We start from the raw sequence: 58,499 nt of genomic DNA on the forward strand, positions 1-58,499 counted from the left end.
TTAAACTTTTCATTATTTTAGTTTTTCTGACCTTTCTTAATTCTTATACATTTAAAATGCATTTTTAACAGAATTGATTCAATAATAAGGGGAAAAAAGCATAAATTATATTTATATTACTGTATGCTACCAGTTTAGATATATAAATGTTCAGAAGTTTCCCTGTTTTTATCTCATTAGGATTTGAAATGAAAAACCCTTTTATTTTATTTTTTACCGAAATAAAATATAGAAATATGCTAGACAAGTTTTCCGTTTTCGGATCCGGTCGGGCCTCAGGCGCTCCCATTCGCGCGCTACCCGTCCGCTACCTTCACGGCCGCCTCCTCTTCGACTAGTTTTCCGGCGTCCTCCGATGCCCATCGACGATCAGCGATTCTGAACGTTGGCAGACGTTGCCGGAAGGCTATATTTTATGATCGTGGGTTTGCCGAGCGTGGGAAGTGGTTATTCAGTCCTGAAGAGGGTTGGTTTCTTTTAAAATGGAGAAGAAGGCCGACGACGGTGGTTCTCCTCAGAACGAGAAAGAGGAGAGCTCCAGCGGCGTCCTTCCAGAATCCTTTGTTCACCCACGGGTACGCTCCAATGGACTTGCTTGACTACTATTTCTGGGATTGATCTGTTTGTGTTCGTGGGAAAACGAATCCCTGTTTGGTTTAATTGCCTTTACTTGGGAAAATTAGATGAATAGCCAAATAGGTTGGGTTTTTATCATCTAAAGTTGAAATTTCGATATTTTTGGGTTTACTTAATGGAAGAATATTCAGCATTCATTGATTCATTCTGAGAAAAAAAAATTTCTTGCATGTAATTGTACATAAATGCGGCAGAAATGACGTTAAATGTACTAACTGGTCCGAATTCAAGACGAAAGTGGTTTGCTCCATCTGAACTGTAAATGTGCCCAAGAGATGTAGTTAAAGTGAATTCGACTTTCATGGAACATGTTTTTTGTTTCTTTCGGGTCAAATAACAGCTTTCTTGCCTTCATCTCTTTGGTGAGTGTGGTTCTGGATATCAGGTGGTTCGTTTGTGTTCATATAGTGGGTTGTTTCTTTTCGTTTCGTTTTTTTTATCTTTATTTTTAACAAGTTCCTCTTATCTTTCTGGTTCAGTTGCTGCCCTTATTTTCCTGTAAGAGATTCATCTAACTTTGCTTGAAATCATACTCAGGGAACAGTAGGAATGGTGAATTGGGGTACAGCTACCGTAGTTGGAGTGTTTGCTGGATTGCTATATGGAGGTAGCAGGGAAGCAGTTGCATCTGTTGTGAGTATACTCTGAAATCATGTTTAAGAATTTTGTTTATGAAGGCATATATATGCCTAGATTTTTCTTTCAGTAACGATGAATTCTTTTAGTGCTAGTCTTCAACTGGCTGTTTGCATGCTTTATCTTCTGATGGCTGATTGCTGGAATCAGCTTGGAGACGCATGTTATCAGGATGGCTGTTATGTTGCACACTGGTGGCCTCTGCATAGTGTATCTATAGAAAGGACCATACACCATCGATAGCAAATCCACCCTTGGCATTTAGTTGCATGCTTTAGTATAACTAGAATGGTAAAACTTAGCAAATTATGTCAGATCAACCAGAAATCATCTGGATGTATCGTCAAAACAGTGGAAAAGGGTGTAAATATGAACATCTTGTTAACTGTTTCTTGTAGTATCTACTAACCATCCCCGATATTTTCTGGCATTATATTATTTGTTGTCATTGTCCTGGTTGTCCTTTTGCATATAGTGGACAAATTTGAAACTGGAAATATCAGGGCAGTATGATGATGCATGCACCAAATACCACATAATTCTTTTCTGTGCATGTTCAACCAATGTAAATTATTGCATGTTCAACCAATGTAAATTATTCCATCGCTTGATTATATTATTGATTGTTATAACCTGAACTTCATTTTATTTTTCTGAACCAGTCAGCCTTTTTATTTCATTGTGGCTTATGCATGGCTGTGGAATTCCTATTTCAGAGTAAAGATGCGGAAGTGACACTGAAACTTGGGAGCACATCAGATAAGCGAGAGCAATACAGACTCATGAGGGATGCAATGGAGAAAAGGTTTATTCGAGTGACACGTGGCTCCATTGTTGGTGGTGTTCGTCTTGGGATGTTCACAGCTAGCTTTTACGGCTTGCAGAATCTCCTTGCAGAACAACGAGGAGTGCATGATGTTCTAAATGTAGTTGGAGCTGGTTCTGCCACGGCTGCAGCCTTTGGCCTTATATGTACACAATCTGAACTTTTTCTCTAGAAACATACCTAGTTTGCTTTTGAAGCATTCTGTTAAACTGGTGGTATTATCCTGCTGAAGGATTTTGAATCTTTTAATGAGTCTGCTGCTTAATCCATCAGTGGTAAAACTGTGGGGCCTGGAGAAGAATGGTTGGGTTGTTAATCAAGTGCGGCATGTCTTTTATTTGGTCAAATATCTATTTGGTCCAGTAGCTTTAGCATTGCCAATGGTTGATGTCTTCGTTTTTGGTTCAAGCTACTGGATTTTTTATATGCAACGTAAATTTCTAGCAGTGTAAAGTTGGTATTTGTCATGTTGAATATGTTGCTAATCATTTTCATCTATTTGCAGTGCCTGGTTCCCTTGCATGGCGTGCTAGGAATGTTTTACTTGGTTCAGTGCTGGGGGCGGTTTTTGGCTTTCCACTTGGTAATCTGTTTCAAAATAATCTTAATCTGCCTAAATACCATTTTTTTTAGAAGTTGTTTATATAATACCTCAAAGTGGGCTAGGTGGTTTTAATTAGATGATCATGTGATTTCTCTACAAGTTATATTTTCTTGACCAAATGCTAACTGCATGTTAGAAATGTGACATAAAATTTCAAATGCCATACTGTTAGAACAGATAAAGTAATGCATGTTCCCTTGAACTGGTGCTACTTTTGCTAATTTTCAACTCTACAACTGTAGCCTAGATTCTTCCCTTTTACTTAGTATTGAAGCAGTTTGCCTACCTTTCAGCTTGGAATTCATAACTTAATGGAAGTTTAGTACTAGTAATGAGTCTTAACTTGCATAGTTGCATATGTGGGAGTGAACTAACTTGGCTATGGATGCAGGTTCTGCGTTACAATAAACCAGCTTTTCAAAGTGGAAGTTTCTCTTTAAATAGAATAAATTCATTGGGTTTAAACATTGAGATCATTAAGGACGACAACCCACAAGCCTATTCCTGATACGTATTTTCACTGGGATTATTCAAAAAAGCCTAAAAACATAGTACAAGTCAATTGTCATTCATGCCTATAGACAAGCCGGTCAATTTGAGGTGAATGTATGCCACTCCTCCATAGAATTATGGTGTAGGACAACTGACCAAATGTTCTTCTATATGAAATTCATTTTCAAGTCGGTTGGCAGAAATGTTTTTATGAAGCCTTGGGACCAAATTTTGGACAGGTTGGGCTCATTTGAAGTTGGTTGAGAAGGCAAACGAGGAGATCGTAGCTGCAGCTGAACAGGGCAAGACGAAGGGTGGAATTACTGCAGCCATCGAGAGACTTGAAAGTAACTTGAACAAATGACTGCCAGGACAGATGACTGCCTTCTTCTATAAGAAAAAAAAGAGCTTTCTTTTCTTTCTTCCGTTAATCGTGCTGCAGTTCTCTATTTGGTGTAACTTCGAATTCATGGATGCAGTGTATGGTTTCACATTTTGAGGCTTTCCAATTGGTTAATAATCTACTGCACTGCAAGTTTTTTAGACTGCTCTCAATCTTATATATACTTGATGATCCAGACTCTAACATGGCCCATGTCCAGTTGTTGCAGCCAAATATCAACTCCCCCAACGAGTAATGACCACTTGTTTATATATATATATATATATATATAGGTGTGTGAGTGTGTGTGTGTGTGATCTTATGAATGTTATGATAAGGAACACATATTAAGTTAATCATTTTTTAATCTAATAATGTTTTTATAGCAATAGAAAAATGAACAGCTCTTGTAATATTAAAATTTTACAAGTAGAAAAACTAATATTTTTTGTAAAAAACAACTTGAACCAAGACTTTTTTTATGTTAATTCAGTGTTTATAAACAATCTACAATGTTCATATTTTGTTTAAAATATACTTTTACAAGAATTTATGAGGTCTGATATAGGTGAATGTGATGTGTGTGTGTGTCTTATTTGTGTGTGTGTGTGTAGGAAAAGTCCATGGTGCCAGATGTAGATAGTTGCCAAATAATTAAAACTTAAAAATTTGTTGCTAAATGTACCATAAACCGTCCCTAAAGCCACCACATATCATCACCACATCATAAACTATTGTGAATACTAAAATTGTCTTTTTTTGTGTGACAATTTTTAACTTGTAGTCATCCCACAACATCAGACATTTGGCAGCAACATTGAACTATCCTCTCTCTCTCTCTCTTTCTCTCTCTCTCTCTCTCTCTCTCTCTCTCTCTCTCTCTATATATATATATATATATATATATATATATATATGAGAGATAAAGTAATTGGTAGGTACGAGATCCTTAGGCGTGAAACCCACAAGATAAATGCCTGAGAAAAAATCAATGAGAAAATTTAGAAATTATCTACATATAAACTGAAGGCTCACCAATGGCTCAGAGTCTCAGACCCAACAGTTATCTACACAAGTTAAAAAGCGGGAAAGCGACTTCTAAACTTAAAACCCTTTTCTTTTTGCTTTACTTTTGCTTTGTTTTGCGTGTCATATGTATCAGCAATAAGAGAAGACACGCAATCGAAAAATAAAGACAATGTCCACTTTATAATTTATATCTTTTGATTATTTCTCATCTTTTGGCAATATATGTCCGGGTACCCATCATCAGCAGGTTTGCATTTGAATCCCAACTTATTCGAGTTTGAGTCAGATAATTTGGGAGCCACTAACATCCACAGGATGTGTTTGCAGTTGCCCAACATAAAATTATCCCCCTTCCCCTTTGAGGCCGGATGTGGGCACGGGGTCATTCAAACCCATGCCACCGCTTCTTAAATCATATCAACTCGAATTTATTCCTTATTTAGAATCTCCTTAAGAAACTTGTCGAGTCCCAAGTGCCACCAATTTGTCTCTAAATTGCAGAGAAACTAAGGATTAGTGATTAGATCCTTGGCTTGTCACATCCATTTTGAGAACTCCTACTTAGTAGTCGGGGCAACTCTACTTTCGTTCGCCAAGAACTAATAGAAGACTGACCTTTCGCTTTGGAGATCACCACCAAAAAGCTGAAACACATAGGGTGTGATCTGAGGTGAAAATAATTTGTCTGTGGTGGCCCTCTTACCGCAAACCGTCCAACTTGTTATCCGCACTCTTGCGCCTTGTAGAAAACGAGAGACGGGTGCACTGCTGCGAACACATTGACACATTCTTTACAATGACCTTCTCCAAAACACACATTTTCTATCTTATTAAATTCCTTCTCACCATTAAGAGCCACATTTCTTAGCAATGAAGGGGAAAAAAAATGGAGATCCAAAACAACTGAACAAATGAACCTGTTGCTTTCTCTTCTTTTCACGTATGGCAATAAATCATCTAAATGTAAAAACATAACATACAGTTGAGCAAGCAATCTCATAGAATAACTGAAGTGCCAGGGTTGGACATTGCAGAAAAGAACCAGCCTCGCAGAGGGCCACCTTTCAGAAGCCTCAGCATGCCGACTCCTTTTTTTCTTTTATGGTCTTTATCAATCAATTGACATGTACATATGAAAGCCAAATGGCCCAAGGAAAGATTTGCCCGATGGGTTGTCTGCTGATAAAAGGGGCGGTTGAAGAACAAGAGATTGCCTGCTCAATGCCAATAGATTGATACATTTCTCAGTCGGTTCTCCGGTGGTTTGCCCCACCCCTATGACTATCATAAAGAGGCAACAGGGATCGGCCGCCATGTTTCCTCCTGCCATAGCACTTCCAGTATAGCAATAACAAAAGCAGCATTGCACAGACAGGGATGGACCATCTGATAACCAAAATGACCAGCAAACAAATAAGGATGTGTCATAATTTGAGCATATATATGAACTTGTTTAACATAAACCACATGAACTATGTGTTCTTCATGCCAGGACCAGTGAATGAGTGCATATAATCATGACATGGTAGGTGGCAAGCTTCAAGTAATTTAAGTAGCATGAAGACTAACAAGCCTCACTCACCCAGTTCAAGCATTCAAGTTTCGCATAGTCATTGAGATATCAGATGGTTATTTCTTTTCAAAATTCTAGAAACATGCTCATGAGAAAAAACTATCACACTGCACCAGATGCTAAAAGTTAAGCAACCACACATAAAAATGCATCCTTGCGATGTGTAAATGCTAGGTTATGCCATATCATTTATAAGCATAGCCTGGTAAAAAGTGCATGTACTGAACAAGATATGCAAACACATGTTCATGTGATCGGACATTGGCAGCACAAATGGACAGCCTACAATAAGATGATGCATGATGAACTAGATTAGATTATTTATCCAGCCCACGTCCAAATTATTGCCATCTTTGTACCTTGTGTAAAGTGTATTAACTTTTTGTACCAAGGGATATTTTTTACCTCTGAAATATTGTAAATTCTTCATACATAATGAAAAGATGAGGTCACACCTGTTTCATTTGGAATAAACATGATTAGTTTCATTTCCAATTCCCAAGTTCTTTCGTCTTCTCTGCTAGTAAGCTTTGGTTTTCCTCTTAAATCTGACATAGTCAAGATTATGATGAAACCTTTAGCTATATATATTAGCAGTTGAACAGGGTCGGGTATCGACTCAACCCGATGTCAAGAATGCACTCTTACATGGGCGTTTGAACAAAGAAGCTTGTTTCATTGACACAAATATCATTCTCAGATTTTTAGGGTGAGGTTTTCCTTGGTTGGGTAATGTTTTTTTTTGGGGGGGGAAATCATAGCAAACTTTAAAAAATGAAAGAATTTCTCAAAATTAGGTAAAATAAAATAAATGATAAATTCATAAGAAGGCATAAATAAAACTAGGGAAAGTGATAAAAAATGTTTTTACAATGAATAAATGATGAAAATAATTTAGTTTAAGTTTATAATTGAATCCATGTTGATATTAACATTAAAAAAGATAAAATTGAAAAAATTACTAAAGAAGCAATAAATTTATTTTTCCCTTTTTTTCACATCGTGACTTTTCACATTTTTCACTTTTCTTATTGTTTCATTAATATCACAACGTTTTCGAAAATATAGCAATATCTATCACTGGTTTGTACAGAACAGCTACTTGGATGTGCAAAAGGAGAATCTGGGACATGTATGCATATTAAAGAATGTCATTTATGGTCTAAACATGTTTTGACGTTCCTGGTATGAAATTTTTCTTTGGAAACAAAAACAAAGCTTGGCAACCGGCATTTGTGGTTCATCTTCGAAGGTAAGAGAATAGTATTCTTCCCACTGATACATGCGGATGATGTCATTGTCAATAGAAATTCAAGGAGTCACATGAAGAAGTAAAGCAACTCCTAAGTGAGATATAAAATGAAGGATCTTGGCAATTTCCTGATATTTTTTATGGAGTTAAGGTGGATAGAAGGGATAATATCATAATTGTTTGGTTTTAACTCAACATAAGTCACACTGGATTCGTTGAAAAAGGCTGGTACTGGAGACTGTAAAGTGTAAACCATGGGCCTCACCAAGTTCTTCAACAGAAGCTTAATGCACAAGAAGGAGACCTATATAGTGATCTCACAAGATATTGGAGTAAGTATGCTTCAATTTCTTACCTTTACTCGACCCAACACTGTCTATTCAGTTACTCAAATTTCACAGTTTATGCATGAGCCATGAATTAGACATATGGATGCAGTTAAAAGCAATGCCATTAATAACGCTCTATATCAGAGTATAACAGCTTGTTGCCAACACAATACAGGATACTATGAGATTTTTTTTTTCATTTTTAAATCAATTTTAAATCTTTCAAATTATTTTTAATTCAAAAATTAAAAAAAAAATGATGATACAGGCTGATATATAATGATGTATCGGCTGATACAACACTGATACAAGTATTCACAACATTGACACGAAGAGCATTAAGCACAAAGATACTATTTCAAAACCGTGAGATGAACAAGGGTAGGGATTCACATTGGGAAAACAAGTACTCCCTAACATAACTAGATTTTGATGGATGATGAACATTTTCAGAAGAACCAAAAGGTCAATAACAATGCACCAGTCATTTCTTCGCAGTTTCACTTCGGTTCGAATTCCAGGAAATGAAATTTCTCCTACTTATACTCACTGTTGGCAAATGGCAATGTCACAACTAAATGTGTGATTAGTCGATGTTGACTTGGGTAACTTGCTCAAATCAAGTGGATTATCCAGTTTAGTCTTATGTATCTAAAGTAAATGACAATTATACGGATTTAACGTGAAAAATCATCAACCTATATATGTGCTTTATTACATATAATAGTAATGAAATTAAAGAAAGAGGGTTAACTTCAACCTTTTCCCTCCATCAATCTCCCTTTGCACGAACTAGCCTTCTTAGTTGAAGTTGTCTTTATGCTAGCGGCAGCCAGCTGCAAGCCTGAAACTCATCAGCTAGAAGCCAAGCAACTCATAGCTTCATTAATGCTCTCTCTCTCTCTGAGAAATACAGACCTCCATGCTACTAGGTCTGCAATCCCTGTTTTTTTCTTTATGTGCATTCTCTCTTTTCTTGCCCTGCATTCTTTGTTTTCTGCAATTTTCTGCAGCATTTAGTCTGCAAACTGCAATATGGATTGCAGCCTGCATTATTTTCTTTCCCAGTTGCACACTGTATAGGTCAATAATGTATTCATTTTATGTATTTTGGCTATACAGCTATACTGTTGTGACTGTGTCTTACTGTATTCTGACTCTGTATAGTGATTCTGTGGCTACTGAATTATGCATTTGTGTTATCATAATAGGTTTATAGATAGAACGCATACGCGTATCATTTTGTTTATCTATCAGTCTGCATAAAAGACTATTATTGATGTATTTGTGTTATCATAATAGGTTTATAGATAGGACGCATACGTGTATCATTTTGTTTATCTATCAGTCTGCATAAAAGACTATTATTGATCTGCTATAGTACACATATATATGGGACTAGGTTCAACTATTCCCATCCTGGGGCTGGTTATTCCAACCCCTTTTCTGACCAGCTTTTTCTCTTTTTCCCTTCTTGTCAGGTTTCCTTTTTAAACATCCCCTCCACCCTAGGATTATTAAACTCTAGGGAGAAAAAGGGACTAGAACTGGTAAACCCTAAGCAGGAAAAGGGACTCGTTAACCATCTGTGTGTATACGTATACACACACAAATATCACTGCTCCTAAACCTTCTTAAAATTTATTCACGGCCACATCTGCACCCACACCTGTGCTGGGATCCATTTAACATGACTTTTGTTACACTATGGATATAACAAATCATAAATAAACAATAGTCTTATTATTTATTAATTAATATAATTCAGTTAACTGGCTTGAGTCAATAATAAACTCAGTTGACACAGCCCAAGGCAAAAATGCTGACTTCACCCAGTCAAGTAATAGATTCATAACCTAGTGAACCACATTTTCAATCAGTTGGTACCTAAACTGAGTCGACTCGAACGAGCCAACTTGTGACTTACCCAAGTTTGGCAACAATAGTAGTACTTGTTTAGAACAAAGTTCACAAACATGCTCAGAGTATCCAGATTTTCAGGCAAAAGTCACAAGGAATGATGCTATTTGGCTGAAATCCTTGAACAGTCATTCTTTCCACATCTTTAATTCTTTATACTCATGCAAGGAAAATAGTTTTTTTCCATGTTCAAATGAAACAGGCAATAACATAAGATGCACAAATGTTCGAGCTTTCATCAAATTAAGAAGGTGATCATACAACTAGTAGCTCAAATTTAAATATCAAAACTAACTTCAAGTTGGCTAAAATGAAATTGTAAAGATAATCACCATACCTATCCAAGTCCAGAAAGGGACTGTAAACAATAGCTTCCCAAGTTGCTACGATAAGATGCCAGGCAGGATTATAGTACAGTGACTCTGCTGACCAAAACATTCTTGTGTATGTCTCTAAGAAGATAAACATTATCCATGCAGCAATCTCCACCAAAATAAACTTAATAACAAATCGACCAACCACGACCATAACAAGGGAGAATGCCACCAACCAGTTGAAAAGCCTGTGGTTATACTCTTTGATAAACAAGGACCTGGATTTCATGAGCATCTGCAGAAATTTTCCCAACATTAGTTGGTATCACACTCATTTGTCTAAATAGAATTACATTTCCAGGTCCAGCCATACAGTAGGCATGAACATGTCCAGACAATTTTTGAACTGTCATGTGCCAGAATAACTCAGACTCTCATGGAGCAAAGTGTCCACCTCACTTTTGTGTGCATGTGTGTGAAATATGAGCAAGTCAGTCACTGACTGACTGAAACAGAGAATGAGAAAGAGAGAAAGAGCATAGAATTTAGTCATCAACCAACATAATAATATGGACTGTGTTCCTAGAATAATATGTTCTTGGACAACCACACATGAACTCTACAATAACATGTTGGACCTCAACCCACTAGGGAAGGGTTGAAATTAGGCCTTAGAAACAAGAGGTATGTTGCACCACATCACAAGTACATGTCCTGGACAAAGTAAAAAAATTAGCTGAAAAAAATATGATCAGAATGGAAATAAGGGAAAAATTAAAAACCAAAACAACAGAAATTGTGCTCAAATTCTAAAGTCGCCAAAAGTCTAAAATATCTGGACTACCAGTCTACCACAAATCAAATGATAACTGACCAAAGAAAAAAATTGAATAACCAAAATTTTGCAGGAACAAACGACCTAAGAAAAACACTCACAATCATACTCTCAGAAATTTATCCATGAGATTGGTTTAGGGATTCTTTCATTTAGTTTTCTTAAGGAAAATCTCCAGAGTTCAAAACGTTAAAAAAATTTACTTTATGGAATAGTGGAAAACTTATGAAGTTTAGGGGTCTTAAATTCATACTCACAAATAACGTTTCGGAGTTTTAAACGGTGAGGTTTATCTCGGGTACAATACGGCGAGCTTGAAAAAAATGGAAAAATATGGTAAACTTTTAAAAATTAAAAAAAAAACTAAAAATGGAGGAAAAATAAAATAAGTGAAAAACTAATAACACAATCATCAAAAGATAAGTAAATTTGCAACAAATAAAAATAGAATATGAAAAGAAAACTGTTTGGCACTAAAAATATGAAAAAAATGAAATAAGTAAAAAAAACACGTTAAAAACGTATTTTTTAGCTTTTAACATTTTTTTATGTTTTAAACATCAATTTAATTTATCACGTTTTTTCGCTTTTTTTAAAAAAAACACGTTTTTTGTGACACTACTTTCATTCTTAATATTTCATAAAGAGAAAATGGAAAATATATATTTAAATTACATATGAAACAGAATTCTTTGTTATTGTTACTGACATTCTGAAATAGCGAGATATTTTAACAATTAAAACGTTTTTTTTCTTTCATGATAAGACTGTGATATTCTCAAAATGTAGCCAAGATTTGTGGTGATATTTTTTACAGAAGGTGAATATAGTACACAATCACAAGGCTTTATCATAGCATATCATTGTTGATTGAAGCATATCTTACAACTTGTAATATTGTTCCTATATTTGTAGAAGAATGAAATTCAGACACCAACATTTGAAGTTCATACACAAAAGTCAAGATCCAACTACAATCCCTCAAACCTCTCAAGTTGCACAACAAGATCAACAGGACTAAATTTCTATTAATAACTTAATCCTGCTTCTTTGGTCAATTTGCTTATGGCATTGCATTCTCCTAACACATAATATCCAAGCTCAAAAGCTCTTCTACATGAAAATTCAGAAGCATGTTCCAAAGGCAACAGAAAAAGACAATAAACAGGGCATGTGTGTTGACAATCAAAAGAATACTTAACTCATGAAACACACCAACGGAGAACTGGCAGCAAATGAATTCTAACCATTACAAATTCTATAACTTTATGGTCCAGAAAATGAATCCCAACAAATGCCGTACATTCATGACTAGCACTACAACCCTTACCTTAGCCATGCGCTGCTCATAGTTTGCCTTGGAAGGCCCAACACATTCATCTTGAAAACTTCTGTTGCACTGGAGAAAACCAGCATTAAATTTAGCCATTGAAGGGAGCCTCAAGACTTGAAGCTGGTCCATTTTGTCTTCACAACTAATATAAAGCGCTTCACACAGCTTGGATGACTGATATTCATTTGCAAGAATGGCATTTTTAAAAGCCTGCAATATATATAAAAAGTAATGCCTTTAATTTTATGAATTGCCATGGTGGTTTTGACCCCTAACACTGTTAGTTATCCTGGAGAAGTCCAGAATTACTAAGGAAGAACTCTGATAAGAAACAGCCAATGTTTAAGAAAATAAAATGAAAGCATAGCACTACAACATAATCCACATTGCACACCTTGTTAATTTCATCTTCCAATTGCATCACAGATTGTTTTGCGTGATGTCTCCCAAAATGCTGTTGCTCAAAGGCTTTCAGTGCACCAGCTTTTGCTTCCTCATGTGCATGCTGCAACACGTCCTGTGGAAGTGGCAACTGTATATTGGAGATCCCCTCACTGTACAGCTTTAAACAGCGCTCAAGAATAGCTTTGTTGAAAACCTCCACTAGTGACCCCGTAGATGGAATTTCACCTTTGTTTAGTGCTTCAACAATCTAGGATGCAAATGCAAAGTAATTAAATGAAAATTTCTATAGAATTACAAAACAAGATGAAACTGTTTGCTTGACAGGGATGCATGAACCTGCTCCAAGAAAGAAACAAACTCCTTCCCGTTCAAGGCTCTCCCCTGGACAATTTTTGGATGAACTATTGAAGCAACAAGCTTTTTCAATCGCTCTCGCTTTTCTACATATGAAGGATCGAGATCACTATCCTTTAAGTCACAAAGCCTTGTACGCTGAAGATGAGGCTGTCATGCATTTAAAGCGGCATTAGAACTGAATCCTGTTGTTGTATAAAATATACAAGAAAACAATATATATTTCACAAATTTGCATATCTAGTGAAAACAAAGGTACAAGAAGATGCATAAAAAAGAATAAAAGCTCAAATTCTGGCAAGCCACAAAGAAGGTAACACTCTGAAAAGCAAAAAAAAAAAAATCATATAGGAGCAGCATCAGTTACATCGTTTGACAACTGTTGTTGCCATCAAAATCATGTGAGGGCAAATGAGGTACCAATTCAATTGAAAGAACAACAAGAAAAACCTCCTATATATACTAATTTGGTTGTACTTTGTTGGCATGATACTGATTTTTTAAACAAAATTATCTATGAATAGTTTACAACGGACACACAAAGCCTGGAATAATCAGGTTGCAAAAACACTGAAGAGATGAAGGGAAAAAACAACGAGCAGCAGGAGCCAAGAGAAAGTTTCTGTAGAGAACTGAAGGGCACCTGTGGTAAGCTAAACGCGGTGCTGTTATCACCCATAATCGCCAAAGATTTACGGATCTGATTCACCTGAATAATCATAAAGTAACTACTTCAGATGTACATAGTGTAGACTATCCTGAATTGCTGCATGGATAAAAACCAATTGAATGCTACCTGATCAATATTATGGTCACCTGCAATCACAAGCACAAACATAAATCAGTTCAATATTTTGTGTATACACAACACACAAATTTTATGGTACAAACTGTTGATCAATTTACAAACTGACCATTGGAATTGGGAACTTGCTGAAGTGCTTCATTAACCATCTCCTGCACAGACTTCCCTTCTGCACAATGTTACAAGCTAATAAGACACTTTGACAGGCAAATATACCATCATGCACTTTCAGAAAGACTGAGAAAGGAACCTAAACCAGCCCAGAGCACAAGGAAAATTACTACCAGTCCTCCTTCTACATCCATTGAAGAGTAACTGAAGATCCAATTCCAGGAGACACGGTAGAAACGAGTGAAGTGGGTCACTTAACATTACTTAAAGTCTCAAAACAATCAAACACGGATAAAATAATAGTCTAAGACTCTAAACACTAACCTTTTTCAATCCTATGATTACTTTGTGCTCATAATATATACCAGACCACATATCTGAGTTATATTCTATATTTAATTCTTGAAATTAAGAAGGCAAATCTAACAGGGTACATCATTAACTTTCTTAAATGAACCATTTCAAACTTACGAAGGAAATCTCGCTGAATTAGCCACAATAACTTAGCTGGCTCAAATGCAACATCTTGTCCCTACAAAATGAAATCATTGAAAATTGTTCAGAATTTTGTTCACCTTATCTGCTTCAACGGAGTTAATGTCAAATATAGGAATAAAAAATCACCTTAACTCTGATAGCCCAGAAATCATGTTGAAGAAAAAAAACAAAAACTTGTTAGTAATAGTGATAGGAACATAAACCTGAATAGCATGTCCATGCACATAATCCTATTGATGTGTTTGTGAAGATGGATGAATATTTTCATGTCTGTTTATACAAGAAATGCTTGAGATATCAAACCTTCCATAGAACTCTTCTGCAAGCTCCACAGCAAACGACAAACGAGATATGTCGGCCTCGCGTATCTAAATTTTATCAAAAAGAGACATCCGCAAACAAACAGTCAAATTTCAACTTCAATAGACATATGGGCTATAAAATAATGGGGGATTATGGACTATGGCAAACCAAGTTTCAGAAAAAATAATCACAGGTAGAGGGATGAACCGTTTCTGGTAGATTGTATATTAGAACAGAACTTAGAACAGTAGCAAGAGCAAAGATCCTGCAAACCAATATACAAGCATCAAGAAACACATAATTAAGGAAATGTGTAGGAAAGAGTTGATGCTGCAAGACAGTAGTTTTACGTAATACCCGAATCAAGAACCTACCGGTCATCATAAACATTTGATTTACCAACACTTTCAAATCCTTCTGTGTCAAGGTACAGTACTGATATTTTCTTCCCATCAATAACCATTTCCAAAGGAGTGCCCCACACCCATATGCCTGCAATAGCACAAAGAGTTCCACCATCAAACATCATGTAGACATCAAAGAGTTCTGGACCTCTGGTGAACCAACGAGAGGAGAAAACATGTAATTTATTGAAGCTTAGTCAATTTGGAGATACAATAAAATAATGATGTTTTTTTCTCCCCGACCTTTTGTTTTTGTGTCACGCATATGACCAACACCAAAACCTGTAATTTCCAGAAAATTTTAATAATCAAAGGACTAGAAAAGACAAAATTGAAAAGTACAAATTTTAGTCCCCAGTATGAGATTTTGAAGTAAATAAAAAAGCAAACCTTCATAACAGGAAAGAGAAAGAAGCTGGTTTAGTAGAAAGGATTTCCCTGAGCGGTAAGGACCAATAACCTGAAATAATAATAATAATAATAATAATAAGTCTTTATGCCAAAAGCCAGGATTATAAAAAGGAGAAACGTTCTAAGCTTACCGCAACAGCTGCAATGGGGGTTGTTATTCTTTCTATTGCTTCCAACCCCTCTTTTGCAAGACGAAGCTTTGTATGACCAGGATCAGGCTCCACAATCGGGAATCTGCAAGTGAAGTGCCAATCATAAGCATAACCCTGACTGACTGAGAGGAGGACACGACTTAAAACAACAAGGAAGACCAACAGAAAAGGTGAAAGACAACACGATATTAGGACCCATCCAAGGGCTGGCGTGACATCAAAAAGGAAGACCTGAACATGTATAGACAAAATCCCTACCTCAAGACCTACATTGCAAGTAGGAGGTGACAGCTGAACACCTACCGACGTACATTTGACAGGCCAAACATCGAAAACAAACGAAGCCCATAAGAACAATCACATCACTAGCATCCAACTGCCGAGAAATGCACGTGAAACATACTTAACGCATTTTGAAAATGGGTTGGCGCTTACTTTCAAACCATGCATGGGTAATAAACTTATTTTACTCAAATCGCGTTCAGCGAAGGGGATTCGTCTGTCTGCCGCAGGTTACCTCCCCTACAGAAAGTTTAGTTTTTTTTTTTTTCACCTATTACGTTCCTTTAGGAAGCTTAAGCATCAAAGGACAATATCTGGTTTTCAAAATGAAACGGACAATTTCAAGAAGATTCAGCACAGAAGTCACAGAAGCCCTAATTGTCACGTTATGAGCTCGTGGATGCATCAATTCTTCTACATTCGGACAAGAAACTACAGATCTTCAGGAAATTCCTTGAAAAGAGAAATAACATGAAGGCGAAACAACTCACGCTCGATGTAAATCATCCGGTAAGGATACCACAGCCACCGGAGAAGCGACGAAAACGATGACGGTGGAGAAGAGGAGGACGATTGACAACCTGACGGAGACCTCCATTTCCCAGCCAAATCAATCCCTCCCTACCGAAACAGTCCAGACGATCCTGACAAGAAATGCATCGATCTGCCAATCCAGCAGCTCGGGGAAGCACATGTCATCGAGCGCATTGATCCACCGAGCAAGGGAAAAGAATCCGGTAACGTGCGTTCCGCACCAGCAACGGATGCTTTCTTCTCCAACAATCCTCCCTTCCTTCCTTCCTAGTTTCCCATTTCTTTCCCTTTCCTCGCAGGTTTACCTCCTTCTCTGGTTTTCAAACGCGTCGGGTACCGCCACACGTGATCCCGAGAAACCGCTGTGACACTCGCCGGAGAAAGAGAGAGAAAGCGAGGTGGCCCCCGGTTTCAAAGGAGGGACAATGAGAGAGATGTATTTATTGTGCATCCGGTCTTCACGGATTGAGTGTCTTGAGACAAGGGAGGTCTCCGCCTCGGCCGGACGTCACCAGAAGAACTCGGCCTCCGTCGTCCAGATGTGACTTGTGAGTTGCGAACTTTGGATATGGATCAGAGAATTATGAATTCGATGTCATTCAAATCTGGATCTGACGAAATCCAAGCACTGCTCCAGCAGATAAGTGCATGTTTACTTTCTCTTGGATCTCGAATCTGAAATCCATATTGCATGAAATTCTCTCTAGATTTAAGCTCATCGTGGATCTCGGATCCATACCACTTGTAAGGAAAAAGGATCTGCGAGAGACGAAACCTTTCGTGACCTGATCCTTTATTAATGAAAATGCCTTAAAAGGAAGGTGTTTGATTGTCCATGATTTAAAATCCTTATGATTTGAAAGTCATGGATTTAAAATCCGACTCTTTCCTTCTGATTTTAAATGAGACCTTTTCTCAATGCAAAAAGGCAGGACAAGGATTTCAAGTACAGTTTGATAAATCATGTATGGAATTTTTTGTCGCATCAGTAAAAGCATGACACATTAAATACATGGATTTAAAATATAAAGTAATAAATGAGTTAGAATCCTATTTGGATACGGATCTGGCATGCCAAGTGAATCCAAATCTGGAAACTAAGTCACCCAATTTATGTCTGTAACGTACTCAATCTCTAAAAAGATCTTTCTTTCAGTCATCAGATTTATACTTCAGATCCATGTACGAGTAATTCAGGTTCTATAGTAGCAGCATGGATAAGGCATGCGCGTTTGAACGGTGGAGGAGAAAGTTTATAACAAGACTTTTTGTCACATTAGCTGACTATTTACAAAAATACAAAGAAATCGTGCGGGTTACTCGAATGTTTTGTCTTATACCGTGTAAACGCCTTTCTCCTATCAAACACGAGTGAAGAGTGAACCTTTAATTAAAACACAAATAAATTGCTGACCATTCTGAATAAGTGGGGTGCATTTTCTAAGGGTGTTTGTTTTGCCCCCTACTTAAAATCCTCAAGAACCATAGATTTAACATCAGATCATCTCCTCTCGATCTTAAATATGAAATTTTTATCAACACAAACTGACAAAATAATGTCATTAGTTTGGTAAACCATGGATTTTGTTGTAGATCTTTTAGTCACATTAGTAAAAGCATGCCACATAAAATTCTTGGATTTTAAATCAGAAGTAATCTTCTTAACAAAAATGAGGAAAATTAATCTAACATAAGTTTATTGTTTACCAATCATAATAGTTTAAAATCATAAAAAAGGAAAAAAATTAAGATTTACCATTGGAATAATTGAAATCGTGTGGACCTGATTCCAATTCTAATATCTTGATTTGGTTAATCATGCAAAGAGTTTTACTAAATAAACCATGAATAATCACATTTTGTATGTAAATAACATCTGGGTAGCTTGAGTTTAAGACAAGTAACCTAAGGGCATGTGATCCAAATCCCAAAGCCGCCAAGAGATGTGCACATTGGGAACGGAAAGAAGAAAGCTGTGTGTGAAAGGTTCAAAAATAAATGTGTTTGAATCATCTGACAAAATGTCATTAGACAGCCCATCCCAAACACCCTGTCATAAGGAATAGTAACTTGGAGACATTTTCTCTCCAACATTTTCAAAATAGTTGTGCCCAATATTTTGGGGCCGTTTGGCAACAGTGACAAATTGTGAGTCTTTTCCTAAAAAATAAATCCCAAAAAATAAAGCAGATTCTTAGAACACTGGGAAAGATTAATAAGATAGTAACAAAATGTTATTGTGGCAAACAGCCCCTTTTACCCCTTTTAGTTCTATTTTTTTGAGCAAAAATTTGATCTTTTTTCTTCACTTTAAATTTAGAAATTATAGAAAAAAAAAAAGATGATATCCTATAACGAGTTTGCTCTAGTTTAATCAAGTAAATCTCATGTAACTCAAATTCAATTCTGTTATAAGTTCAAGTTTTCAGTTAATCTCGAGCTCGACTCGTTTACAAACAAGCTTGAGCTGCAATGAACTTAACCCAAATGAGTTTAAGCTAAGGTCAAGCTGCTTTCCTCTTATGAATACATGGGGTTGTTTGGCAATAGTATTGTATTTGTTCAACAAATTGAGGTAGATAAAGATTGGCTGGTAAAAGCTAAAAATGTGAAGCATGTGTTTGGGTTTATCACTAAAAGGTGATCCCTTAGATAAAAAATTGTTCGCTTAGATCGTTTTCCCATAGTCAATGGGAAAGTTGTAGCACTTTTTTGGCAGTTAGCCGGCCGCGTCGGTGCTGGTTGTGAATTCCTCCACCACTGGATCCCAATGTAAAATAAGAGGTTTTTAATGTCACGGATAGCTTGGTTGCGCAAATGTAGGCACAAATCCAATAATCTGAATTCAAGAGACTTAATTGCTTCATAGGTAAGGTTAGGCGTCGGGCCGGATACTTGATCGGCATCGGCTTCGGCTTGACTCGAGCAAGGGCATGGTTTAAAAAATTGGGCACCAAGCCAACCTGAAAAGTTGCCGGGCTGGGCTGACCCGACCTAGCGTGACTTCGCTTGATAACTTACTTTTAATATTATTTTCTTGATTATATATATAATTATATATTTTTTATTATAGTTAATTATATTTGAATATTATTTTAAAATTTTTTAACCACCCAATGCCCAGCCTAATTCAGGGGCTTGGGAGACGCCCAACCTTATTCGGGGGCCTTATCCCATTTTGGGCAACGTTGGGGAGCCTTATCTCATATGAAAATAACTAAAATTTGTAAAACTGGTGTAGGCAATGGTTCTTACCAGCAGCGGAGCCCAGGGGCCTGGCCCTACCTTAATTTTTTTTTTTAAAAATATATGTAAATTTTAAAAAATTTCACTTGTATTATATAAAAATTTTGAAAAATGATATTTCGGCTCAGGTCAAAATTTAAAAACTTAATTCAGCCCGCTCATGAAAAATGTCTACCTTCGCCCCCAATTCGTACCAGCCCATGTAACTCCACTACTAGAACAAAAAAGTGTTCCTATCTTGTACATTCCAATATGAGAATATGTGACCAGGAGCCCATTACTGTAGTGGAGTGCTCAATCCTCTGTTGTGCAGGTACTTGTGGACTTGTTTGGGTAATTTCTCACACAGTTCATATAAATTGTTTGTTTACATATTAGTGTTCATAGTTATTTGCTCAGCAATTTGTTCATTTCCATATGGGTGCCTTTCAACTATTAAACTTTTGAAGGGTCTGCCCTCAGCTAGAAACTTCTGGCTCCACAATTGCATTTTACATCCTTACGTTCAAGTCAGAAAAGTATCAGACACCTAATGTGTACGTGAATTTCTAAAAAGCATAAGGGCATCTTGGTAAAATATTTTGCAGCAAAATTCAGCAACTTCAGTAATTTTAATTACCGCTGCATGCCAGTGTTTGCTAATCTATTTCTTTCTCTCAAGTTAATATACCATTATATATATATCCATCTTTTTATATTTAAAAATCTTTTAATATAGATATGTAGATATGTATTTAGTTGCATACACCACGTACATGTGAATGTTTCAATATTGGGGAGCTTAGTTAAGGGTTAATTATTGCTTATTAATTTCAAAGAAACGTCACAATTCACACTTATTTTGTTATAACTTGAAATAGTTAAATTTAAGTTGTTTCACATTTTATAACATGGCATAAATAATAATGTTATTTCACTCCCCTATATTGGGAGTGAGTTTTTAAAATATTATGTTATTTCACTAATTACGATTGAAGAAGAACATGCCATTCAAGATGTTTAGATACAGATTTATTAAAGAATTTATAAAATGCTAAATGTATATCTCTACCGTTCTCTAAAGCCCAGGTGTGTGGATGGGCCACCTCTTTAGTTGCAAGTGATACTACAAACACTTCTTTAAATATAAAGAATAGAGATCTCCTAATTTGTCTACCAGTTTTGAGCGGTCCGGCCATTTTAGCTAGTTTCTTTTAATACTGCACTATACAAATAAGGCTATAGCATTTAAAAATATATGGATTAAAAAGTAACTAAAAAACCAATATCCACGCTAAATTTTATGACTTGAGAAGCTTAGATTATTCAATTTTGAGTTCTTATGAAATCGAGATGCACACTGGGTTTTAGTGGTTTTTTTAGACATAGTTTTTGCACATACCAGTTACATCCTTACTTTCGACGACAAAAAGGACAGCTCGTCGTTTCCTGCCATTAGCAAACTGCATTTGCAGCAGATGGTTTAAAGGACAAACAGTGTTAAACTTTGCTGTACTTGAATTAGATCAATGGCAACAGAACTTCCATTGACCATTGAGTGTTACAACATCATGAGAATGAGAGCCCAAGCCAAAAGGGAAGAGAAGAGGCCACCTCTTCAACATCTTCCGCTATTTCCATTAGCTGGACCATATTTTTACACTGTACAAAAGGGTAGCCCTTGTACTAAATACCAACTATTTTTTTTTCCTTCAGGAGACTGAATAACCTCACAGGATTATCCATTATGCTCGTGTTTCAGGCGGCCTTTAAGAATTCCTGGAACTGGAGGTGAAGAAGAAAGCCGGCCTGCAGCAGCACCTGGTCTCGAAGGAAGAGGCAATGAATGCTGGTAAGTGACAAGCATGTTGGAGCTTTCCCCACCATTTGCAGCTGGAGTTTCATGTTCTCCATTGTTTCTATTTGTCCCACAAAGATTCATAGCCTTCATCACATATGCATCATCATGCAATTCAAATGGGGTGCTGCAAGCATGACCAAAGTGCTTAGATATACATAGGCATGAGAGTGAAACAAGAATGTAGCTATCAACCAGATGAAACCGCAAGTTACTCATATATATCACACAATGAAATGTGACTTGCCTGTTGAAGTCAAAATGCACCAGCTGCATATCTTCAGATATTTCCACCTCAACAGTCGCATGCGGACGTGTCTTTGGAAGGTCATGAAGCAAACAAAAAGAGGCATTCAAAATGAATGTAATCCATAATGATCTTATATTCAAGCACCTCGTTCAACAGTGTTATATTTCATTTTATGTATCATTCAGGGTTTAAATTTGTACTGTTGAACTTCAAGGAAATAAAGAAAAATAAGGCAAGTTTTTCAGATAAAGAACAATAAGTTTCCTCAACTGCCAAATAAATGATATTGTGCAAGAGAAAATTTTTCATAAATTACATTATAAGAAAGAATTATGTTTTCCCTAAAAAGTTAAACCATGAAGGATAACAAAATATAGTACCATAAATAATGAGAGGACAAGTGCAAAGGCATACACACCTGAACTAAGATGAATGGTAAATGCAAATATGAAGTATTATTGTCCGGATCATGCGATTGTTCATTCCTCTGTACAAGATTTTGAAGACCAACTATCTACAAGAAATACCATCTTCAACCAGTCAGAACCTACGTTTAAAGGTGCAAAAAAGACAGTGGCCCAATGAAGCAACATACAATTGACTAACAAACAACAAGGATTGGGAACCATCCATATCAAGTATGAAACGGCTTCAACTGAAAGTAGGAAAGGAAGCATGAATGATATGCCATACTTGTTCTTCAAGCTCTTGCAAGTAAGCAGTTTTCTTTTCAATCCTGCTTCTCAAAGCAATGCGTTCTGCCTGTCATAATTCAAATAAACAGTGAACCAAATGGTATCTTACCCATAAGAAGTGGTTTCACAGTAATGGAGCTGCCCAAAGTAGCATAAAAAAACATTCAGAAAACAATGAACCTTGAGCTCCTCAATATCATTCAAGCTAGTGCGAGGCAATCCTTTCCATTGTATTTCCTTCTTATCTTTTGATATAATATCCATTGCCATGAGAACGTTTAATGCATCATAGACCCTTCGACGTATATTTTTCTCATCAAATTGTTGCTGCAACTCACAAAGCTACAAGTGTCAATAAAACTTCACAATTGCAGCAGGTGAAGGGAACCATGTTTTAGTTGAAATTGACAAACACACCTGGTCAGGAGATGCAATGCTACTAGGATTTGCAAATTCTGCTACAAGTTCATCGGCAACCTGAAAATATTCAGATTACTAGACCAGGTTATTGTGAATGGATGAAACAAAAAAACTTATCTGTGGAACATTTTCAAAACCAATATATTTATATTTATAACACTTCTCATTTCTTTCTGTCTTTTTTCTCAAGCAAGCCAAGCAAAGTAGTCAGATAAACATATTACCAGCAAAAAGAAGAGAAGATGGGTGACTTTTGCAATCATTACAATCTTTCAGAAAAGGAAAGTAGTAAAAATATAGCATTGATGTAATTACTGAAGAAAGTGACCACAGAAAAAGGACAAACAAAGAAATAGTTAACTAGAATACAATAAGCTAAATGCCAATTATGATAACTTGGGTCAATTGCTGGACAAGGTGAGTATGAGTGGTATAGGCACAATAATGACAATCTCTTTGCTCAGCAGTCTGCTTTTGGTGGGTTCAAGCAGCAGACAAAGATCAATTTGCTCAAATGTTTGTGTTACAACAACAAGGACTTCAACCATCTTATTAGTCACATAAAAGAAAAGGACCCCACAGGGATAGTGCAATGTGGTCCTTCAAAAGGATGAACAGAATTCTCGAAAGCATTTGATAATAAACTTATCTACGAGTAAATCATTCTAACACAACTAACAAGCCAATAAACATCAACTGATCATTCTTTCTATAGATTTTTCAATTGCTCCAAGATCAAGCACTTGCCAGCCATTGTCTGGAGGTGTGTTGGAGAGGGGAAGTTATATTTATAGAAGCTGTATTTTATATGAGGCTTGCAGAAAAGGATTCAAACAATTGCTTAACTGTATGGTGAAGCATTAGCTTTTATAGGCTGAAGCCTTTGGGGTGGATGGCAAGATGAACATAAGGACGAAACTGGAGATTCTAGATAGATGAGTTCATCAATCCATAAAGACAGTTACAAATTTCTTTTATTAATAATTCTGTTGTTGCAGGCTCAATGAGTTATCACCTGGTGCAATTGTTGGCATAAGTTTCTGAACTAATAAGAGAGCTTGTTGACAATTACTCAACAGTTATTTGGCAGCTATCAGTTCCAGAAAATTTTGCACTCCCAGAAGTAGGCCCCTAGCCTTATTCAGCTGTTCATAATTCAAAATGAGGAAAACACGCTTGATTCTACTCTTTGCTGACTCCCCAATCCAAACAGGTATGCATCTTTTGGGACCATCCAACCACCCCCCGCCCCCTGTTCTTATAAACCACAATCCCAAGAGGTGCCTTCTTACGCCCTCATGTATATGTGTAGAATTGCTGGAGCATGGTTATGCACATAGCGAGAAAGAAATCAGAATGTCCTTAGGAATACCTTAGGTCTAAATAACACGGACTCTTCAAAAAGGTTGCTGCACCCAGTCGTGTCCAGTGCAGCTTGGGTGTGGCTCAGGTGCGACAACAAATAAATTGCTCTCTTTTCCATTGAACCATTGATAAAATCATAAATTTGTTAATCATTAATTGCTATTTTTATTACTTGTGAACAATTTTATTGCTATATTGTTTGTAGATGATTTTATATATTCCCTTGCCACACCTGCAACCGTATGAGCAACCCCACCAGCACTCACACCCCACACCTGTGCGACATACCTTCAGTATTTATGTTATTATGCATCGAATAATCAATATACATCCAGCATAGAATGTCAAAATTCCAACTGATCCACATATAAATAATACCATAAAGACTAAGTAAAATATCAAAAGAAGAAATTGTACCTCATTGTATGTGGTTCTACCCTTGCTCTCCACCTTTTCACATACTGAGAATTAACACAAACATGTTACCTGATAAATTTATGCAGAATTACAAAAAGGGCAAGAAAGGACAACCATAAACAGTTCAAGCACATTACAACATTTTCATGATTTTTTCCTATTAATTGGTCCCATTCATACTCCAACATTACTATAATTATGCCTACTTAAAAATATGCCAATTATGCACAATGCAGAAATCCTAGCATGCTTCCACAGCTTTAGTAGTTAACATGAATGAGTCAGCAGTTTCAAATACCAAAAAATGGAGGGAAAATCATGCCAAAGAAAAAAAAAAAATCGAACGTCCAATATCTTAAATTCACCTCTCATGCTGAATTGCCGAAGCCCCCTCCCGCTCTTATCTCCCGTCACAGCCCTGGTCCCCCTCTTTTTCTTCTTCCCACTGCCATCACAAGAACGACGGGAAGTCACAAAACCAATACAGCAATTACAGTTATCAATCACGGAGGCAAGCAATTCAAGCCTCGCAAACCCAACTACTCCCCCCTCTGGCACTCTAACCCCCCAAAACTCCACAAATTACACATCAAGGGAGACCGCCGCAGAGACTGTCCGCATACCCGACATTGGATGGGAACGCCTCGTCATCGCCATGGATATCAAGATGGTTCAACCGAGCGAAGGCTCCTTCGTCGGCAGCAGGTGTCATGGCGACGGCCGGCTCGCTACGGCTAGTCGGCGACCCGCCGGCGCTGCCACTGGTGGAGAGGGACACGGACTGACCCTGCCCGGTCCACGACCGCGCCACCCTTTGGAAATTGGCGTTGCTCTCGCCGCCATCGCCCTCGTTCAGGGACTGATCCCCGTTCCCGCCGTTCGCCATGACTGCAAAGCTCAAAAGGATCCAAATCCCAACCCTAGCCCTAATTAGGGTTTCGAAGATCGAATTTCCGCGCCAAGATGAACGTGAAAAGAAGCACAGAGAGAGAAAAGAGGTATAAGAAGAGAGATGATAGGAAAAAAGGAAGTGAGAGAAGAAAGGAGGAGATTTGCAGCGAAGAGAAAGAGCACGCTCTGTCTTCGTCTTCTCCCCTTTTCCTCCTCTCTCACTCTCTCTCCTTTGAACGGTGAAAGCAGGCGAGGAATTCGCGTGGGAGGATGGTGGGATCATGCTGAATTACAGAACTGGCCTTCGAAAATTTCATACTTCTCTCATCACCACTAAACGACGCAACGTTCTCAACGGCTCGTCCCGGTTGGTTGGGGAAGACCGAAAAGAGAGCGACTGCAGCGACCTGGCTTAGTCAGGTGAGCTTCGTGTATGCACGTCTAAGCGGATGGCTGTAAGTGTTTGATTATAAAAATGCATGAATCAATAACTTAAAAGCATAATGTGATTATAAAAATTGTTTTAAAATCTAACAATTATTTATTATAAAAATGCATGAATCAATAACTTAAAAGCATAATGTGATTATAAAAGTTGTTTTAAAATCTAACAATTAAACGCTGTAATTTTTTTCATTCTTGAAACACATGTTATAAGTGTTTTAAGAACGTAATGTTCTTTTTATTAAATATCACTTTAAATTCATGAGAGAGATATCACGAATGAGCAGAAGTCCCTCTCCTTTCTTCTGTTCCTGAATGTAGGATTTTTGAATTCCACTGCAACCCTATGGGGGGATCACCCTGATATCTTATTAACAAAGTGATATGAGATGAGAGAATTGAATTGATGACGAGGTTTTTACTGGCGGCAAGGCAACTCACATTCAAGGGGCTCAAGGTTAATATCTCACAGTCGTTGTCTTGATTCAGTATAGTTTCACCTATGCTTCAAAACAAACTAGTATCTTGAAATCATAAGGGTATGGCCTGGAGATTTTAAGGCTAAAGTGGTTTTTCTTAAGTAAACATTAAGATAAAAAATTAGAGTCCAATAAAACTTGATGGTATCAATGCGTAAGATCATTATATCTCTCACATAATATCACAAAACTCGACCACTCAAATTTCCACCAAAAGTTAACCGATGGTGAGTTCTTCAACCGAACAAATGGGAGATAGTGAGAGATAGCACTACGAGGAAAATGGAACTGAGGATGTCAAAAAGTAATTGGTTGCTGCCTTGATGGCAGCAGCTCTAGATGAAGACAATGAATTGCTAATCTTGAATTTCTCCTTTGCCTCACTTATAATGAATCACCAGTGTGTTTTTGATATAGCATCATTTTCTAGGGTATGTTTTTGCAGTATTTTCACTCGCTTCCAAAATTTGGTGTACTTTTTTCATCTAAAATGAGAGAGAACGGTGAAATTCTGTGGTGCCATCTGGGCTCACTTAAACAGTATTATACAGGAAAGGACAATCTTCATCGTACTTAACCGAGTTGAAGAATGTCCCATCCATCAAAAGACACCCAAAGGAAAGATGTTCATATTCAACATGGATCTCTTGATATAAACTGGTAAAGATCGATTTAGCCTCATTCTTGCTACTAAATTTAAAAGAAAAAAAAAGGGCAACATCACTTGTATGCACGGATTCCTACGCATCTATTTTGCTCCTTGTCAATCTCCATATAGTAGGAAAGACCTGTATACACATATTCTTATGTGTATATGTACATACATATGCAAAACATATTCTAAGAAACTCGTCAACAGACAGAAACAAGCCTAATTTTTCCTTCACGGATTATCCCAAGAATTTTACAAATCAATGAGAAAAAAAGAGATTACAAGTTAAACAATTAATGCATACATATTGTTACAAGGAAAGGCCTCCAATAGAACTGAATAGCTCTATAATCTGCAACATTTTTTATTACTCTACGAACATAGTTACATATGAAAATCGCCTAATCTCTACATGCATATGTTTGTTTTTATGCTCCTGCTATTTGTTATGATGCTAAGCAGACAACAGATAATATATGTCTACGACAGATAACACATGTTGTTGCTGTTAGAAAGCACTGGACTTGCGCCCATGGCTCTACGGCAGGAAGGATCTGCACCACTGCTTAAGAGTGCCTCTCCACTACTTGAGATGACAACATATTGAGGAGACTATTAACCGGCCAATGTAGGCAATGGTAGCTAACTGCAAGTTCAAAAAGGGAATGAAAATTTCAGTTGGGTGATAAGTGGTATAGAAGAGGCAAACCAGATGGTGCACACAACAGGGCTAGGTCACATTGATGCCCACTAGTCCTTTTATACATGCATTTTGTTGCTCTGTGTGTGTGTGTATATATATATATATGATTCATGTGCTTGCATTTATAACAAATATAACACATACATATGTATGTCCTACTGTTGTGAGCTTGTTGCTACTGCATAGCAAGACCGGAAGAAAGAAAATAGGCAAACTCAAATCTTCGACCACCATTTCCACAAAAATGGTTTTAGGAGGAAGGCAACTAATGTAGATTTATATACTTGAAAATATGGTAATACCGTATTTTTCCATGAGACCCAACACCATCTGTGACTTGCAATCATAGACGTTTGTCATTCTAAAAAATGAGTGTTACTGTACCTTAGAATTCTTATAGTATATGTCTTTGGGCATGATAGCAACATTCATACATTTTCTGAAGAAATAAATTATAGATTTTCTTGAGAAATTTTCACAAACATTTGATATGCAACATATTACGTACTTAGCAAATAAAAAGAACGAAAGAACGAAAGAACTCAAATCGATTGAAATTACACTCATTCCCACCGTTCATAACCATTTAGCTGAACCCGCTGAATAAGTGTCTTGTTGCATTACTCCCATTCTTCCCTACCTTGTCCTCGTTGTTGCCCGCGAGCCTCTTGTTTCATTCATTCTCCATCGTCTGTCAAAATCTGAGAAACGGAATAGAAACAGAAATATGGTCCAGGCACAACGCACAAAGAGAGAGAGAGAGCGAGCGAGTGAGTGAGATTTACATGTTTGTAAGTAAGTTAATCAGAAATGATAACGACGTTGTCTTCTTTTGTTCTTCACTCGAGCTTCAAGGAAAGACGGTTGTTACCTGTAAATACATGTTGAAAGATCAGAGAAATTTGCTCTAATTTTGCAGAAACCGACATAGCTCTGACGGAGGGGCTTTCGAGTAAGTTATGGTTCACAGATTCACATAGTTGTTATTCAGAATATTTTTCTGACTACCAATTAACTCTGCCGTTTGAACATCATGATGTCCACAGGCAACAACTTTTTCTCATCATAAACGGGTCAGATTGGTTAAATGTAGAGTGTTTAATGGCCGGGTCTTGATGGAATAAAATAGGGTTGCAAACGGGTCGGGATTTCGAACAGCTATTTATAAATGCATTAGAAGTAGATCCCAAAATGGATTCAGTACCATGTATATGAAGTGATAAATTTTCATACGACAACTAAGCTCATAATTTGGGGACCGTAGATGAAAGATGGTGATCGAGGCTTTTTTAACAATCTTGATCTTGATTCGGTTCGGTCCGGGTCGTGTTCCAAAAGCAGGCCAGCGGTAGACCTAAAGAGGTGGGTCGCTGGGTCCAGTGCCGAAATAACAGGCCGGGCGGAAGGGGGAAGCCAGCTGAGAAAGGAAGCCAAGTGGAAGGAAGAGGTCCACCTGCATTTCCAGCTGAAAAAGCAAGCAAACAGGAAGAAAGGGAACTTCTTTCTTTGTCGTTTCTTTTTTTTATTTTGTTTCTTCATCTTCATCTTTTCGGCTTTATTTATTTATAATTTTTCTTTTACCTTTTTTAGTTTATATTTCGCCTACTTTCCTTGCCTCTTTGTCTGTTCTTTTTCTTTCTTAGTTTTTCTTGTTATGACTTCCAACACCCGCGCGCTCAGAGTTGATTTTATTTTTATGTTATTTGGCCATGCTCATGTTTGAGCATGTAATTGTTCTTAACATGCACTTGTACTCTTCGGTTACGGTTCTAAGTTTTTTAGACGTTCAGACTAATTCACCACAATCAATACTTGAAATGAATTACATTGTACGTTTGGGCGATTTTTTAAGTTTGGTGTTTGGTATTAATTCATAAAATATGCACCTACGTGTTTCTATTAAGTTTGTTAGATTATTTATTGTGGAATTAATTTATGTCTAAAAGACTTTTTTATGCCACTTCGGATCAGAAGGCTGAAAATGACATTATGATGAAGAGATATTTCACATGTTATAGGGAAGTACCACATGCAGCAGAATTTATATTGCTATATACCTAAAAATATTTCTGATTTCCTAAACAAGCCCATGATGATCACGATCGAGAAGAACATAAAAGGATTGATCTCCGGGGCCCACACCAGTTCCTCTTCAAACTCCAGTCCCTTGTCTCGATCTCTAGCACCGGGAAAAACGAGAGGGGCAAACAAGGGAACCACAACCTATCGATCGGTCACAATATTAAAGAGCCAATGCTGTATTCAGGGGAAAAAGAATATCACTGAAGACGGGTAGCAGAGACCCTCTCCTCGTCCGTGAGAGCATGACGAAAGTGGCAGCGATGGCCGTATGGACAGGTCTCTCCGGCAACCACCATCTTGCAGAGCTCTGTTTTGTAGCGAGGGTGGCGGATGACAGGTCGAAGTTCCTCGATGCCGTGAGCGAACTGGCAGTGGTCGTTGTAGGGGCATTCCCCGCTCTGCTGCCACTTGTTGCATAACTCGGTCTTGAATGTCCCCTGCTTGAATGCCTCCACCTCCACTTCAGACGCCTCCTCCTTCCCGCTCGAAACGCGAACCCTCTGCTTCATTATTGACGCCAAGCGCACACAGCCAAACACAAATCTTACATGTTAATAGCCAAGTCAAATTGAGGTGCACCATTAAATGAAACTAAAAGCCAGCTTAACCAAATATTTGTATGCGTGCAGATGTCTTCAGTTACTGAATACGCGGAAATTCCTAGTGCGATCAGGAACTTACTAACACTGTGAGCCTGCCACCCACGGCAGGACCTAAAGACCAAACTGCCATATTCAGCCATGAGGGATCAAAGGGAGAAGAGAAGTGTTGACAGTACACCCATCTGAGCTATGGGAACAGTTGTTCATGGTCTAGAGCACCCAATATAAGGATGATCTTCAATCATTTTCAGTTTTACGACGATTCTCTTGAGTTAAAATTTTCCATGCCATCCGCCATTTCACATGATCGATGGTCGATGGTGCTAGCGATTTGACCATATATGCCTCCCCGATCTTGCTTGATAAAGGTGTTATGTTAAAGAGACCGGGAACATGTCAAGAACCAAATCAAGTGCATTGTGGGACTCACGGTTTGAGTGACAGGTGCTTTACTGTAGGAGGGCAATGTCGCATACTTAGTGCAACGTGATCGCACCTAATCCGCCCCCACATTAGGTGAAGGCTCACCCGCTATATCATCCTCATTTCCCCCTTCATTCTCAAACTCATGATTGACCGCTGATGTGGATCAATATAGACCTGACGGAGGCCATCACTCAGTTTAATAAGCATAATATCAAAACATTCAAAAGAAAACATGCACATATGACCCCTCAACATCCAACAAATGGATGGCGGTAGTAACCGTTTGCATTGAAAATTTTATTTTTTTGGTCAAAAAATACGTTTCAGGTTTTGATTCAGGTAATGGGGACCCCGTTTAAGAAAATATGATACGAAGTTTCATACAGAAAGACCCGTTCCAAACCTACATGTGTGGTCTGCTCCCATTATTATGTAGACATGCCATTCTTTTGTCTGACATAACGAGCCAGATCAGATACGAAGGGTCCGGGGTTTAATTAGGTAACGAGGTTGGCGCTTGGATGCTCATCCGGTGGCAGCTAAAGGGGCATTAGTATAAAGTTTTCAACCTAAGGAAGCCATCACCCTTCCCTCCCCTCGCAGTAAAGCTCACCAAATAACCAACCGGTCCAAATCAATCGCCATCATCATGATTCTGGATGGTAGAAGATGATCGCCACAGCAAACACAACAAAACAAAACGTGAGGGGAAAGTAAAGCTTACCATCCCAGAAACCGGACTGGAGAGTCGGACTCGGCTCGGGTGATTTGAGATTCTCCCGCTCCTGCCTGGCTGGCTCATTTTCAGGAACCCTGCCGATCGAATAGCTATGCTTTTCGGAAGTGCGATACGACCGGTGCCGCTCGTCCCCGTCGACTCCGCCGCCGCTACCATGCGCGCATTATCGATGGGGGGAGGTTCCTCGAAGCTCAGCACGCTCGTTGGACTGCTGTCCGTCAATCCAGCAGGAAGCCCTCCTCCCAGGGTGTCATCTTCAATGTTGAGCCGCTGGAATTCAGCGAGAAAAGGAACAGAAGAGGAGGCAGGATAAGCGAGGTATCCTTGACTCCAGAACGAGCTGTTGAACATGCTGAGCTTCCGCGTGAGATCCGCGTTTGCCTCCCGAAGCATTTCGTTTTCTTCTCGTAGAGCAGCAACCTCCATGGCTGCCTCCCGCAGGCGCCAATGGTACCTCTCAGCCATCTCCTTATAGTTGAAAGTTAAGCAAGTCAAGGTGCTGATATCCTCTTGCCGTGGAGAAGTAGGCTCCGGGGCGATGGTAATGGCGGTGCTGTACCCTGAGGTACGGGCGGCACCGCTGCTTGAGCTGTTTGTTGGCTCCATCCGTTGTCGTTTCCTCAACAAAACCTGCAATGCATTGGCCGGTCATATATGTTCGTCGTTCGAATATTATATTCATTAGAGAAGATCAGGCGTATTAACTCATCTGAATCCAAAAACGAACGAGAAAGGTTGAGATGTAAGTAAACAAGAGAAACCTCAAGGAAGGAAGCATATGTAACAAGAAAACAACGAATAACTAACGAGAAATTTCAGCCAAAGGGGGAAAAGTAAAACTCAGAATAGGAACGAACAAAGGACCGACAATTTCCTCAAGAAACGGAGGTCGAATCGCATGAACAAAGGGAAATGCGCTAGAAAGTCGATACCTGAACCAGAAATCCTTCAAATACCCAGGCTCAGAGCGTCGATTAAAACCCAAAACATGATTCGTTGTCACCCTTCTCGAAAGAAAGCCATAAGTAAGAGGAAAAACCACAGACGAAAAGGAAGATTTCAGCGCTTCAACAACGACGCTCGTAGAAGAATCCAAAAACTTCAACGAATTTTAGAATTAAAATACCGAACACAAAAAACCTTCCAAACTTCGCCCCTCTTCCCGTTCAGTAACAGCAGTTCTTAAAACACACAGCAAGCAATCGAATAAAAGCAGCAGCTCACGGAGCAAAGTAAAACAACGAGAGAGAGAGAGAAAGAGAGAAATGAGAAAAAGAGATAACGATTCGCACCTCAGAGCTCCAATTAATGGCTTCCCTTGGAGTTAAAGAAGCCTGGAACAACTCAATCGTCACAGACAGAGAGAGAGAGACAGAGAATTGAGATACGAATGCCTAGGGCGTCTCGACTCTATAGGATCGAAGAGAGTGAAATCGACAAAGCTCCGAAATCATACAGCACTCCCGCTCCTTCTCCTGCTTCCGATCTTCTTCTCCACTTCTTCTTGGCTCTGCTCAGCAAGAGACAAGGGGACAGAGAGAGAGAGAGAGAGAGAGCGCTACTGTAAGAAGAAGCAGGTGCGCGCCAAACAATATATATGAAATGATGACACGGGACGTGCTGCAGCGACAGGGAGCTCGGGTCAGTTACACTTTCAACAGAATGAGGGTGGGGCCCTCCATATCAAATCCAGACTCGAATCGGGTCCGATGGTTGATCAGTTTGACAAGTCCAAACAAGAACAGGGAATGATGTTTAAGTTTGGATCCACTGTTTAATGGATCCGTGGCATAATTGAGTCGGCTTTAGCAGACCCAGACTTCGACTCAGCTTTTCGGAAATGAACATTTGAAATCGAACCCAGATCCAATTGGGATAAGATCTGAATCTTACCACAAGGCCGGTCGGATCCTTATAGAATCTCGGATTTGGTTTCATCCCTTCACCTCCCTTCAAGTATTTTTTGAAAGAGTCAATTTCTATGAAATAATTAGTTTCAATGTGCGATCTTCGCTTAGCAACTAAGAGATGCATGATAAGAAATGACTTCAAGCTCAATCTTTTCAACTACTTGAGGGCAGATATGTTTGTTCTTTTATACATGTCATTTTGTTCATGAAAAAATCACATAATTCAAAATAAATGTTTGGCTGCACAAGTTTTTTTTAACGTCCCAATTGTGTTCCAGTTTTACAATTAAAAAAAAAAATCCACTTTAGTACTTCTAGCTTGGAGAGGTCTGTGTCCAAATAATTTCCACCTTTGCTCGAGGAGAAAGTAAGGATATCAACAGATCGAATTCGGATTGTATATATCTTTAATCATATCTGCTTTTTTAGATATTTTCGGATTCGAATTTGAATAAAGAAAAGTCATATCCGAATCTGAAGTCCGATTTTACAATTCGAATCTGATTTTTATATTTATATCCGAATTTTGAGTTGGATTTAGCCAATTTTCAAAATTTGATAGTATTAGATATAAGATATTTGTCTAAAAATGAATTCAATCCGAATCCATATTCGAATGTGATCGGATATCTGATGTTAAATTTTGTTTCTATATCTGATTTTTTTGGATTGGTTCGTTAGATATCCAATTCAAATAGGATATATTGACATTCCTACCAGGAATCAGCACAGTGGTTGCAATTAACCTTGGTTTTGGTTGTTGGAAAGTTTTCCCTGTTATTTCTTTTCATTTGTTACGTTTCCCAGCTCTCTCTCTCTCTCCTCCCCCCCTTCCCAGGAAGGGGCACAGTGGCTGCACTTGTTTTTTTTATGTATACAGTAAGTTGTTCGAGTTGTCACCCTTAGCTCAGTAGTAACATGCAGTAAGTTTCTGCAAAGCTGAAATACATAAAACAAGTGCAGCATTAGCAACAAAGCAAATAAAATAATGACTTCAATAACACATGCTGATACCAATATCTTACAAGCATTCAATAGCATTAGACTTTACGGCATTTAATCTAAAGTTGTAAAATCTCTCCCGTATCAGAAAGAAGCAGCGCTATGGACAGCTTTTTTTTTTTTAAAAAAAAAAAAAAACAATGAATATTCGCAACAAGGAAAGGTGGTAGGCCTCTACAACTAATCTCTTCTCTCCAACTTTCAGGCTCAAGGACACACCCTAATTCCCATTTATTTACATTCCACAGGGTCAGAAAATAATCTAAGTCCTCTCCTTTCGGAGCTCAAAACTCCCTTCAAAGAAGAGGCATTGGCTTACTATTGCAGTTAAGTTGTGCGATGACTCCATCTACTTTTTGCCTAACGTATGCATTTTTGAGTCTCCCAGTCAGATCAACAAGAAGAACTCTAGCCTGAATACCATATGCATCCACCATTCGGTTGTCCATAAAAATCTTCTCCAACAGATTCAGGGCCGCCTCCTTGATTGCTGCATTCTCCCTCCCTACAAGGTCTAAGATTGGGTAGATGGCACCAGCATCAGACAGAACTCTCACTGCCTCAAAGACCATTGTTCCATCAACCAATGTAGCCAATGCCTGCAGTGCAGCAAGTGCAGCTTTATCACCATCTTGCAAAACATTTACTAGTTCTGACAGAGCATTAGCCTTCAGCAGACAAAAAGTCGTGGCTGTATCACAAACACCCCCATGAACTTCACACACAGAAAACCACAATGGCCAAAGGCACCAAAATCCAGTGTTCACTGGTGTTATGCTAAGTTTAGGTGTACTTGTGGATAAGTTGGTCATAATTGCAGCTGCTCTTGCCTTGGCTGTCTCAGTTCCAGATTTTAGGAAGTTTACAAGCAAGGGATAAGTACCCATTCGGACCACTGCTCTCTGCATCTCCAAATCCAATTGATTTGTGAACAGAAGGATTACCCCAAGTGCATTTTCCTTCAATTCCGAGTTTTGAGAAGAAAGGAGTCTAAAGATCTCGCGTAAAGCATCTAATCTGAACAAAGCATGAGCTACAGCTGGTGCAGAACTTCGAAGGGATGATAAAATTCCTAGTACTGCTACCTGTAGTTCTGTCCTGCTGTCATCTTTGAGTAAGCTTAAAAAATTCACCAATCTATCCCCAAAGAGCAGATAATCTGCTAACTTTGTTGTTTCTTCACCACAGAAGCAGAACACCAAGTTAATGGCCATTTCTTGGATTTCATAGTTTGAGTCTTCTAGGAGAGGCAGAATAATAGAAATGCCATTAGCATCAGAGAAAGCTTTGTTGACAGGTTCTTCCCTTGATCTGCATATACCAACTAATGCCCCTAAAGCCAGCCTCCTAATCACATGGTTTGAAATTGGATTTTGCTGAAGGCATAGCAAGTTGGTGACTATAGGTTGCAGGTCTAAAGCAACAGCACATGCATCAACAAGAAATTGAATGCAACTGCTTGCCACAAGCCGCTCAAGGATCACGGCACAACTTTCCCTAATGAGGGTAGAGATGTGGGCTGAAAACAATAAATCAAGAATGTAAGGGACAGCACCTGCACTTGCTATGTACTTTTTGTTCTCTTGGCAGGCGGATAACTTGGCTAGAACTCCCAAAGACACAGCTTTTGATTCAAGATTTCCAGATATCATGGCTACCAGCGGAGGGACTACCCCTTCCTCACCAAGAACCTTTAAGTTCTCATTGACCAATTCCATTTCCAGAAGGGCTTTAGCCAGCAACAATCTTGATGATTCTGGCCCTACAGTGTGCAATAACAGAATCACAAATTATTCATATGCAGCACAGCATAACGAATGTGAATTTATTTGCAGGTGGCATCTTCAAAGTTCCAGGATGCTATCATGCAAAACACCAAATGAGAAACACATAAAAATGATTTTTTTAATTGCAAACTCATACTAAAATTACAATGATGCCTGATGATTCTGTTTGGATTCCTACATTAAGTGATTTAGGGAAAATATAATTTGACCCAGTGGGCCTGGTCATGCATAAACCTTCAGCTTAACTTGTTAAAAAAACAACCAAAAATATTTTCCCTAATGCTGAAGCGTGCATAGGCTGGATAAACTACAAGTCTACAAGTAGGACCAGCATTAAAGCATAATACAAATAGACAGACAACCATATGACTAAAAGGAGTCGTTGACCGTTTGACAGATAAAATATAAAAAAAACATGCCATAAGTGGCCCGTTACCATTCTGCTTTAAGAATTATTTAATGACTAGCAGTAGCGTAGCCAGAAAACTAAAACAAGAGGTGCACAATATTTACTAAAACAAAAACATAATTACTATTAAATAAGAAATGTTTGCTTATGCCCCATTCACTGTACTACAAAAAGAGCGGAGAGAGAGGAAGGAAAGGGATCAACCCACTTAAAATTTCTGCAAAAAGTAAACACTCATGCTTTTCTGAGAGAGAGAGGGAGGGGATCCACTCACTTCAATTTATTGGAAAAAGGAAATCTGGTTTTTCTAGAGAAGGGGGCATTCTAAGGAAATAGATGGGCCAAGAGGCCCAAACCCAGTTTTACTTGACTAGGCTCATCAAATGCTGAAACAAACGGATAACAGCACCAAGCGAGTAACCTACAAAGCCCATGGCCATAAACTTTTTATTTCCATGTGAAAAGGGTGGACTTACCTTGCTCAAGACGATTGCTAAGTGGCTTATACCAATTTGCTGCTGCAACTCGAACAATATTATCATCTTCACCACAAATACACCACAAAATTGCTTCTGCCTTTTCAGCCGATCCTCGTACAGAACCTTTTAAAAGGGTAACAAGTAAATGAATTGCAGTGCTCTGTTGGCTTATGGTGTCATATACTGGTCTGTTCAATTTAGGTCCATCATACAGAAGCTCAAACAACAATTCAACTGCAGGCTTTGATATACTGGGGTTCTGATCCAGGCATTTCACAACTTGATCAATACCTCCAGAATCAACAAATCTCTCCTGTATGTATTGTTTACACATCAAATTTCCAGAGAGAGTATTAAAAAAGGTAAACATACAACTCTTGCTTGTCAACTAAGAATTTGGTGCAACCAGAAGTTAACAAGAAAATGCACAACAGCAACACAAGTTAGTGAATTCCGTATATTCATCTCAGAATCTCTATCGAACATAAAACGGCAATCCAATGCTTCAAATTCATTCAAAGCAACAAGATATCTCACAAAATCAACTTAAAGCAATAAAATTGCTGGTTTAAGATGGATCATTGAACCATCAACTCCATGGTCTAAAAGTAACTTTATTGCCAGGAAAGCCTTTCTCCTATCAGACTCTTGAAGCTCAATTGTCTATGACAAGATAAAACAAATATAACAACTAAATTTTGTGGTATACATTATTTGTTAATGAAAGTTGATTAAGATGAAAAGAAATGCTAAAACTGCAACGCCATAAAGAGTATTCTTAAGTATTTAGAGATGGCAGGTGTCGTTAGATAGCAACACTTCATGCTTCTTAGGAACAAAAAGTTCAACATGAATCTTCAGAATTGTTGTATTGAATATAGATTTCATGATTCAACACAGCAATTGCTGTCGTATGAACAAGCAGACTTGTCTAAATAAAAGTCAAATAAGCAACATGATAAACAGAAGGATGGCCGTAACTGAATTAATTGTGCCATTAGCAGCTAACAACAGAACACTTCGAAAAAATGGTTTTTGTAAAAACCTGGTTTTCTGAAAACATTTTTTTTAATGAGTTTTCAAAATCTGGTTTGTGTGTTTGGATGACACCTTGAAAACTAGGTTTTCAAAACCTGGTTTCTGTTTGGATGACAAAAAAATGAGTTTTGGAAAGTGCCCTTAATGATTAATTTCAGCTGAATGGCAGTTAATAGTCCATTAATTTAAACTGAAAGGTAGATTTAGAGAGCGAGAGAGAGAGAGAGAGAGAGAAATTATGGATTTCAAAGGAACTAAATTGTACAAGTAGGCAAGGAAAAAGAGAAAAAAATTGAAGAAATATTCATCTGAAAAATATGTCGGTATATCTCATTAAATATGACATAAATTAAACATGGGATTTGGGGAGGTTAAAAAATAATAATTTATTTTGTAAGTTAAAAGTGAACTAATAGTGGCTTGTGTATCTCATTAAATGTATAACTATCTTCTCTCACTAACAAAAAAGAAAGAAAGTAAGATTGGCTTCTTATAAATAGAACACAATCTAAAATGGCCCTTAGAAATAATAAAGATTTGAAGCTGATGTCGATTTTGAGCACAGTAATTACAAAAACAACAGAACGCTTGCATGCAACTCGGTTATAATAGGCAATGCAGCTGCATGTATAATAATGCAATTACTCATGCAGGCATAATTGCATACGTAATAATGAAGTTGCGTGTTATTTTATTTTAAGGCAACGAAAAGGTAGACAAAATGCATTATTTTATTTCAGAGCAACACTGTTTTTCACTCAATATTATCAAATTAAAATACATGTTTAGCAGTGCTCTCTTGGCCTTATGATGTCATATACTGGACTATTCAATTTATGTCCATCGTACAGAAGCTCAAATCAACAGCAGGCTTTGATGTACTGGGGTTCCAATCTAGGCATCTCACGACTTGATCAATACCTTTAAAATCAAAAGCTCAAAATGCAAAACATGCATTTTAATATGATAATATTGAGTTAAAAACAGTGTTGCTCTCTTGTTTTATCATATGGATCGGAACCCCAGTATTGTTTCACTCTGTTTTATTATCATCATCTTCACACACACCAGAAAATGCATTGAGGGAGACAAAATAGTGTTTTTGAGTGAAAAACCTGCGCCCCCCAGGTTTTTCATTCAAAGCATGTAAACGTCATTTGCTGTAAATGAAGTTTTCTGAAAACGTTGTTTTGATTGCAACCAAACACACCCAAAATGGTGTTTTGGAGGCAAAACACCATTTACATCCAAAACACTATTTTTGGGCATGCAACCAAACACACCCTTAGATATTCAGATCAGAGAAGAAGCATGCATAGAGTCCTAGATATGTCCGATGCTGATCAGCATTCATGTCTCACCAGTCAAAGTTTCTTCTTTCTTCAAAAACAAAAACACAATGTGTTTGTTTCTAACAAAGTAAGTCTACTCTTTGCCCCAATTTTAAGGTTCCAATGAATCTCTATATCAAATCGTAAAACTAAAGGAAAAAAAATCTCATCATTGCTTTGCATCCACATCTAGTTTGCAATGCCTCTACTGAAGTCTTCCAAAACAGAGATTAACCATTTAAAGAAAGCCAGCAAATATTAAACAACTACAATTTTTTTTAGCAACTATTCTAATGGTGCTGGTGGTTAATGAAACCAATATATCATAGATACAAATGCACATAATGAACAGCAAAAGGTCAACTGCAGCTTATTTCTCACCTTATTCCTCGGGTGGTCCTTAACAAGCCCCATTAATGTAATCAGACCTGTTTCTTCTACAGATTTTTGTGAACTTCCTACAACTGACAGAACTATACTAATCAACCCTTCAGTTGCAATCCAATCTTTGTTGATTGGATTCTGTTCAGTTAGCTCCTGTATTTGGTTTAAGGCATCCAAGATACGTGATTCCGTGCCAGAAAGCAGCCTGGATTTGGCATTCCTGATCTTCAGACAGTAATTCAGTTCTTGCCACTCTTCAATTGATTCTTTCAAGCGAATATTAGGCCGTAAACTAACATCATCAAGGACTTCACCTGTTTCAGGGTCACTTGTCTGACCACCATCAATCCAGGCTTTGATGCATGCTCTTTCACATGTGGTACCAGTGCAAAGACTTACTGGGTCAATCATCACGTTTCCACCTATGGGGCAGATAAATGACCTAAAAGGGGGTATGTGGTCATCTTCAGTCGTGAACTTCTTAATGGTTTGAACCCTTCTAAAGTACAGCATTTCTACTTCTTCCTGATTATTCACTGCGTCAGCCCTGGAAAGGAGAGCTATAACCTGCTCCAAGAAACACTCTTCTGCTCTTTCTTTGCGGGCTGCTGCTTCTTCTTTCTCATGCTTAAAGCTAGCAATTTCCTTGTTTATCTCCAATGGCTCAACCGGCACACCTACTGCTCTTGCTATCTCTTCTAACAGATCATTTGCAAAGCCTTGGTCAGTCTTATGCTCCTTGAGGCCCTGCTGTAGTTTCTCAAGTATCCTAACCTGTGACAGTGAGGCCTCAAATTCTGCCTTCTGCATCTCATGATGCAATTGATGGACCCTCTCACTCATGTCGGACAACACCTCAGAGCTTGCAAGGGATAAACTAGCCAAAGACCTACCAATGTTCCTTGTGACATCTTGTACTTCCTTAACAATGTGCCTACACTTAATGAGTAAGTAGAATCGAGACCGGTTCTTATACTTGTCTACCAACTCCTTCGCCTTATTGATATCACTCTTCAGACTCTCAAGTGCATGCCTAACAGCCTGTGAGTCCTTGAGCTCCCTCAACTGTAATTCTTTCAAAACAGGCTCAATGTCGCACAAGTATTTTGATAGAACCTTGAAGCTTTCCTTCTCAATAACAACATCCTTGGCAGCTAATGCAGTCCTTAGTACTTGCTCAGCTAATAAAGCCAAAAAGGTACCTACGGGAACAATTTCCAGCCCTAACATCGCAAATTTTTCAGTAAGCCCTCCAACAAACAGTAAACATGATCAAACCAAACTCTCATACGAAAGTACAACCAGTTAATTTAAATTGGCAAAAGCTACCATTACAGTATTCGATCACGATGACTAGAAAACATGAAAAGTATGCTTGTCCTCATTGGAAACCATAAAATCGAAGGCCACAGATTACAGAATTCACTTCACCTAATGAGTACCCAAATGAATTCCTTCCCCCCTCCTCTATAATTAGACACTAGTCGAAAGATAATCTCACCTACCAGCTCTTTAGTACAACGGAACAGAAATCCACTACCAACAATTGATAGCATAGAAATCGGCACCTTCTATATAACTGAAGCCTTTCACTTCTCGCCCACCTGGAAATCTTGATGCCAGACTAAACTTCCCATCACCACCACGAGAAAAGCAAAAGAAAAAATCAAACTTCATCCTACCTTTTTAATCTCAAAGACAAACAAAACGAAAATATGTAATCGCTACATGCCAAATTAGTAGACAGACAACAAGACGAGCGAGCCAAAAAATTCATCAAATTAGCAGCGAGAGAGGGAGAGAGAGAGAGAGAGAGAAACAGAGAAGACACTGCCAAGTTGCCCTGTGTTGACTAAGATGATGGAGTCTATCTTGGAAAGGACGCAGTTGCTTCTGGCAAAGAGCCGAAGACGGATCGTCCAGGAGTAATGCGTGAGAACGACCCCGACTCCTGAGGACGAAACGACGAAGTAATACCCACGCGTTGGGCGCCACGGCGATGAAATTGAAACTGTAAGCAGGTTCGAATTCATTTAACACGAAATCCGAATCCATTTGGCATGGGAAATCCAAATTTGAACCTAAAATATCCGGATAACAGGTCCAACTCCAACTAGATTGAAAATGAATTTGACCTTGGAGGAATTTGACCGTCTTAAAATTCGAAGTGAATTTTAAAAATGGGACTCCAAAAATGTATTTGTGATATTAGTTACTTATTTTTTTTCCTAATTTTTAGTTTTTTAAAGTTTCCAAAAATTCACTTTTTTTGTTTTGTCAAGTCATATTATACCCAAAAAAACATGGATGTTTAAAACTCCGAAACCTTATTTGTGACTATGTTTCTAACGAGTAGGCTTAGGGGTGCATTTATAAGGTCATGGGTCCCTACATGCATGCTGAAGTACACGGCAGCACATCACAGTTATGAACCTTGAGGGTAAGAGAAATGAGGAGATGCTTCAGCTTTGGCTCAGGCAGTTGAATAATTCTTTTATTCACGCGAAAATAACTATTCTTATGTCTTTTATTTTTTCTCACATAAACATGCCAAAGGCCATCTCGAAGGGGATTGGTCCTACAAGATTAAATAAGAGTTGGCAGGAGACCAGTCTTTGTCAACTCTCTGTTTGTGAACGAGGGGTCACTGACATGAAAGATGAAATATAATAAGGGCAACATCTCGAAGCACCGATGTAATGGGGTTGGGTGGGGGCTTCGGACTTTTTCTAGAGGTGGGTCAAACCTCACTCATCCGAAAATGCGCCGAAAGAGGTCGTGAAGTTTCCATTCCTTGCATGTCAATCAATCAGTTGTCATCTCCCATCTTTATTTTCTCTCTTTGGTCCCAACTAAAGCTTGAATTGTTTAATTGATTTGGTCATCTTGGTCGTCATCCTTCTAAGTTCTTTTTATTTAATTCAGGTTTTGTTGACTGACCTAGGCGACCTTGAGGTTTTTTTCATGCCATTTTTTTTTTGAATCGTTTTTATGTGTTTCTTACGCGATTACTCTTCTAAGACTAATTAATGTTGGTTGTACGTGGAATAAAATTTGTGATTGCACTTGGCTAGGGACAAAAGCCAACCTAATAAAATTAATTAATGAAAGTATTTTTGGTTTTTTTCAATAACCTAACTTTTTGGACATGATCTTAAGAGGATAAATATATATTAATTGGTCAATTTTTTTATTTAATAATGTTTTTTTGGTAATTGGCTTCTATAACATCAAAGGTTTGATAATGGAAAAGATCTATTAATTTTTGACAAAAATAACTTGAACTAAAGTATGATTTACATAAAATTAGTATTTAGAAACACATTAACAGATTTATATTTTGTTTATAATATTTTCTAAAAGGTTTGGTTGTTGTCTATGACTCTCTTACCCAAGTGGTATGGTATATATTTAAGAAAACCAGACCACTTGGGTAGGAGAAAAACTAGAGTCATTAAACTTAACAATTAAAATATCTTTTTTGCAATCTGACCTTATACACTAAGAACTTAAGGGTCATTTGGTGAGAAACATATATTAAGTTAGTTGCTTTCTTACTTAAATAATATTTTTTAATAATAAAAAAATAACCACCACTTATAACGTTTAACACTTAGTATGTCCTTAATTAGTTAGAATGACAGACATTCATACATTAGAGAGAACACATATTATCAACAAGGATAAAATCTGGTAAGTTCCATTGAAGCAGATTATGGGATTAACTTCAGACATCATAATTCATAACAACGCAGTTACGGAGACGCCATAAGAGAAGAGGGGATATTTTGATAATTTTTTAAAAAGAATGTCCTTTCTAGTCTTCGATTTTCATTTTTATCCTCACAGAAAGTTTGTTTATATATATATATATATATATATATATATACATACATACACGTGTGTGTTTGTGTCTGAAATCTTGTTTTTTTCCATTGTCCAAGTATTTATACCGTATGTAGCGTAGTTATATATATATATATATGTGTGTGTGTGTGTGAAATCTAGTGTTTTCTATTATCCAAGTATTTATTCCATATGTAGCGTAGTCAAACACTTTGGCAAAGATTAATTCATAGCACAAATGTTCATAAAATCTTTGAAAGAAATTGCTATATATATATAAATCTTGTGTTTTCTATTATCCAAGTATTTATTCCATATGTAGCGTAGTCAAACACTTTGACAAAGATTAATTCATAGCACAAATGTTCATAAAATCTTTGAAAGAAATTGCAATATATATATATATATATATATATATATATATAAATCTTGTGTTTTCTATTATCCAAGTATTTATTCCATATGTAGCGTAGTCAAACACTTTGGCAAAGATTAATTCATAGCACAAATGTTCATAAAATCTTTGAAAGAAATTGCTATATATATATAAATCTTGTGTTTTCTATTATCCAAGTATTTATTCCATATGTAGCGTAGTCAAACACTTTGACAAAGATTAATTCATAGCACAAATGTTCATAAAATCTTTGAAAGAAATTGCAATATATATATATATATATATATATATATATATATATATATATATATATATATATATATATATATATATATATATATATATATATATATATATATATATATATATATATATATATATATATATATATATATATATATATATATATAAATCTTGTGTTTTCTATTATCCAAGTATTTATTCCATATGTAGCGTAGTCAAACACTTTGGCAAAGATTAATTCATAGCACAAATGTTCATAAAATCTTTGAAAGAAATTGCAATATATATATATATATATATATATATATATATATATATATATATATATATATATATATATATATATATATATATATATATATATATATATATATATATATAACGTGTAGGCAAATAACATGTCACCACTCAACTTTTGAGAGAAACAATCGCTTAGTTGCTAAAGGGAAGCATTGGTTTTTTATATAAAAATTTAAAATGGTAAAAAATACCTATTACAAAAACTACTCTTCCCATGGTTGGAAAAGATATTTTACAAGAAATCATGGGTTGTTTGCGTTGTTTTATACCAACCGGCCCGATTTGGGATATTGCAAAATGTTGTTTTTTCTCCGAAATGGCGTTTTTGGAATGTCTAATAACATGCCCCTTCTCCTGTGTTATTCACAAAAGCCGGTTTTAGAAAATGTTTGAAAGTCATTTTTTCATAAAACCAGTTTTCACAAAACATTTGTTTTCTCGGTGTCATCCAAACACAGCCTGTATTTTCATGTAATTTAGTAGATGGCTCCTTGGGAGTAGGGATGTCAACGGATACGGATCATATTCGGATCTGATATATCTTTTAATTATATCAACTTTTTTTGGATATTCACATACTTGGATTCGAATTTGAATAAAGAAAAGTCATATCCAGATCCAAAATCTGATTTTACAATTCAAATCTGATTTTTATATTTATATATGAATCCAAATTTGAACCGGATTTTGCCACATTTTCAAAATTTAATAGCATTAGATACATGATATCTGTTTAAAAATGAATCTGATCCGAATCTGATCGGATATTTATGTATATCCGAATTTGATTGGATGCCATTTATTAATTCTGAATCCGATCCAATTTCTTAATCGGATATTAAAATTTTTTTCATATCCAATTTTTTCAGATCAGTTCGATCAGATATCCAATTCGAATAGAATATATTGGCATCCCTACTTGAAAGAGTTTCTTTTAAAAATTGAGTTTTTATTCATTAGCTTCTAAAAATCGAGTCATGATTTATTATTTGCCCAGACCTTGGGCGTTTTATTGTAATTTTCTTGGACCTCCTACATATAGTTATCTAGATATAGCCACCCACAGACTTCATTTGTTCTTCATTCTCTCCTTCCCGAAAGTTGCCTCATAGCCTTTAATGTGTATGTGCCTTCTTCAATAAAAGTCGAACTAAATAGTTGTCTTCTTTTATCATTTGAAAGCAATTAATTCTCATCTCCTGATATCGACACATTAGACGTAGAACTAGGGGCGGAAGCAAGTGGGGTTTCTGTGGGGGCGTATGCCCACCCTTGAAACTTGGGCGAACTTCGATCTCATTATATTGCTTAGCCCCACGATCTAGGTGGTCAATTGAAAATTTATTAACCATATATTTAGTGCCTCATGAAAACAAATTTCCGCATGGAACTTAATCTGGCAAATGACAAGTACATGCATGCTTGTACTAGTAACAATTGCCTGGGCATCAGACTCGCCCAGCCCCGCCCAACCATTTAAACCGGAGCTCAAGCTCGGCCTGATTAAATTAAAAGACATTTTATTGAGCTCACCCGAGCGTGCTTATTGGGCCCAACCGGGCAGGCCCGATAAGGAATCAGGTCGGATTGAGTACCGGGTGCCCGAGTCGGATTTAGTTCCGTCACTGACAAAAAAGAGCTTAGAGAATCCTATGGATTCGGACCTTTTTTTTTTTTTTCATGAAGCCCGGATCTAGATCGCACTTGAGCTGCCGATCAATGAAGATGGCACGTCAATCAGCACACATGGTGATGTGTGTGCATGCACATGCCCATGCATATTATTTATTTATGGTAAAGGAGTATATAAAGTACGTAGCATGAGCTCTATGAATTAATTTTGGATGATTTAATATGCCAAAACAACTTTTTAACTAAAACAAATGACAAGTATATGTTATTTTTATTTTTAAAAAATGTCATTGCAATTGATACGGTGTAAAATATCAATTCATTAATCAAACTAATCACTTAATCTCAACTAGAAAGCATGTTGCTGGCTAATTAATTCCTTATTTTCAAGCTGAAAGGTGTTTTGGGTGACACTTCAAAATCACCAGGTCTCTAAGAAAAAGCAACAAGCTGAAATCTCCTGGCCCGTGTACAAAAAGAACCTCTCCCTCTCTCTCTCTCTCTCCGTAATTTGTGAAAATCTTTAGGGGCCCTTTGATGGTATGAAAATATATTCTTGAAAATATAGGAAATAAAAAAATAAAATGAAAAAAATCTTTTGGATTCCAATTTTGGTGTGTGTCTGATGACTCAGAAATATATTTTCAATTCTATATTTCTGAGTTTGATGGTACAAAAATATATTTTCAGATTTTCAGAAAATTAATTCTTAGTACTCTTAATGCCTTTTTAACAAAAAAAATCTTTTCTGTCTCCATTTTTCTAAACCTTGAACACATATGTTTTTCTGTAATTTATTATCCTTCTTCTTGATTGGTAATTTTCTCTCTCTCTCTCTCTCTCTCTCTATATATATATATATATATATATATATATATATATTTGTCCAGGATTAGTTTGAAAAAGCAGCAAAATTTGTCAACATTCCTTCTTGTCGTGGGTGAGAGTCTTTGAAAAAGGAGGGGCGCATTTGTCGTTTGCAAAGCTGTTTTTCAAAGCCACTCTTGTTTAGTCATTGGAGAATTGATTTCCCTTTTATAATCATTAATCATATTTACTTTTTATCTGTAGATTTGAATGTGAATCTGAATTCAAAAATCTGAACCCGATTTTCAGATTAACATCTAAATCTGAATGCGACTTTTACCAAACTGCATTACAATATTCTAAGAAATGTTTGTCCAAATTTATGGCATTATCCCAATCAGATTAGATGTCATTTTTTAGATTCAAATCCGATCTAATTTTGCAATCAAATGTCATTTATTTTTTCATATCCAACTTTTTTGAAAGGATTTATTGAATCCCTAACTATCTTAATTCCAATCAATTTTAAGAAAAAATCACTTGTTTTATATAAAAAATTTTAAAAATAATATTTCGGCCCTAATCAAAATTTAGAAATTAACGAAGGTCGTTCGTAGACTGAACTTTTCAACAATTTGGACTTATCCTTTCTTGTCGAAGAAGAGTTTCTTGCAGTGAGGGGCAGAGCCAAGGTATGGCCGGCATAGGCACTGGCCCCACTCAATTTTGTTTTTAAATTTACATGTAAATTTTAAAAAATTCCACTTGTTCAATATAAAATTTTAAAAAATAATATCTAAACTTTAGTCAAAATTTAGAAACTTTTAAGTTGGCCCACCTCATAAAAAATTTCTGGCTCCTCTACTTTTAATGAATCAAAAAATTAATGTTTATATATAAAGTGAAAGGGGCTGGTAAAGGCCATGGCTCTTCCATTCTAGAAACTAAAGTTTTTTTCTATTATTTTTTTTTTAAATTAATTTGGTTCTAATAAAACTTTTGAAAAATATGGGTTAGCCCCAATGAAAACTTTATTTAAATGTAGTAGAACTGTGTGGCCCCCATAAAGATCTCTCTCTCTCTCTCTCTCTCTCTATATATATATATATATATATATATATATATATATATATATATATAAATTTGACCAGCTTCAATATGACACTTTTGCGTTGATAAAATTTTTGGACAATTTGAAACCTTACAATAAAATGCAGCCAAGAATTGGAAGTAGTTTATTTAAAAGTAGTTGAGGCGCCAACCCCACGTTAAGTGGAGGAGAAATGCGGACGATCTTTATGAGGTGGGTCAACTAAATGCGGCGGAAGAAAGTAAGTCGAGCACTTATTTGCATTAAAGGCAACGATCCCCATCTCCATCAGTTTCAATAAATTTGAATTTGGCAAGCTTCCCTATCAAAGCAGCCGGTGGCCAAACTTCTTCTCTCTTTGTCTCTGGTCCACAACAAAATGAACTATTCATTTGGACTAAAGCAAATTGCCGCTAACTCACTAGATCCCATCAAAACTCGGAAGTTAAGCATGTCCAAGTAGCACTGGGATGAGTGACCTCTTGGGAAGTCCTCATGTTGCATCCCTTTTTTGCTCGGCTCCGCTTTCCCTTCCCTTCTTTTGTCCCCCTCACACGCACGAACCAGCGCGGCGTCCTCATCGCACTCCTCGGCTTGGCCACCACGTGGGCTGCCGCCCGCAACGAAGGAGGTCGAGGCGAGCGCCCGCGCAGCGCAGCATGCTCCCATCGCCGACGCAAGAAACACAATGTTTATGACAATCAAACTGACAATCAAACTTTTATAGGCATGGCAGCCAAACCAGTGTCAAAACTTATTTGGCTAATCGGCCATTTCATAGCTTTAAATGGGCGGTGCTTCAGATTTTTTCTTTATTTATGCTGTTGTGAAAGAGAGCGATTAGAAATAAGTGAGGGAATCAAAGAGAGAAAGTAATAAGGGAGAGAGAGAACCGTAATATTGAATACTTTTTAAGATATTTTATGAATCTGCCTTAATATCTGGCCGTATTTATGAAATAATTACATATTGTTCTATTTGTTACTCTTAAGTTTGGTAATTTGCAAGCCCAAAAGTTTTAAAAATGTTGAGATGGTCGATTTGTTTAAATTTTAAACTAATGATCTCTTAAAACACGTCTTTTAATGCAGAGCCTCAGATCTAAGATTGGAAGTGCAACCTTTTAGTTGGAGGAGGAGAACCTGACAGAATTGTGGGGAGTTTTGCAAATCTCATATGTTCAAAATGAGGTTTGAAACTTATTTAAGAGAAAGCTTTTGAGATTTAGGGTTTTCAGATCTTTGATTTGAAATTTTGTCAAGTGTTGGTATAAATTAACAAAGGACTGTGTGTTATGGACTTGAGATGACCAAAATGCCCTTCATGTTTAAATGAAAAACCTCCTTCTATGAGGGCAAACATGGAATGAGCAAAAATTGCTTTTGTAAAATTATCTAAATGCCTCCTCCTGCTAAAAAGTGGGAGCCCTATTTTCCCATGTTAGCAGCATGACACCGAAATCAGACTTCCAATATGTTGCCATCATAATATCAAACCCAATTCTCGGTGTATTGTTCCAATTTTATCGGATGTCTTTCTTTGCGCTTGGGGCAATGACACCAGGGGCGGAGCCAGGATTTTTTCTCTGGGCAATGACGCGGCTAGTGAGGTAATCAGATGTAGATTTTCATATCAAAGAACATTCTTGGATCTACTTCCAATGTGGGCCAATCGTCGAACTGGAATAAATCCTAAGTTCTGGTTGAGGGTATCTCAGTCATTTACTAATCAAAGATAGAAAAACTTCTAAATTGTTTCCAAACCTTGGCCATCCCCTCCATACAAGACAAGTAGCAAGTTTTGGGCAGAAAATGACCAGAAAGTCTTTGTTCTATAAAAAGGAAAATCTATAAGAAGGAAAAAAAACCAAGAAGTAATTTTTTTTAATATAATGCAGAACATATCCATTTCTTTCTGGCCGAAATATGACATTGAACATTTGCATGAACATGTGCATGGGCCTCAAACAAGCAACACCTACTTAGTACAGGGGCGGAGCTAAGAATTTTTTGTTAGATATTTAATCTATATTTTTGAAATTTTGAATTTTGACATGGGCACAAGTATAATTTTTCAAATTTTTTATATAGGTTAAATAATTTTTTTTGAAAAGTACATGTACTTTTTCTTTTTTTGAGAAATTTGAGGGGATATCGCCCCTGCTGGCCCCCTCGCTCCACCTCTACTCTAGAGGAAACCCATCGTCTGGTTAAAGGCCGAAGCTCCTACCCAGCTTCCAATCCCCTTAGGGGTTGTTTGGCAACAAAAACATTTGGTGAGTACCCCATGAATTTACCCCAAAGATTAGGGTAGGTTGATCAATCATTGGTATTATTGCTACCAAACTACACCTTACCTTCAGGTACAGGGCCTGCTTTTGGTTAGGGTGCTGCCCGACCGCACATCAAATTATGTGTTGGTGGACTCCTTTTGCAATAAAGAGGGTTGACCCGAATGGAGGCTGGTTGCCAGGCCCCATCCCATATATTGCATCCACCCCATGGGGAACATGTGAGATCATTATTGTTTCCATGAACTTGGCTCATTCTGGTTTTGTGGCTGAAGTTGTAGAATGGACTTGATGAAGTACTAGTTTGGAGTTGGGTAGCAGTTGTCAAAGCTGTGGTAGACTTTGCCCTCAAATATTTCTTTTCCTTTTTGGTGTTTTGCTTGGAAAATTCCAAGTGTTATTATGAACGATAGTCTATTGGATTGCCTTAGAGACATACATGATGCTTTGTTCTGTACCAAATGTGTGATGGTAAAAGTTTTAGGTGTTGGACTAAGGGTGCCAGCGACGAACATCATCTACGGTTTAAGTCTTTTTAGTGTTCGGACCAATTGCTTTGTTGACTTATATACAGGGGAGGAGCCATAACCTTTTTTGAGGGGCGGGCCAAACAACGCAACCTTGGATTCGGGTAGAACCAAACTGAACTTGAATCTAAAAAAATATAATGCACAAATATTTTTTTTTTTTTGAATTAGATGGAGTGGGGCCATGGCCTAGGTGCCCCTCTTCCCTCCGCCCTTGCTTATATATGTGTGACTCTGTTTAACTTGTAAGGAAACTTTGAGACTAAGCAGTTTCTAGGCAAACCTTGATATGAAGTGGCTTAGATCTTAATGTATGTGTTAGGGCTAATAGTTAAGATGAACCTAATGTAGTGCGCTATTTTGAGAAGTTTAGTCTTATATATCAAATTGAGAGGATTTTGGGAGACTCATATAGAGGATTGAAAGTGGTTAGTTGTATTGGTTTCTAACATGTTTCAAATTGTAACCCAAACTACTAGGGGACGCATTGGGGTCCATCGAGCCAAGGGCCTAGACCAATGTGGAAGCGGGTTGTCAGAAAAGGGCAAAATAAAGGGGGAAAAGTTCTCCGAACGTATCAAAATTTAATAACATGACAGATCATCTTTAATAAAAAATCATGATCCAAGGTACGACCTTAAGTTAGGTGCACATTCTGCTAATGCCATATGTACCATTAGATTGTGGGCGAGAGTTCTGCATGCGTAGAAAAATACACTGGCCACACTTATTTATGTTGAACCCTTTGGTAAGAGTGCAAAAAGCATGGAATGAGGAAATCTGATAGAGCACACAAGCCCTCTAAAATATTTGCTTCACAGTATTTTATGTTGTTGGCAAGAAGAGAAAGTGCTAGTGCACTTTGGATGAAGACACGTATGAGGAAGTTCCTTTGGAAACTTAGAGGACGATAGGCTCCTCACCTTTATTGCAGAATAGATAAGCTGGGGGCTGGTAGGTGGTCAGAGTCTCTTTTGATTTTTCTCGTTATGTTTCAAAAGGAGGGACACTGATATGCAAGTTGAAGCATAATAGATGCTATGCTCGAGATACTAGAAGCAGGTCTGGTACACTGAGGAGACGAGAGGAAGAGTGGAGGCTTTGGTTCTCTGTTGTATGGTAGAATGAAATACTCATCTTGCTCACCTGAAGCAAATCAACAACAACCCCTACATGCTAAACCAATCCAAAACCATGCTGCCCATCTACTTTCTTATAGTCCAACTTTCGTCCCAACATTTCAATGATTTATTTGCACCCTCTTATCCACTTTGGATCCCCGTCTAGCAAATTTTCAAAACATTCTTAGTCATTGTGTTTTGTGTGAGCAAAAAAAGGATCTCATTGTTCAAGTGAGAGCTGAACCTCTCATGCTCTCATCCTCCTATGTTTAGGGTCCAGGTTGCATTGGTGCGTCAAAGAAGCACTTGTGTTGTATGTCCACTAGTGCTTCGTTGTGTCCCCATTTACGGCACAAGGGACGCAATTTAAACCAGCAGCCAACCGCCAGCCGCTTACCAGTTAGTGCGCCAACACCTCTTGGGGCTCCTAGTCGCCTTTTATTATTAAAAAATGACAACCAAAGGGAACAAAGTCTAGGCCCCACCCTTCCAACCACATCTCAGCCTCATCACTCCCCACTTCACTTAACCTTTGCTCAGAATACCATCTCTTACCATTCTGCATTCCAAAGTTGCAACCATGATAGGTGCCATTACCCCTCTTCAAATTCCCAAAAAAAGAAATGTAATTAGAAAAAAAAATTCATTTAACCTATACAAAGATTTTGTAAAATTATATTTTGGCCCTTACCAACATTTTGAAATTATAATTTGGGGCTCCTAATAAAAGATTTCTAATCTGAGACCTCCCAAACCTTCTCACCACCCAACTCGAAACTCCTATAGCAAGAAAATCAGAAACATGAGAATATACTTGATTGTGCATGAAATGTGCAATGGTCTAATCAAAGTGAACATTTTATTTTTTTTTTACTTAGTTTCTTAGATTCAATTCATAGATATGATCTACAAAGTTGATAGGTTTAGTTAATATTAGACTTATTTTTCTTTTGACCATCCATCTTAATAATTTCACAATAGATGGTTGAAAGAAAAACAAGAAATCACACTTTTGTTATTCCTAGTAACTCGGCTATTTTCCCCAACTGCTTGAATGTTTTAACTTATTAATTATTTTATTTTCATAATATTTCACAAATATTCTTTGTTTTCTTCATTTTGGAATCCATTGCCACCGGATTCAATGAGCACAATTCGATTTAGGACACAATTTTAGTAGACGGTAAGAATCATCAAGAATCATGAATTAAGAACAAAACGAAACAGAGAGAGATTTGAATTCATGATGGGATATAATAATTTTAGGCCCGCGCTAAAGTTTAATTAGAAAAAAGCATAAGTTTTATGCAGTTGAAAATGCAGTGCGTTTTCCCATGGTGCATCAGGTAATTTTCCATGTGATTTATTTCTAAGAACCGCGAATAAATTCAAGAGAAAATAATTACATCCAGCGGTCGCTGAACAACATAAATCTGCACAGACACCGCTCTCCGCCATATTTACAGAAAACCTCCCAAACCAAAATTGAGAATTTAAAAAAAAAAAGCTACATTAATTTGAGATCCGTCCGCGAGGAGCAACTTGTGCCCGAAATCCTTAATACCGAAACTGCCCCTCGACACCAAATAGTGGAGTAGTTCAGGAGGAGGCGCTGCCGACTGCGGCGAGGCGGAGGAGGAGATTCTCGAGGTCGACGCCGGCAGCGACGGCGACTCCGTCCGTCCGGCGGAGTATGTCGAGGATGGTTCGGAATATTCCGGCCGGGCAGGGGATTCGGAGGACGCCTTTCTGGTCGTAGCCGTACTCCTGGGCCGAGAGGCGGAGTAGCTCGGCGAAGAGCGGGTGGTTGAGCGACTCAGCGCTCACCACGAACCTCTCCATCTCCTCGCCAACGCACACGGGGAGGTGGCCCTCCGGCACCACTTCACAGCCACCCTCGTCCCCTTCTCCTCCGCAGGAGGAGGAGGAGGAGCTCCTCCGACCATTTCGTTCGGGAGCGGCCGATTCGGAGCGCAGGAGGACGTAGCTCGCCGACGGCGAGTCGGCCAGCTTCGACAGCTTCCGCAGGAGCTGCTTCATCTTCTTCCTCTACTCCTCAGGCGCAGAAAGAGAGAGTGAACAAGAGCGAGAAAGCAAGGAGGGGGGAGAGCGAGCGCACGCACGCAGAGCAGGGGACGACTGAGTACGGGAGGTAGATATAGACGGTCGCATTATAATACTACTCACGTTTACCCCTTAAATTACGATGGCACCACTAAAGTGTTTTATTAACGTCGACGATGGAAAATCCTCTAATTGAAGGAAGGGGTTAGGTGGTCATAATATATATATATATATATATATATATATATATATATATATATATATATAAAAGAAAGTAGTAACCTTAAAATCCTTACAAACCTTTTTTTTAATGTAAAATCAGTTAAACTTGACATGCTTGTGGAATTTTGTATGCTTTCTAAACCATTTGTATGGTTGGATTTGTGCCTTCAAAGTAAAGATGGTTGAACGAACCATTGATCCTTAGACAACAAAATTAATAACAACTTGGCCATATATATATAGTCCATGTTAAGGCTATAAGCGTCAACATATATTTTATTTACATTTCGTCCTCGCTTCTCGTTGCATAAACGGCAGGAGAAATGGAGTGGCGAGTCAAAATTCTTGACCAATAAACGAACGGCTATTCTTCTCGCTACAATTAAGAAAGAGAGTACGAAAGCAGGTACAGAGAGGGTACGATGGCGGCGAAAAATGCTGAGCGCGTGGTCTCTTTCTCTCTCTCTCCCTCCTTCCGTAGTCCCATTCAGTACAACTGCAACCCCGTGTGGACCGTGACTTTCCTTCCCTCAACATTACCTCACTATTTTCTTTCATTTCTCCTTCTTTAATCGTGGGTAGCACAGTTGATTAGGTCCAGTGGCGTGTTACAGATATGTTCTTCATTCAAATCTTGAAAGTGCTACTTTTGGCATTGAGAAGTACTGATCATCTTAACATTAAGAAGTGTCATTACACAAGTTCTTATCCCTTCCCTTTTTTTTTTATCTTTTTTCTCTCTCATATAACTTTAATTTAAATTTTAAGCTTCAAGGAAGACTTATAAATAAAAAAATCGAAAAGGTAATGAATTTTTTACATGTAAATAAAATAAATCTTGTGAGCACCAACTACAGTGTATCTCTTTCGCCTTTTCTCTCTCTCAAATTTTTGTTTATAGCATTCAGAAAATAAAGAAGCGTTTTCTGCTCCCAATAATAGTTTTCATGAACCTCCAAGTGGAGAATGAAACCGCGTTTGCTAATCCAAAAAATATACGAATTTCCTTCGGTATTTTCTCCTTGTCATTTTCAATAAGGACTTAGTTCTTGTAGCTCCACTTTCATTAGACCCCACATTCATATCAATTTTGAATCTTAAAATAAATAAAGACCAGAAATAGTTGGTAGGTACTCGTTTTTTCTTCAGCATTATTGTGGTTATATATATATATATATATATATAAATAAAAGAGAGATTAAAAATTCTTCAACCATCTGAAGGTTTTAGTCTATCACTAGCATTAGCCTCACTATTTGATCCTTTGGGAAAAAAACAAAAAGAAGTGTGTGTAAATTGGTATTAAATTATTAAAATATCAATCATTTTCTTCTTCTTCTTATTATTTTAACCATAATCAGACCTTCACGAGTAAGCTGAGCAACTCCCGATAGATAAGTACTCATTTTTTCTTGAGCATTAAAAGTTAAAAAAAGATTGGCGAGTCAAACTTGTTGAACAGGAAACTTCACAAGCAAACAACAAATATTAAGAGAGAGAGAGAGACGCGAGTGCGAAGGCAGGTACGGAGACGGTACAATGGCCAAAATGCTAAGTCTGATCTGTCACCTTCTCTCTCCCTCTTCTCTCTCTCTCACCTCCTGTCTTTCTAAACTCTACCGCCATCATCGTCACCACATTATTTCTTTCTTTTGATATATATATATATATATATATATATATGTTCATTTAAAAATAAAAAAAAATTAAGAGAACCATGTGGCTATGTGACTCATGAGGTGTCAAGAGCTTGGTATGAGTGAAATGCCTCAATGGCTGTAAGAGAAAACAAATTTCTTTTTGTTTTTTTTCTTCTTCTCATTTTTAAAGAGGACTTATTCTTTTAGCTCCTCTTTCATTAGACCCCACACATAAATTTTCAATCTTAAAAGATGAAGACCAGAAATTCATGTTTCTTGAGCGTTATCGCCGTCCTTGCTAAATTTAAGTTTATATATAAAATTGAGTAGTGACTTTAGCTGTTTACAGTCACAAAGCTTCCTTATGGATTTTACAAGACATTTTTTCTATTGTGGTAGACAGTTGAGAGAAATCAAATGAGAAAAATATGCGAATTAATATTGTATGATAAAAATGTCAATCACTTTTTTGTTATTGTTATTTTTTTTTTTAACTATCCATCACGTAAAAATGTCAATCACTTTTTTGTTATTGTTATTTTTTTTTTTAACTATCCATCACGATGAATTGAACGGCCTGAATAACTTTATCTAAATGGATTTAAATTACTAAAGTTTAAGCTTGATTTTCGTAGCACAAGATGTTGATGCCCTTGCACTTGAAATGGAGTCTGGCCACCTGACCATCTCATCCCAAACCGTTGCGCCAAACCTTTCTCAAAGACAACAAACCCATCAACTAAAGATTCCATAGGCAATTTTTTTGTTTTATGAGTACCAGCTATAAATAATTAAAAATTTACTAAATAAAGTATTTCAGGTGGGCTTGTGTGGGCAATTGCCTCTCCCCACATGACCCTTTTTTTCTATTTGAATTAAAAATATGCTTATAAGCTGATATGAGCCAATGCATATTACGAGTTTTGGGCAAGCAGTATAAGGTGATGACAAGTTTAACCCCTTCATCAAGTTTATGAATGGAGCACTTGTTGGATATTAGAGAAGGGCTATGTCACTAAGATGCAGGGTGTAGGTGTGGTTGCCGGCATGGCATATCTCAAAAAATTTAAGTGTGACAGTGTGACAAGAATATTTTTTTATTATTTTAATAATATATTAATAATATCAAATTTATTAAAAAAACCAAAAAAGTAACTCAAATTAACGTGGTGCAGTTTGGGTACGAATCTGGGTCACACCTGCACCTGCGTCACATAAACACGGGTGCCTGTTCTTTCCAGGCACACCCTGGTAACATAGGAGAAGGGCAGCGACATGCAAACTAGCCTTTATGTGTTCGTGATCTGACAAGAGAGTGATAGTAATTGGTAAATACCTGACCACTTAGATAAGGGGTAAAAAGCAGATTTCTTAAATTTGCATTAAAAAGGTGTCGTAAACAAAATGTTAACCTCCTGATGTGTTGCTAAACATTAATTTAAAATAATTGATGTTTTAGTTCAAGTTATTTTTGCAACAAAATCCATCCTTTTTATTATCACAAAATTTGATGTTATTAGAGCAGTTTTTTTTCAATTATTAAAATATATTATGAAAATTTAAAATGATTTATTTAACACATGTTCCTCATCAAATCACTCTTAAGATTACATGTATAAGGTTAGATTGAAGAAAAATGCCTTAATAATTAATTTTCATGTGTTTAGACCGAAGTGATATATATATATATATATATATATATATATATATATATATATAAACATTCAACTTTTTAACCAAAGCCGTCCATTTGAAGCAAATAAATGGTTGTGAGAAAAACAAAAAGAAAAAATGTGAACTAAGATTATATGACAAAAATGTCCACCGCTTTTTCTCATTGTTTTTCCCTTAATTGCATCTATCATGATGGATATGAAGACCTGATGGCTGAGTCATTCAAGATTAGTTTTGATTTGTGGATCACAAAGAGCACATCTCACACAAATGTAAACATCTAAAAAGAACCTTTATGTAGTTTGACAAGATTTTGGGTTCATGTAATTACACATAAATCTGCTCACTATTTCTTTCTAATTATCAATAATACTTTTTTAGACATGACTTAAAACCATTGTCACATATATCTTGTACGGGTATTATATGGCAAAGAATTTCTCGAGTATAATATGACAAAGTTGTATATCTCGAGACTATCACAGAAAAATCTCAGTAAATTGTTAAAAAGTTTAAAACATTTAATAAATCTTAAAAATTATTAAAAAATAATAAAAATACAAAAATTAAAGTCAAGGATGTATTGCTGGATAGCACAAAAATTAAAACATCATCTCTAGAAAAGCAATTGCTATAAG

The 58,499-nt window shown here is 37.2% G+C and overlaps 6 protein-coding genes across 7 annotated transcripts; 1 reads left to right on the forward strand and 5 right to left on the reverse strand.

Annotated features, from left to right (window-relative positions):
* Positions 1 to 250: 250 nt before the first annotated feature.
* Positions 251 to 3,737, forward strand: LOC116256251 (uncharacterized). Its single transcript, XM_031632557.2, has 5 exons — positions 251 to 575; positions 1,174 to 1,269; positions 1,989 to 2,244; positions 2,604 to 2,681; positions 3,434 to 3,737. Exons 1-5 carry the CDS (start codon positions 483 to 485, stop codon positions 3,556 to 3,558), a joined length of 648 nt encoding a protein of 215 aa, XP_031488417.1. The 5' UTR covers positions 251 to 482; the 3' UTR covers positions 3,559 to 3,737.
* A 1,772-nt stretch (positions 3,738 to 5,509) lies between these two features.
* On the reverse strand, positions 5,510 to 16,880 carry LOC116256534 (uncharacterized). Its single transcript, XM_031632928.2, has 17 exons — positions 16,378 to 16,880; positions 15,584 to 15,686; positions 15,432 to 15,501; positions 15,285 to 15,323; positions 15,012 to 15,129; positions 14,845 to 14,902; positions 14,638 to 14,702; positions 14,461 to 14,467; positions 14,308 to 14,368; positions 13,835 to 13,894; positions 13,717 to 13,736; positions 13,564 to 13,629; positions 12,903 to 13,070; positions 12,556 to 12,813; positions 12,159 to 12,371; positions 10,017 to 10,288; positions 5,510 to 5,991 (listed from the first exon to the last, which is right to left on the reverse strand). Exons 1-17 carry the CDS (start codon positions 16,482 to 16,484, stop codon positions 5,850 to 5,852), a joined length of 1,827 nt encoding a protein of 608 aa, XP_031488788.1. The 5' UTR covers positions 16,485 to 16,880; the 3' UTR covers positions 5,510 to 5,849.
* A 4,262-nt stretch (positions 16,881 to 21,142) lies between these two features.
* On the reverse strand, positions 21,143 to 25,824 carry LOC116256845 (transcription factor-like protein DPB). The gene is made up of 9 exons (XM_031633357.2): positions 25,274 to 25,824; positions 25,016 to 25,095; positions 24,651 to 24,694; positions 22,866 to 22,925; positions 22,629 to 22,775; positions 22,447 to 22,515; positions 22,172 to 22,267; positions 21,751 to 21,821; positions 21,143 to 21,630 (listed from the first exon to the last, which is right to left on the reverse strand). Exons 1-9 carry the CDS (start codon positions 25,822 to 25,824, stop codon positions 21,384 to 21,386), a joined length of 1,365 nt encoding a protein of 454 aa, XP_031489217.2. The 3' UTR covers positions 21,143 to 21,383.
* Positions 25,825 to 27,464: 1,640 nt separating this feature from the next.
* LOC116256366 (zinc finger CCCH domain-containing protein 15-like) lies at positions 27,465 to 33,202 on the reverse strand. 2 transcript variants are annotated; one of them, XM_031632720.2, is made up of 5 exons: positions 32,961 to 33,202; positions 31,654 to 32,298; positions 29,877 to 30,401; positions 28,393 to 28,690; positions 27,465 to 27,762 (listed from the first exon to the last, which is right to left on the reverse strand). In XM_031632720.2, the coding sequence occupies exons 2-3, from the start codon at positions 32,272 to 32,274 to the stop codon at positions 30,099 to 30,101; spliced, it is 924 nt and encodes a 307-aa protein (XP_031488580.1). In that variant the 5' UTR covers positions 32,275 to 32,298; positions 32,961 to 33,202; the 3' UTR covers positions 27,465 to 27,762; positions 28,393 to 28,690; positions 29,877 to 30,098. The 2 variants fall into 2 exon arrangements, with proteins under 2 accessions (XP_031488580.1, XP_031488579.1); XM_031632719.2 differs by having other exon boundaries at positions 28,460 to 28,690; positions 29,877 to 30,404.
* Positions 33,203 to 34,543: 1,341 nt separating this feature from the next.
* Positions 34,544 to 41,972, reverse strand: LOC116256090 (U-box domain-containing protein 43-like). The gene is made up of 3 exons (XM_031632261.2): positions 40,006 to 41,972; positions 37,253 to 37,568; positions 34,544 to 36,342 (listed from the first exon to the last, which is right to left on the reverse strand). The coding sequence occupies exons 1-3, from the start codon at positions 41,236 to 41,238 to the stop codon at positions 34,877 to 34,879; spliced, it is 3,015 nt and encodes a 1,004-aa protein (XP_031488121.1). The 5' UTR covers positions 41,239 to 41,972; the 3' UTR covers positions 34,544 to 34,876.
* An 11,627-nt stretch (positions 41,973 to 53,599) lies between these two features.
* On the reverse strand, positions 53,600 to 54,380 carry LOC116256429 (auxin-responsive protein SAUR71-like). Its single transcript, XM_031632793.2, has one exon. The coding sequence runs from the start codon at positions 54,299 to 54,301 to the stop codon at positions 53,861 to 53,863; it is 441 nt and encodes a 146-aa protein (XP_031488653.1). The 5' UTR covers positions 54,302 to 54,380; the 3' UTR covers positions 53,600 to 53,860.
* Between the last annotated feature and the right edge of the window lie 4,119 nt (positions 54,381 to 58,499).

This window comes from Nymphaea colorata, chromosome 6, assembly GCF_008831285.2.
Source record: "Nymphaea colorata isolate Beijing-Zhang1983 chromosome 6, ASM883128v2, whole genome shotgun sequence".
Lineage (NCBI taxonomy): Eukaryota > Viridiplantae > Streptophyta > Magnoliopsida > Nymphaeales > Nymphaeaceae > Nymphaea > Nymphaea colorata.

Excerpts from the sequence above, each read along its gene's own strand:
- LOC116256251 (XM_031632557.2), top strand. The coding sequence starts at position 483 with ATGGAGAAGAAGGCCGACGACGGTGGTTCTCCTCAGAACGAGAAAGAG. Across the intron at positions 576-1,173 it reads AATCCTTTGTTCACCCACGG|GGAACAGTAGGAATGGTGAA; the intron begins GTACGCTCCAAT and ends AATCATACTCAG. Across the intron at positions 2,245-2,603 it reads TGCAGCCTTTGGCCTTATAT|TGCCTGGTTCCCTTGCATGG; the intron begins GTACACAATCTG and ends ATCTATTTGCAG.
- LOC116256534 (XM_031632928.2), bottom strand. The coding sequence starts at position 16,484 with ATGGAGGTCTCCGTCAGGTTGTCAATCGTCCTCCTCTTCTCCACCGTC. Across the intron at positions 15,687-16,377 it reads CCGGATGATTTACATCGAGC|ATTCCCGATTGTGGAGCCTG; the intron begins GTGAGTTGTTTC and ends CTTCACTTGCAG. Across the intron at positions 13,630-13,716 it reads GTGACCATAATATTGATCAG|GTGAATCAGATCCGTAAATC; the intron begins GTAGCATTCAAT and ends ATGATTATTCAG.
- LOC116256845 (XM_031633357.2), bottom strand. The coding sequence starts at position 25,824 with ATGATCCCACCATCCTCCCACGCGAATTCCTCGCCTGCTTTCACCGTT. Across the intron at positions 25,096-25,273 it reads GCGTTCCCATCCAATGTCGG|TGGGAAGAAGAAAAAGAGGG; the intron begins GTATGCGGACAG and ends TTGTGATGGCAG. Across the intron at positions 22,776-22,865 it reads GCATTGCATCTCCTGACCAG|CAACAATTTGATGAGAAAAA; the intron begins GTGTGTTTGTCA and ends TGTGAGTTGCAG.
- LOC116256366 (XM_031632719.2), bottom strand. The coding sequence starts at position 32,274 with ATGGAGCCAACAAACAGCTCAAGCAGCGGTGCCGCCCGTACCTCAGGG. Across the intron at positions 30,405-31,653 it reads CCAGTCCGGTTTCTGGGATG|CAGAGGGTTCGCGTTTCGAG; the intron begins GTAAGCTTTACT and ends TCAATAATGAAG.
- LOC116256090 (XM_031632261.2), bottom strand. The coding sequence starts at position 41,238 with ATGTTAGGGCTGGAAATTGTTCCCGTAGGTACCTTTTTGGCTTTATTA. Across the intron at positions 37,569-40,005 it reads AGGACCACCCGAGGAATAAG|GAGAGATTTGTTGATTCTGG; the intron begins GTGAGAAATAAG and ends CAATACATACAG. Across the intron at positions 36,343-37,252 it reads TAGCAATCGTCTTGAGCAAG|GGCCAGAATCATCAAGATTG; the intron begins GTAAGTCCACCC and ends TGCACACTGTAG.
- LOC116256429 (XM_031632793.2), bottom strand. The coding sequence starts at position 54,301 with ATGAAGCAGCTCCTGCGGAAGCTGTCGAAGCTGGCCGACTCGCCGTCG.